The sequence below is a fragment of the Pseudorca crassidens genome, chromosome 7 (assembly GCF_039906515.1).
Source record: "Pseudorca crassidens isolate mPseCra1 chromosome 7, mPseCra1.hap1, whole genome shotgun sequence".
Taxonomy (NCBI): Eukaryota; Metazoa; Chordata; class Mammalia; order Artiodactyla; family Delphinidae; genus Pseudorca; species Pseudorca crassidens.
The window spans coordinates 100,148,451-100,211,656 of NC_090302.1; the positions used below are offsets into that span (position 1 = coordinate 100,148,451).

The 63,206-nt window shown below is 56.3% G+C and overlaps 3 protein-coding genes across 7 annotated transcripts in view; 2 read left to right on the plus strand and 1 right to left on the minus strand.

The window, feature by feature from the left end:
* The first annotated feature begins 3,365 nt into the window (after positions 1-3,365).
* SFTPC (surfactant protein C) lies at positions 3,366-6,011 on the plus strand. Its single transcript, XM_067742454.1, has 6 exons — positions 3,366-3,454; positions 4,177-4,329; positions 4,672-4,794; positions 5,023-5,133; positions 5,484-5,631; positions 5,819-6,011. Exons 1-5 carry the CDS (start codon positions 3,413-3,415, stop codon positions 5,619-5,621), a joined length of 567 nt encoding a protein of 188 aa, XP_067598555.1. The 5' UTR covers positions 3,366-3,412; the 3' UTR covers positions 5,622-5,631; positions 5,819-6,011.
* Positions 6,012-6,897: 886 nt separating this feature from the next.
* BMP1 (bone morphogenetic protein 1) lies at positions 6,898-47,045 on the plus strand. 4 transcript variants are annotated; one of them, XM_067745093.1, is made up of 21 exons: positions 6,898-7,071; positions 7,972-8,082; positions 14,155-14,268; positions 17,188-17,352; positions 17,542-17,659; positions 17,962-18,140; positions 18,886-18,991; positions 20,491-20,615; positions 21,123-21,238; positions 29,244-29,346; positions 30,815-30,931; positions 31,194-31,339; positions 31,441-31,636; positions 32,899-33,024; positions 33,828-33,988; positions 34,391-34,571; positions 38,375-38,500; positions 41,568-41,695; positions 42,081-42,294; positions 44,150-44,400; positions 46,315-47,045. In XM_067745093.1, exons 1-21 carry the CDS (start codon positions 6,918-6,920, stop codon positions 46,447-46,449), a joined length of 3,072 nt encoding a protein of 1,023 aa, XP_067601194.1. In that variant the 5' UTR covers positions 6,898-6,917; the 3' UTR covers positions 46,450-47,045. The 4 variants fall into 4 exon arrangements, with proteins under 4 accessions (XP_067601194.1, XP_067601195.1, XP_067601196.1 ...); XM_067745094.1 differs by lacking the exon at positions 7,972-8,082 and having other exon boundaries at positions 6,899-7,071; XM_067745095.1 differs by lacking the exons at positions 38,375-38,500; positions 41,568-41,695; positions 42,081-42,294; positions 44,150-44,400; positions 46,315-47,045 and adding an exon at positions 37,684-37,914 and having other exon boundaries at positions 6,899-7,071.
* Positions 47,046-52,293: 5,248 nt separating this feature from the next.
* PHYHIP (phytanoyl-CoA 2-hydroxylase interacting protein) overlaps positions 52,294-63,206 on the minus strand; it is a 10,960-nt gene continuing 47 nt past the window's right edge. Inside the window, exons 1-5 of one of the 2 annotated variants that reach the window (XM_067745097.1) lie at positions 62,677-63,206; positions 58,979-59,172; positions 57,614-57,788; positions 55,634-55,751; positions 52,294-54,473 (exon numbers count right to left, since the gene is read on the minus strand). The exon at positions 62,677-63,206 is cut by the window's right edge and continues 47 nt beyond it. In XM_067745097.1, the coding sequence (XP_067601198.1) occupies positions 53,939-54,473; positions 55,634-55,751; positions 57,614-57,788; positions 58,979-59,143 (993 nt within the window). In that variant the 5' untranslated portion in view covers positions 59,144-59,172; positions 62,677-63,206 and the 3' untranslated portion in view covers positions 52,294-53,938. Of the gene's footprint in view, positions 54,474-55,633; positions 55,752-57,613; positions 57,789-58,978; positions 59,173-61,599; positions 61,720-62,676 lie in introns of those variants that run through there. The other variant, XM_067745099.1, reaches the window with a different exon arrangement.

Consider the following 63,206-nt stretch of genomic DNA (forward strand, 5'->3'; position numbering starts at 1 on the left):
AAGTAGATGATGATAGTCATGAAGATTGGACTTTCACATCGTGATGTCATTGGATCCTCACAACAGCTTGGAGAGGGGGACAGGACAGGCTGTATTAGACCCATTTCGCAGATGAACACACTAAAGCCAAGAAAAGCAGAATGACTTATTCAAAGTCCCAGAGCTGAGCTGGCCAGTGAAGCACTGAGGACATACTGAAGGCATAAACTACTGACCCCTCACCAGGAGCCCCCCCCACGTTTGGTGACAGTCTTATTATCATTGAATAGAGTTACATGTTGGCTGCCTGCATGCTCCTTGACCTGAGGGAAGCCTCAGGAAAGCACGGTCTCAGGGCTGGTCCCAGGGCCGGCAGGCTTTCTGGGAAGAAAGACAACCAAAAAAAACCATGTAGCTGTTGGGGACAGCAGTGCCTGCTAAGTGGCAGATGAAAGTGCATCAGGAAGGCTGGGCGATCTTGGAGGAGGGAGGGGGCGCCATAGGCTGGGGTGGTGAGCACAGATGAGGCGTCATTGGTTCTTGCCTGGCCTTTTAGGGTCGGTGGTATTCAGAGAAGTAAAGAGGCGTTGAAGGTGCGTTTTCCAGGAAGGAGAAATGGCCTAAGTAAAGGCCAAAAATGTAAAAGCCTGCAGCAGAGGGCTGGTGTGGGGGACGAGGTGACAGCCATGCATGCCCAGCGGAAGGTCCTGCCCCCATTCCTGAGAAGGAAGACAGGAAACCTCTACCAGGTCAGTGCCAGCATCTGAACTTCCCTTATGAAACTTGAGATCACCCTTCCTTCCCCAACCTCCAAATAGGCAAAAACAAGTTAAAAAAGAAAGAAGAAAGAAAAAAACAAAGTTGTAAGAACTACAGTCTAAGGGCAGCCTGCAGGGGAGACTGAGGACCCAAGAGAGCAGAGGCTTCCTTCCAAGGAAGAGATCCCTTTCCCAGCAGCCAGGGATGATGGCAAGCCCTAAGCACAGCACCTGCTCAGAACAAGCCCCACAGCTGGACTATGCGCCCCCTGCCCCAGATGCCCACAGGGACCCCCGAGATGCTTGCCATTCTCCTTGGTTCTCCCACTGGCCCGCTGCCCACCTGGCTCAGGTCCAGTATTCGTGAGTCAGCCAATCAGTCCCAGTGTTGCCAGGACAACCAGGGGCGGGAGTGGGGGCCCTGGGGCGGGCAGGGGTGGGCCCTGCAGGCAGGCTGTCTCCTGCATCTGGCACCTGCACGCAGCTGAAGCTGCGCACAGTTGAGAGGAGGATGCTTCTTCCCCCTTTCTCCCCGGAGCCCCCTCCCCCTCTTTCACTCCTCCTAGGACACTTGCTGCTAGAGGCTTAGGCAAATATTTAAAGTGGCAGCTGGGGGGTGAGTAGGGTGGGGGAAACAAACACTTCTGTCCCTCTCTCCTTCTCTGAGCTTCTCGGGGCTCTCAGCTCAGATGCCATGCCATTGTGCAACCTGGCGGCTGAAGGCTCTCCAGCTGGAGAGGGGGTCCTTGTGGGGACACGGGATCCTGCAAGGGCTGGAGAGTTGGGGGCGAGCTCATGACTGAAGGGCAGGGCCAAGGTGCGAGGGGGCCCCAGCAAGGGACAGGAATTGGGGTGAAGTGTTGGAGTTCAAGTACAAGGAGGACAGGGGGTGAGGCCAAGAGAGGAGTGAGGTGTGGGGCTCTGACTTAACACTCGCGTGAAAGTTTAGAGGTGGAGGCGCTGTAGGGAACACCTGGCCCAGCAAGTGGAGGGAGCCCAAGAGAAAGGATGCAGCCATTAGTCGATGTGGTTTACTACAACAAAACAACAGAGATGGCTTTGGGCAAAGAGGCAGGAAAGAGGTAGAGAGGAGAAGAAGATCCAGAAAGTGGTTCATATCTGGGTGAGTAACATTCTCAGGGCAAATATAGGATCAGAGGATATAGAAGAAGAGTGTCGAGAGGGCAGGGTGCGAGGCAACACCAAGCAGGTGGGCTGATTCAGGAACGAGGAGATGGGGACCCCATCAGTCACCACCCTCAGCCCTGTGCAAGGCTGTCTGGGACTAAGTGTCAGGCATGGAACTGCTATCATAAGACTCCAGCTTGATCTCTGAAAATGGTTTGCTATTCACTTGATACAGAAAACCCCACGGAATCATGCAAATCCAGAAGTTCAAATCTTCGTGTTCATTTTAGGAACATCTGTGAAACTGCTCAGGCTATCGAGGGTATGCATATCCAAAAAGCCACCAAGTATTTGAATGATGTCACTTTGCAGAAGCAGTGTGCGGTGTTCCCTTGTTACAATTGTGGAGCTGGTAGGTGTGCTCAGGCCAAACACACCTTTTTACAATTTGGGGGCTGGACATAGGGTTGGCGGTTCAAAAAGAGTGCGGAATTTTGCTGCACGTGCTTAAAAATGCAGAGTGATGCTGAACTGAAGGGTTTAGATGTGGATTCTCTGGTCATCAAGCACATGCAGGTGAACAAGCCCCCACGATGTAGCACAGGACTTCACAGAGCTCACGGTCGGATTAACCCCTATAGGACACCCCCCGCCACATAGAGATGATCCTCCCTAAAAAAAAGAGCAGATTGTTCCTAAACCCGAAGAGGAGGTTGCACAGGAGAGAAAGCTGTCCCAGAAGAAACTGAAGAAACAAAAACATATGGTCTGGAAATAAATTCAGCATACAATAAATGCAAATAAAAGTAAAAGCAGGTTAGGAAAAAAAAAAAAAGCCTTCAGCTTACGAACAAGCCTATGCCAAAGAAAGAAAAACTGTGTGTTAGTAAGCATTTATAACCAGAGGGGACAGTGTTCAGAATCTGGGCAAGAATGACTGGGGGCATGTCTGAGGTTAGGTACGAAATGTGTGGGAGGAGGTGAGGCAGATACTTGAAGTGAAAATCTGATGCTCTCAGAGAACTTATGAACCATTTATGAACGCTCACACTGATGCCAAAGCACCCCGTGCCTTTAGTACTGTCCCTGCGGGTCCACAGGGGCTCCCCTTCCTGGAGCCCAGCCCTATGCTTAGGGGAAATTCTGTTGGGAAATGTGGTGGACCCATTGGGTCAGACCCTTGGTTGCCTAAGAGGTTCAGCCTGGCAGAAGATCAGGAAAAGCCAAAGGACTGCAGGGGCAGGCGCCAGCAAGACACCCACGCTGAGAGGTGTAGATCGCCCAAGGGCAGGTTGGCTCACCTTACCTAGCTTTGCTCTTGCTGGGGCCAAGAGGACTCATGCGCCAGCGCCAAGGGCCCTTAGGCACTCTTGCAGCTAGCTTATCGGGCCCTCAGCTCTGGAGGACCAGGAACAAACAGGCTTCAAACCTGAGGGCTTGGCTGGCAGACAGGGGCTGGGTCTTTCACCTCTGTCCCCTCTCTCTCCCGGCACATATAAGACCCTAGTCACACTTGGAGATGAGGAGGGGAAGGTGTCTACTGCGAGATGGATGTGGGCAGCAAAGAGGTCCTGATGGAGAGCCCGCCGGTGAGTTTGATCGTGTGTGTGCGCATGTATGTGGGAGTGTATCTGTGTGTAGTGGGCCCTACCTCCTCCAACCTCTGGGCCTGTTTCCTCATCCAGATTCATTCACTCAACTAACTTAGGACTGTGCTAAATCAAGGTAAGGACACCAAACACTAAGACAGAGACCCTTGGAGAGAGAGACTCGTCAGCCACTAATTCCCATATGAGGGGCCGTGAGTCACCACAGGGGTCAGTGAAAAGGGCTGTAGAAAGCACTGGGTAAGGAGCTACTACTCGGGAGATCACAGGAAGCTTCGCAGAGAAAATAACATTTGAGCTGGCTCCAGAGGAACTAGTTGGAGCTCACCAGCTTGAGAAGAAGGAAGGCATTGCAGAAAGAAGGGATAGTATGCATAAAGGCATGGATGGGGGGCGGGGGCAGGACAGAGAGGGACTGGGCATGGTTGGGATGCCAGAGGTCTGGAGGAAACAGCAGGAGATGAGACTGGTGAAACAGTCTCTCTTGGGTGTCTCCAAGCCAGACCTCACTTCTAAGCATCTATGGGAATCCAGGCCCCCTCCTCCAGGAAGCCTTCACCGATCTCCTCAGCCCTTCTCTGCATGTCCATAGCATTGGTTGTTCAGCCTCGGGAGAGTGTGGGAAGGTGTCCTAGCTGTGCAGGGAGAAGAAAGGGCATCCTCATGACCTCACACCTGTCTCCCTCCCTGCCCCACCACGACAGGACTACTCAGCAGTCCCTGGGGACCGGTTCCGAATCCCCTGCTGTCTTGGGAAGATCAAACGCCTTCTCATCGTGGTCGTGGTCCTTGTTGTCGTGGTGATTGTTGGGGCCCTGCTCATGGCTCTTTACATGAGCCAGAAACATACTGAGATGGTAAGCAGGCCTGGGATGGGGTGGGCAGTGGGTACAGGGCAGGCCAGACAAAGGCCCTAAGATGGGGTGGGCAGATAGCAAATTGCCCAAGGGGAAAGAGGGGAGGAGGCAAGTGGCACCTCAGAGAAGGACAGAGGTGGGAACAGGGTGGCAAACCTGGCCTGGGCTTTTTCACCAGGCCCCTGCCCCACGGTGGGATGACCTGTTCCCTCCAGCACCTGGTTCCACTTGGCCTCTCTGAGCTCCCAGGGAAGAAAAAATTGCATTTGAGTAAAGGGGACTGAGGGTGGGCATGATGAGTGGGGAAAGAGGAATGCCAGGCAGCACTATGCCCTCCCCTAGGTCCTAGAGATGAGCATCGCGGGGCCGGAAGCCCAGCAACGCCTGGCCCTGAGTGAGCGTGTGGGAACCACTGCCACCTTCTCCGTTGGCTCCACTGGCATCGCGGTGTATGACTACCAGAGGGTGGGTGTGCCTGGACCTCTTGACCCTAGGGCTACACTGTGCTAGACCTATGCAGCTGTGGACTCGTACATGTCCACCTCTCCCCACCCCCCCAGCACTTTTGCCTGAGCCCTAGATTCCAGTATGACTCCCTCCCGTCCCCAACCTAGAGGGAGATGGCCAAGGACCAGAGTTAGGAGTGAGCTAGGCAGTGCCTTCCCGAACCAACTCTGGGGTTCCTGTGCCCAGCTCCTGATTGCCTACAAGCCAGCCCCGGGAACCTGCTGCTACGTCATGAAGATGGCTCCGCAGAGCATCCCAAGTCTTGAGGCTCTCACTAGAAAATTCCAGAACTTCCAGGTGGGTGTGTGGGTAAGAAAGAGTGGGCTGTCTCCCTCCCAGAGCTGCTATGAGGAGCATTGAAGATGATGGTTCTTTGTCACCTGTAAAGCGCTGCTCATCGTGGACTGCCAGGTGAATGCCCTACTGGGATTCCCCTGCACCAAACCTTTCCTACCCACTTACCATCCCCACCCCACAGCCAAGCTGCTGGCCTCAGCTGAGCCCACACACCCCCTGGGGGCTTCTGACTCCAGCACAGCCCCTTCTTTACTCAGAGAGATTGCCTGACACACCTGAGGTCCCACAATAAGGGCCGCAGGTGAGACAGAAACTCAGTTCCCAGCCTCCAAATCAGGTGCTCTTTCCAGGCCGAGCCCTCAGTACCTACCTCTAAGCTGGGCCAGGAGGAGGGCCGTGACGCCAGCTTGGCATCCTCTGGGGACCTGGCCTTCCTGGGCAGCACCATGAACACCCTGTGTGGCGAGGTGCCCCTCTACTACATCTAGGACCCATCAGGTGAGCAGGTGTGACCTCCAGGGCACTGGAGCAACAGTGGCCCAGGATGGTCATGTCAGCTGACCAGGCACTGGGGGAACCACGGAGGCGGGGTCACCTACAGAGCTCAGGGGAGGGAAGGTTCACAGACACCACCACCCCACGTCCCTCTCCCTCACGTAATAAACAGTGTTCCTTTGCTTCGCAGGGCCTCAGCAAGGGACAGCAAAGCTCCAGGAGCAAAGGGTCTTGTGCAGACCGGCAGGAAGCCGCTCCTGCCAGTACCACTGGGACTGGTCCTGGAGAAATGGGAGCTGTGGGGAGAGGTGGGCAGAGAAGCAGCAGCTCCCAGGACCCAAGGGGGTTCCTACACCAAAGAATAAAGCAGCCTGATTGAAAAACGAAGGGTGTACCTCGTCTATCCTCTCACATGCCTCAGTCCCGCGCTTGGTGGGGGCCAGCCAGGGGAAGGCTAGGGCCTTGGGCACGCCAAGCGGGCTTTCCCATTCTCCCCCGGTCCCAGGGTGATGAGGCGAGGGGACTGGGGAGCAATCCGCGGGCTTCAGGCGCCCTCCAGTGGCGTCTCCCGAGGGAGGGAGCGAGACGGAGACGGCGAGAGACAGGACAGAACTAGAGGCACAGGGACCGAGATGGGAGAGCGCGAGGGTCCGAGAAAGGCAGAGTGCGAGAGCCGCAGGCGGGGAAACACGGCCCAAAATCGGGGGACGGAGCGAGGCGGAGGCGGCACGATTGACCCGACGGCGTGTTCCGCGGCCCGGGACGGGCGCCGGGCCGAACACCCCGGGGCCCGGCGCCCGGAGCCCCCTCCCCGGCCCCGCCGCCCCGCTCCCCGCGCCTCCCGAGCCCCCTCCCGGCCGGCCGGCTCTACACCCTCCCCGCCTCCGGCTGGCGCACGTCCCGGCCCGGCCGAGCACGGTCCCGGCCCCGAGGGGGGCCGAGCTCCAGGCGAAAACCCGCCCTCCAGCGAGCTCATTTCCCTAAAGAGGGGGAGAGGGAGGGAGGGAGAGAAGGAAAGAGACGGAAAGAAGGGAAGGGAGAGCGGAGAAGCCGGGCCGGAGAGGGGGCGGGAGACAGGAAGGAGGGAGGGCGAGGAGAGGGAAGGGGAAGAGGTAGGGAGAGCGCGGGGGGAGAGCGGGCGGCCGGGAGCGCCCTCCCCTCGCCGCCAGTCCTCCGCTTCCCCTCTCGTCCGCTCCCGCGTCCGGGCGCGACCCGCCGCCGCCGCCGCCGCCGCCGCCGCCGCCGCCGCCACCGCCGCCACCGCGTCCGCCGCCGCCGCGCCCGCCAGCATGCCCGGCGTGGCCCGCCCGCCGCTGCCGCTGCTGCTCTGGCTGCTCCTGCTCGCGCGCCCGGGCCGGCAGCTCGACTTGGCCGACTACACCTATGACCTGGGGGAGGAGGACGACGCGGAGCCCCTCAACTACAAAGACCCCTGCAAGGCGGGTAGGCGCCCCCCACCCCACCGGCCGATCCCGGGGCGCCCGGGTCGGGCGCGGGCGGGCCGGGGCTGGGAGGGAGGCGCGGGCTGCTGAGGGTTCGGGGTTGGGGGAGGACAGTCCAGTGTGGGAAGCCGGGAGCTGCCTGGTTGGCAATGCAGTAGGGAACAAAAGAAAGAGGGAGAGAGGGAGGGGGAAGTTTGGGGGACTTTTAGGGACTGAAGTTTTGCTGCTGTTGGTGGGAGCTGCCGTGGCTGTCTCTGGTCTCTCCCAGAGGATTCCTGCCTGGGTCCCAGGAGAAACCTGCTGCCAAGGAGGCTTTTCCTTCTACTGGAAACTTTTCCGGCCAAACTCCTCTGTGTGTGTGTGTGTGTGTGTGTGTGTGTGTGTGTGTGTGTGCACTTTTCCCTTCTCCCCCATCCCGGGCTCCAGCACACTGGTGTTTTCCAGCCTGTCTGTCTAGGCTGCCCGGGGGCTGCACGTCTGTCCCGCTGGGTTCAGGGAGGCCTGTATCTCCAAGGAGCAGGTCTCCTGAGGCCCCCACCCAGCAAGTGGAAGAAGAAAGTTTTTCAACGGATCCTCTGAGATCATGCCCACTGGGAATCCCATGTTCCCCACCAGCGGCAGCAGGTTTCTGACCTCGGAGACAGCTGTCAAAGTTAGAAAAGCCAGCCCAGGACAGGAAGTTAACTTCTGCCCGTGTGCCAGAGGACCTACTAAGGCCAAGTGGGGTGGAAAGGGGAAAAACAGAGAACTCAGATACTGTATATCAGTCCTCTGTGTCCCGCAGACACTGGAGGCTAATTAGTCCAGGTCAGGGCCCCGGAGTGTGTGTGTGTGTGTGTGTGTGTGTGTGTTCTTTGTCCATGAAGACCCCGTGTAACCCTTTCACTCCTGCTGGGCCCAGAGGGATTCCGCCTCCTCCCTGCCACACAGAGTGACCAGATGGTCATGCACTCCAGCCGTTTGCCTGATCGGATGACCCTGACAGGCTGCCTGGGACAAGAGAACACACAGGGTATAAGATATCAGAACCTTTCCTCGACTTCCTGCCTCTGACTTCAGACTGTCTCCACATAGCCAGAGCCAGGGCAGTGGCACAGTGCCTTGAGTTCTAGAAGTGCCTGTGTGGAGCATTAGGTGTTGGGGCGCAGGTTGCTCTGGTCGTGACCCGGGGGACCCTTCTTTGGGTGATGTATCAGAGCAAACTGCAGGAATAAGAGTCCTTCGAGTGCGAGGAGGAAAAGCCAGTCCCTCAGCCCTTCCTCCTCCACCCCTGCTGGGCTGTGAGCAAACCAGACATTAGCCTCCATCTTTCTCGCTGGGCTTGGGGTGGACATGAGGCTAAGTGGACAGAGCGTGGGCTTGGGAGGCAGGCAGACCTAGCTCTCAATCCTGGACACACAACTCATTAGCTGTAGTATCCTGGGAATGGTAATTATCATCTCTGAACTTTGCTTTCCTCACCTGTAAAATGGAACTGATAATACGATTCTCCGATTCCCCGTAGAGTTGGTGGTAAGGATTATATGTGAGAACATATATAAAATGCATATGAGAGCATAACACTCAGTAAGCACTAAATAAATGTTGGTGGCCTACCCCCTGTTTTCTGTGCCTCACGCTCTGACTTCATTTTTTTCTGAGGGAATAGGCTTGGTTTTCAGGAGAAGGGAGTGTCTCCCTAACCCCATCCTGGTGTCACTTATTCATTCAACTGGTCTACATTTACTAAATGCCTAAGAGGTGCCAGGCCCTGGCCTTGATGTTGTGGGAGATACAGAGAATTATAAGTCATGGCCCCTGCCCTCAAGGAGCTTACAGTCTAAAAGGAGCACAAGACACACGTGGACATAACCAACTGCGCAAACCAAGGAGGGAAAGCCCGAAAGGCTCAAGGAGCCTCTTTCCCCTCTGCAGCCCTGGTGGTGCCTCTTGCCCCTCTGCAGCCCTGGTGGTAGTGGTGGCAGAGAAACAGTGATCACAGCAAGCTGGGAAGTTTGGGGAGGTCTTTGTGGAGAAGGAGGGCTGGGCAAGGTCTTAAAGAATAGGTAGGAAGCCAATCTGATGTATTTCACTACCAGTTGGAAATTGGAGGGGTTTGAGCAGTGGGAGGCCGAGGGCTCTATCCCCAGTCTCAGATTTCATGGAAGGGTGGGGCTAGCTGAGCTGGAACTTCAAATGAGGACTCTGGAGAAAGTTCTCCAGCTCGTGGGGCTCGTGGGGAGCTGGGCCAGGCCTGGGGGTGGCCAGGAGGGCCTGACAAGGCCAAGATTCAGGGTCAGACCAGGCTTCCCTCCTGGGTGTGACTGGTGCAGCCCTGCCTCCCTCCGGCCTGACTCCTAAGACCCCACACCAACACCCTCAGGCCTCAGGTCCCCAGGCTCATTCCTCTGTTTGTGTTAACCTCTCCTGCCTGCCTTCACCTCTTGCCCCCTCTGAGCCCTGCCCTCCAGATGCGGGAGGTGGCAGCGGCAGGCGTGTCTGGCTTTACTTCCTTTGGACGCACCTGGCTCTCCCTGCTCCCTCTACCCACTTGATGCTCTCCAGCTCTCTCCTCTTCCTCTCCTCCTCCTTGCACGTGGAGGACCAAGAATGAAAGCCCCATTGACTCCCTGGCTCACCTGTGATGTCTCAGGAGAGCGGGGCCTCTTCATCTGAGGTCACCTCTTGTTATTATCATCAGAGTGATGGTTTACTGTTGCAGTAAGGACAAAGTTAAGACCCTTGATACCCTGAAGAGGTGCCTGGATCTTCTGAACAAGACCAGAACAACGGGCAGGAAGCCAAGCTGGCCTGTGTGTGCTCAGAGCTGGTTCCACCAAGCCCTCTCTCTCTCTCCCAGGGGGATTGCGAGTCAGCCCTGATTTCTTGTACGTTGGGATGCGGAACCATCAGGGGAATCCTTCCCTAAGATTCCCAGTTCCATTTGGCTGCCCCAGATGACTCAGGACTCTGGGAGGGACCCTAGAGGAAGGAGTTGGGACACAGCTGCTCCCATCAGCAGAGAAGCCCACAGGGATTCTCCTGGGCCAGCGAGGACCTTACTGCAGCCTCACCTGGCAGCTCAGAGGTCTGCTTTGGGGAGGTGAGTTGGGCCAGTAGCTCACCAGCCTTTGTCAGCATCCTCATCCCAGGGGCTTTGTAGCCCAGGTTTGGACTTCAGGGGGCCTCAGAGGAGTAGGTTATCAGCTCCAGAGGTTGAGAAACAATTCCTTCTCTTGCCAGACCACATTCCCCCTCCAGACATGCTGAATGAGTCACCCACCCACCTATACCCCTGCTCCATGAGTCACCTTCTCTTTTAGGTGCCCCAAGGGAGGAGGAAAAGTCTTACAATCTCCCTGGGCTCCAGATGGAGGGGGACCGATGGGACTCCCCCAGAAGAAGGAACTCTCAATAATTCTAGTTTCTCTGGGGATTTGGGGAGAAGATATTGGGGGAGGGAAGGGAGTAGAACGTGTCACTCCTCAGGCCACTAAAGCTTACCCCCTAAGGATAGCTAGGGGAATCAGCTAATCTCTCTTTCTCTCCTCTCCCCTCTCCATTTCTAAAGGTGCCCCTCTCCTTCTGGGGGTGTAGCCTGTGAAATGGGGTATGCACGTGCAGTTCTTTGTGTGTTTGAAAACACTAGGGCTTGCACAGGGAAGTAGTCAAGAGTGTGTTTTTTGTACGTTTGTGGGTGTGCCCCTGCTTTATGGGCAAGTCTGTTCAACTGTGCCTGTTGGTACCCCTGAGTACATGTAAGTGCATGTGCAAATGTGCACCTGTGTGTAAATGTACACCTGTGATTAAGTACACGCAAACACTTGCAGGAGCTTAAGCATGGCCTCCCCCAGCAAGAAGCTTGCATCTGTGTAATGGGACATGCGTAGTATGCCTGGTACACATGGCTTTGGGGCTCCGTCACACCAGCCAGGCTCCTCTCCCTCCCCCTAAAAGGGGAGGAGACTGCAGTGAGGAGGCTGACCTGAAGGATGCGCTGCTTACTCTCTTCTTTCCTCTCCTGCTGGGGGGCGGGTGTGTGTGTGGGGGTGGGGTGGGGGGGGGGTGGGGGGACTGGCTATGGAGCAGCCATAAGTGCTCCTGGCTGGTTTACAGCTGGAAAACAAAACAAAAACTTTTGATCCTGTGTTGAAAACAACTACTATCCTGACCTTGACCCTGACCCAGGGCTTCCTTCCTGGTAAGGAGGGGCATCCTGGACTCTCCAGGATCCAGATTCCCTAGCTTCCCCGGAGGGCATCCCAAATGAAGAGGGCTTTCAGGCCCAGCTCCTGGCCATCAGGCTCTCCTGCCTACCCCCATCTCTCCCCTCCCCCCTCAGTTCCCACGCATTCTTCAGTCATGACATTCCCACCACAGGGCACTGCTGACAGTGAGCTCCACGGCTAGGCTAGCCCAGAGCTTGGCCCACCTTCCGCTCACCCTATCCTCCACACCGCCTTGGTCCCGCAGGCCAACACAGTTCTGTGGCCTCTGTACTTGGAATTTAAGGTTCTGCTTCTGAGCACCTGGGGGCTTCACTCAGCCAGGAGGCCAGTGTGGGTGAAAACTCTATGCCCTTGAAAGTAGAGCGATGAACTTGAGATTATAGGGCTACTATTGGGGCGGTATTAACAGTGGCCATTCTGTGGCTTCTTACTGTGCTCCAGGCTTCGTGCTAGATGCTTCCTTTCCATGCCTTATTTCGTGCAGTAATCCTGGGAGACAGATTCTTTTATTTGTTCCTTTTTTATATAGGAGAAAATTGAGGTTTAGAAGAGTTCGTATGACCTGTCAGTGAGAAGTAGTCAAGCTGGGACTCAAAGACAGGTCTGTCTGACTCCAAAGACCTTGCTGTTTGCAGCTATGTCTGAAGATGAGTGTAAATGTCCAGCCACGTGTGTACCTGGTGACGTCTGCGGGTGTGGCTGTGTGAGCCTGGCAGTACAGCGTCTGTGCAAAGGTGCAAAGTGAGCAGAGGCGTGAGGGCATTCACGTGGGACATGAATGCCCGTAGGAACACTGGCACGCAGGACCCGCCAGCACCTCCGTGGGGTGTACCTACCCTCCCATATCCTTGCTAAGGCCACCCTTGCACGTCAGCTGAGAAGCACCTTGTATTGCTATCCCATCAGTTGCTGAGCCCAGGCCGCCAAGGGTGATGTTTTCAATAAGAGAATCTTTCCCGTGTGGAGGAAGAACTTCTGGGCCACCTACCAGCTGGTGACCTTGGCCAAGTCATTTCCCCACTCACATCCAAGTGTTTTGATCTCTCAAGTCAGGGAGGTGGGCTCAAATCTAGCCACTGTCTTATCTCTCCAAGAGTTTGTAATGGGACACTCCTAGGCAAGTGTGTGGGTGGAGCTTGGCTCAATGGGCATGTCCCTGGTGGGCCAGGATTAATGAATTCATTAATACGAAAGCACTTTGTCAACTGGAAAGCACCACGTAAATTGCAACAGACATTTACATAAGGTGTCACTCTTGCTACTATTACTGGCTTAATGGGCTTGGAACTTGCAGTTGGGTTTGTGTGTGTTGGAGCTTCTGCGTGTGTGTTTTAGGACTGTCTGTGATGTGTGTATTTTCTGGTGGATGTGTGTGTCTGAGTGAGTATTTAGAATATGAGTTCTGCAAGATGATGAACTTGAGTGCAGTGAGCACTGGACTGGGAATCAGGAGGCGTGAGTTATAAATCCAGCCTTTGTAGTGACTAGCAACGTGGTCTCAGTTAAATCATTGCCCTTCTGGGCTTCAGTTTCCACATCTGTAAAATGGAAAGTTGGCCTAGATAACTGCTAAAGTCACTCCCGCATTCTGCCCATCCAGCTCCAGGTCACATCTCTAGAAGAGTGTGTGTCTGGGGCACGTGTTTGCAAGCCCAAAGCATATCGCCGTGATCCTTCACTTGAACGAACGTTATTGAGTGCCTCCCACCAGAAGGGGTGGTACGGGTGCTGCTTGTGCGTGCAGGGTTGTCTCTGTGACTTTTATAGCATGGCTGTGGATGTCACCGTGTGTCTGGAGGAACACTGGCCCATGTGTCTGATTCTGTGTTGATGAGTAGGGGTGTGTGTGTGTGTGTGTGTGTGTGTGTGTGTCTGTCTGTCTGTCCACCCAATGGGACATCTGGGGAGGAGAAACCTGTGTGCAAGGCCTCAAGGTTAAAACAATTTGTGTAACGCTGCCCACCAGGCCTGTGTAGCTCTTGGGATGAGAAGCAGATGTCACTGTGGGTGGAGCTGGGGGGAGGCTGCTCTCTGCTCCACCTCCAGCCCAGCCTCTCACCTCCCCCACAGCAGCCCAGCATGAAGCTTGCATCTGAGCTCCTTCCAAAGCGCTCAGCTCCAGGGCCTCTGTTTCTCAAAACGCAGATAGACTGTTTAACCCATCCCTCTGGAAACCTCACCCCCCCCAGCTCCAGAAATCAAAATGTCCCGTTAGCGGAGTTCTTTTCCCCCAGGCCTTTCTTCCTCCAGAGAGGGGACTCTGAGACTCAGAATATGAATCACTTGAGAACTATTAAACCTTTTCCTCCAAGCCCATCGGGTGTCCTGGCTCCCCTCAGTATAAGCTCCCCTCAGTGTAATTGAAATGGCATTTGTTAAGTGAATTCCAAACGCTCAGCACAAAGCTAAGGTTATGGACCCCCGAAGTAGACACTCTGTCCTCTCATCCCCTTTTATTTTCTTGGTAGCACCCATCCCTTCCTGGAATTCTCGAGCTCCGTATTTGTTTACTTGTGTTTCTTTGAAGGTCAGTTTCCTGCGAGCAGGGACCTCTTCTGTCTTGCTAATCACTGGAGTAGCGCCGGCCCACAGTAGGTGCTTACTAAGCATTTGCTAAAGAATGATGGAATAAATGACACGACTGTGGCTTTCGGTAGCTAACAGTCTGGTGGGGGTGGGCATCCACTTTGCTGAGATTCCAACTGAAAAATGATCATGAGTCTCCCTAGAGATCCTCAAAGCCCCCATGTCCCTTCCCCTTCGTCAGAAGGCACTTGAGGATTACAGTTGCTGGGGCCAGGGGCTGTGCCCACAGGGCTGGGCTTTCAGTGCTGGGTAAGGGGGGACTGACTCGCCCCGGCCTCTTCTCTCTCCAGCTGCCTTCCTTGGGGACATCGCCCTTGATGAGGAGGACTTGAGGGCCTTCCAGGTGCAGCAGGCTGCGGATCTCAGACAGCGTGCCACCAGCAGGTCTTCCATCAAAGCTGCAGGTACACCCAGTACGGGCTGGCCCCTCTCTGTCCCAGAAATGGGTTCCAGAATTGGAAAAACAGGGAACCTCCTTGTTCCCAGCCAGGTCCTCCCAGGACAGAGGCCATGAGCTTCAACCTAGCATAAGGGCTTGTCTTCCCTTGGGATATCTTTATCCCTTCCCCAGAGCAGTGGCAAGTGTAGGCATACCCAGAAGCTAAGCACCCACATTGTTTTTATTTTTATTTAAGAATCTTTTTTTTTTTAATTAATTAATTTATTTATTTATTTTTGGCTGTGTTGGGTCTTCGTTTCTGTGCAAGGGCTTTCTCTAGTTGCGGCAAGCGGGGGCCACTCTTCATCGCAGTGCGCGGGCCTCTCACTGTTGCAGCCTCTCTTGTTGCGGAGCACAGGCTCCAGACACGCAGGCTCAGTAGTTGTGGCTCACGGACCTAGTTGCTCCGCGGCTTGTGGGATCTTCCCAGACCAGGACTCGAACCCGTGTCCCCTGCATTGGCAGGCAGATTCTCAACCACTGCGCCACCAGGGAAGCCCCCACCCACCTTGTTTTTTGCTTACAGTTTACGAAGTACTTTCAAAAGCATTGTCTAACTTGACTGTCCCCAGTCACCTTCACAGGTAGGTCAGGACAACTCCCACTTTACAGACACAGATCTTCCTCAACTTGTGATGGTGTCACATCCTGATAAAACCATCATAAGCTGAAAATATCTTAAGTCAAAAATACATTTAATACATCTAATCTACTGAACATCATAGCTCAGCCCAGGGTATCTTAAAGGTGCTCAGAACACTTAACACTAGCCTACTGTTGGGCAAAATCTTCTGACACAAAGCCCATTTTATAATAAAATGATGAATCCCTCACGTAATTATTGAATACTGTCCCGAAAGCGAAGAACGGAATGGTGGTCTGGGCACAGAATGGTTGTGAGCGTATGGGCTGTTTCCCGTCGTGATGGTGTGGCTGGCAGGGAGCTGCGGCTCACTGCCACTGCCCAGCATCTCAAGAGAGGATCACGCTGCCTATCACTAACCCAGGAAATTCAAAATTCGAAGTACGGTTTCTACTGAGTGTGTTATCACTTCCGTACTATCAAAACGTTGTAAGTAGAACCATCCGAAGTCAGAGACCATCTGTACGGAAACTAAGAGTCACAGAGGTAATGTGACATGCTTAAGGTCCCAAAGCTAGTCAGTGGCAAAACTGGGACAGGAGCCCAAGCCTTCTCACTCCAAATCCCAGGCTCTTCGCTGCACATCACAGTCCCTCCTGGCTTCCTCTCCTGCTCCCGCTTTGCAAAACTCTATGCATCCTTTAAAGCCCATCTCAAGAGCTTCTCTTGTGAAATCTTCCCTGATCTCATCCCCAAGTCCTGACCATGCCACCATTCGCTGTGCTCTTTCCTCTGGGCTTACACTGTTAGCATCTCACAAGTCGCACCACACTGCAATGATTTGTTTATATGTCTGTCTCCCCAGCTGGACTCAAAGCTCTTCAAGGTCAAGGGTGGGTCCAAGTACACCCCCCCCGCCCCCCCGCAGCGAGCCTGGCACTTGTGCATGTGTGAGGGAATGGGAGGGTTGAGGGCCTGGGCTGTCTTGGTTCTGTTCAGCCTTCTCACCGCTCTGGAATGTGGTCCTGCTCACAGGTAACCCTCCCATTGCCCAAGTGGGGGATTCTCACCTGGCCCCTGTTCTGGGCACACTCTGGTGGTGCCAGGCAGTTGTCCTGTCTGGCAGGAGGGAGGATCCTGGCATGGGCAGGCCATGGAGTAAAGGTCAAACTACCCCAGAGAGCAGCTGGCATTGGAGGGTAGCCTGGTAGCCTGGTAACTAGCAAGGCTTACTTGACCTTAGTGGGGACAAGTAGACATGGGACAAGAGGAAAGTAGAATGGAGATTTGGATAACGTGGACTTGCCACTAACCCACCATCTGACTTTGCGCAAATCTTGGACTTTAGTTTCCTCATCTGTCAAATGTAGATAGCGACACTTGCCCAGTCCATCCAGAGAGCAACTGTGTCAAATGAGGACGTGTACTTGGGAATACTTAAAGAGGACATCAAGTTCTGTATGCTCCATAAATATGAAGGTTTATTGGCTGAGACGGGACTGTTTCCTAGTCTCAGGTCCCCTGCAGGTCTGGGGAAACGAGTACACCGCTGTTCTCTTTTTCACTGACAGTCAGTTCTCTCTGTTCATGGTAGTTATGAATAGAGTTATAGAATAACCTTACAGTCATTCCATAAAGTCACTGCGAACACTGAACTAGCAAATTCTGAGCCGTTACTCCTAGGAGAAATACAGGGTTAGGTTCCTGCAAGCCTCTGGTCACATTTTCATCAACTCATTAATACGTAACCCAGTCTTATGTGTGTTTCTATTTAAAGACACCTTAATTAATATAGCATTGATTCACTAATGTTGAACTCATGGCCAACAGCACTGTAACTCATGCCTGAACAAAGCTTCTCTAACCCAGGTATTTTCTCCATAAGGTACATCCCAGCCCTCTTGCACTTGGGAACACTAGACAGCCCTTCAGCACTACAGGGGGGTAAGGGGAGGCTCATTTTAAACAGCAAACTCACCGAGAAAAAGCACAAAATGCAAAAAATGTTGCACTGAATAGATTGTGAGAAAGATATTTACAGTATAAGCTGCAACAAGAAGGCAGCCTGTCGCCTTGTTCAGGCTCAGCTGGGATCATGCCTGTGGGTGACTGAAATTCTTCACTGCTCTGTGCATGACAGCAAGTGACCGTGAAAGAGCTGAGGGTATTGCTTTGGGGGTTACAAAGAAATTTTACTGAGTGGGCAAATACGGAATCCCTAGATAATGAGGGTCGGTTGTAATTTGCTTTCTCTTGCTCTTCATTCCCTTGCTACCAAATGCCTTCTTCTTTCAATTTCAGGAAACTCTTCCACCCTCAACTGTCAGAGCACTAGTGGGCAGCCGCAGAGGAAAAGTCACGGGAGATGGAGAAGCAGGTCCCGGAGCCGGAGGGCAGCAACGTCTAGACCAGAGCGCGTGTGGCCCGATGGGGTCATCCCCTTTGTCATTGGAGGGAACTTCACTGGTGAGCATGATGTCGGGCGTGTGGGGAGCAGTCTGCGCCGTGGCCTGGCCTCAGGACAGCCCTGTCGTGCATGATGGTGTGAGTGGTACCTTCTGCCTGTCTGTCCAATGAATGGCTGACTCTTTAGCAATGGGTGGAAGTGGGCCCACCTGGACAACTGTGACAGCCTGGCCTCCCTTGTCCTGGCAGGCAGCCAGAGGGCAGTCTTCCGGCAGGCCATGAGGCACTGGGAGAAGCACACCTGTGTCACCTTCCTGGAGCGCACAGACGAGGACAGCTATATCGTGTTCACCTATCGACCCTGCGGGTGAGCAGGGGCCCCTGGGCACTGTACCCTCGGCCATCGCCCCAACCCATGTTCTGTCCTGAGCACTGCAGCTGTCCCATCTGGGCACGGCCCTGCGTCATCTGTCCCCTCCCGCCATGGGGCATCTCCCCAGGAGCTGCCCCGGATGTGGCTCAGACCCCAGCACACAGTCCGGGCATCCCGCACTCGGGTCCCTCCCCAACCCCTCCGCTCCCTGGCCCCCCTGGCAGCCACACCCGACCCCTGAGTGGATGCACTCCCCCAGCTCGGGACCGCCCCCCTGAGCTGGCCCCGCCCTCCAGGTGCTGCTCCTACGTGGGCCGCCGTGGTGGGGGCCCCCAGGCCATCTCCATCGGCAAGAACTGTGACAAGTTCGGCATCGTGGTCCATGAACTGGGTCATGTCATCGGCTTCTGGCACGAACACACGCGGCCTGACCGAGACCGCCACGTCTCCATCGTGCGCGAGAACATCCAGCCAGGTACGCTCCTCTACCTGCCCCTCCAGGGCTCCTGGTCAGGGTGGGAGCTGCTCCCTCAAGCCATCGCCTTTGGTCAACTCAGCATTGTAGTCCCAGCCAGCTGGGTAGTCACAGCCCTGCCTGGGGTCCAGACCCTTCCCCTGCAGCATCTCCTCCGGGTCAGTAGCAGCTCAGGGACTGCAAATCAGTTGTCAGATGGGGAGCCAGGAGAGGTCCAGGTCCTGCACAAAGGGGCTGTCTGGAGCAGCCAGAACCCCCCTGGCCTTTAGGGGTGCAGGTGGGAAGGGGTCGGCCCATCTCCCATGCTGCCTCAGCCTTTCTCTTCCCTTTTACCCAGTCTCCTGCTCTTGGCCTATGCTGTCCTCCAAGGGTTTTTTCCTCTCTCCTTTCTCCCCACCGTGCTCTCTCTTCCCTCCCTTCCTGCTTCCTCCCTTTCTCCCCAGGCCTCCTCCACTCTTCACTGCTCTCATCTCCCTGTGGTTCTAGAAATGGGCACCTCCTTCCCATCTTCCCTTGAGCCTTCCCTCCAGCAAGTCCTCAACGCCCCCCCACCCCCCTGCTGGACAGACTCTTCTAGAGACCCGCCCCTCCCCCAGGCTTCCCCTGGCAGCTGCCTAGACCCTCAGGTAGGGGGGCACCTCTCAAGTGCAGGGAGGACCCGGTTCCCCACCTGAAAAGGTAGCACTGCATCCCTCACAGACCCGCCCGCTCCCACCTCCCCACACCCTTTTCCTGGTCTTCGCAGGGCAGGAGTATAACTTCCTGAAGATGGAGGTCCAGGAGGTGGAATCCCTGGGGGAGACCTATGATTTTGACAGTATCATGCACTATGCCCGGAACACATTCTCCAGGTGAGAGATGGGGCCCAGCCTCTTCTGGGGCAGCCCAGCCCTGCCCTCCGTAGGCCTCCCGCTTTGCACTAGCCTGCCCTGCTGGGGTCGTTGGCGAGGACAAGGGTGGGCCTCTGGGTGGCTGCGGCCCCCGAGCAGAGGACCCGTGGGTGCTGCCTGCCCTGCTGTCCTCTTCCACGGTGGGTGCATGGCAGGGCCGGGACTCACAGAGCCTGGGTTCTTCACCTAGCACCGGGCACACCTGGCCCGGGAGGCTGAAACCCAGCTGCCGTGCAGCCGCGTGGTGTGCTGTGGCCCCGGAACCGTATCCGCCCGAAGGAGCTGAGCTTTTCCCTCAACCCTCAGCCAAAGGGGGCGTGTCTCTCTGATGGGTCTACCTTTGCGTAATTGGCTGACTGGCACAAAGTCTGGCTTCTGTCCTGGACCAGCCCCGCTCCCCAGCTCACCAGCACGTATACACCTACTCTTTATCCTGGGCCTAGGTTCCCGGAAATCACAGCCAGAGCCCCCAGAGGTAGTGGCCCAGCCTCCCCGTCCCAGCTTCTCCTTAGCAGAGTGTGGGAAACAGCCCCTCCTCCTCCTCTGCCTCCCCCCAGCACCCTAACTCGCACCCCCTCCTGGCCTTTCCCCTGCCTGGCTCTGTCCTCATCCTCTGTCTCTGCTCTCCCAGACCCTGGCCCTCCCCCTCTCCTCAGATGCTCCTTCTAGACCCACTCTTCCTGCCTCCAGACCTGAGGGAACAGAGACCAAGGAAGGGTGGTGAGGTCATCCCACCCACCACACCCACAGACCACCCCCTGTACATTTCCCACCACATCCCACCCCGCCTCCTGCTGAGTTCTACCCAGCTGGGTGTGAGTCAGGGGCCCTGGGGAGGTGGAGGGATGCCTGCTGCCCCTTCCTTCTGCTCCTCCCAGATGGAAACATCCAGGACCTAGCAGGCAGGAACTGAGGGGACAGGGGACACTGATGGATCAGGAGCTAGCGGGGCTGTCCCTGGGGTCTGGTCTGGCCACGGTGGAGCCTGCCCTTTGGCCTTGTCCCAGGTCCCATCAGGAGTAGCCCGTGCCAGCAGGACGAAGTGTTGGCCCTGGGTAGTCCTGGGAGAGGTGCAGTCAGGGCTGAATCAGCACAGGGGGCCTCAGAAGCAGGGCCGGGCAGGGCTGAGACATGACTGACGAGGGGTCTGGAGCTCTCCCGGGGCTGGGAGTTGGGCCAGACTGAGCCGGAGCACCGGTGTGTCCCCAGGGCCTCCTAGGTCCATGTCCCCGACCTCCCAAAGTGTTCCTGGGCTCCCCCAGGCCCTGTGGTATGGCCGCCACGGAGCAGGGTGGCTGGTGGTCAGAGGGCAGTGTAATGACAGGGTGAGATGTCTCCACCAATCCCTGACCCTGCTGAGGAATGTCTGGGCTCTTGCGGGGTCGTGACCTTCGGTGCGCGCATGCCAGCCACCCTCCTTCCCGTCAGACTCTCACCCAGGCTGGTCTTCTCCTCCTCAGGGGCATCTTCCTGGACACCATCGTTCCCAAGTACGAGGTGAATGGGGTGAAGCCTCCCATCGGCCAGAGGACCCGGCTCAGCAAGGGGGACATTGCCCAGGCCCGCAAGCTCTACAAGTGCCCAGGTCGGGGCAGGGGTGGGGACAGGCCAGGGTGGGGTGGAGGGCAGGCCCTGGGGCCAAGAAGGTTGAGGCTGTGAGACTTAGAAAAGGCTGAGGCTGTCTGGCGTCGGGGGAGGGGGCACCCAGGGAGGGGGAGTGTTCAAGTTACAGACCCAAACTGGGGCTTGGATCAGGTGGGGAGATGCTGAGCCACCCATCTTCTGAGGGTGAGAGTGAGGGACAGTGGGAGCAGAAAATGGGGGGCGCAGAGCGATTCTCAGTGAGTGAGAGGGAGTGAGGCCCTCCGAAGGAGCTTGACCTTAACTCTGGAACCCATGTTGCCTTGACAGCAGGGCATCCTGCAGCACTAGGTAGAACGGAAAGGAGAAGGGATGGATCTTAAGGGGACGGGGCCATCCCAGACTCTCTCCTCTCCCCCAAAGGATGCCAGGGCTCAGGGCAGGGAAGCCAGAAAGTTGGGGGGATTGGGCACCTGCAGCCAGCAACCCAATCATTTCCTTTCCTCGACAGCTTGCGGAGAGACCCTACAAGATAGCACGGGCAACTTCTCCTCCCCCGAGTACCCCAACGGCTACTCCGCCCACATGCACTGCGTATGGCGCATCTCAGTCACACCTGGGGAGAAGGTAACTGAGCATCCTCTCCTCTGCCAGGACCCCTGAGTAGGAGAGCTTAGTCCATGTGGCTGTGAGTGACCTACCTGGGGAAGGTAAACTCATTCACCCTGCAGGATGAGGAGAGGCTTCTAGTAGTTGTATATAAATGCTAACTTGTGAATAGCATTTACTACGCGCCAGACATTTTTCTAAGTGCTTCTCAGATCCATTCGCAGGCTTTTCATGTGGAGTCTGGACCTCTCACCCACCCCTGGACCTTCCATGTCCTTCATATTTTTATTGCTCCCAAGAGTCAGCTTTAAGGCTTTATTTCCCTTGATTGGAACTGTGTTCTTAATGTCCTAGTGCAACCTTGAGCTGGGTTAGATTTTATTACCGGTTGCATTGCTCATTCCAACAGCTCTCAAGATCATTTTGAATCAGAATTCCACCATCCGGCAGGTAGCCGTCCTCACTCTGCCATGAGCTCATTTGATAAGCATGTCTTCTGGGTGTTCCGAACCTGGCCTTCGATCAAAATCTTGAACAGGACATGAATTAAAGCAGATCTAAGATCTCCCTCTGAATTGACATCGACCCAGTAATCTGCAGGCTTTGGGCAAAGCTATTCCACTGGCTATGACTATGCTAAATGTCATTACCAGCCAGCCACCGGTCACCACCTTATTGACCAACCACCATATGAGCTGCTTCTGAGACCAGACCTTTGTCGTCTTTATGTCTCTGGCACAGGAAGTGATTAATAAATGCCGAATACATGGATGAATTGCCTTACCAAAACAAATCCACTGTTTCACCAGTTGGTAAATCCCCTTTTAAAAAAGAAGTGAGATTTGTCTGATGTACCTTGTTTCAAGTGAACCCAAAAGTAGTCAAGTGTTTCTTTTCTAAATGGTCATAGACCATCTGTTTAGTTGGGGATCACCACTGAACTCAGTGGTTTGCAATTCCCAGAATTCACTCTACACCCCCTTCCCAACACACGCATGTGCATGCACACATGCATACAAACCCCTTTTGAAAACTGGGAAAGATTTTGTTCTGAGTTCTCAAGATTACAGACACTGCTCACATCTGCAAGTTATTTGAATGTCCTCTGATGTCATTTTTGAGTCTAGAGGCAAAAGCCAATTTAAAGAGGCGCTCGCTGACTCTCCTTCTGTATTATTGAGCTTCTGTTTCCTTTCCAAACGATGCTGCTTTTATTTTTTATAATTTGAAGATCATCCTCCCTTACGACAGACTTTTATTGAGAGCTGAGTAATTCCCTATCTCCCTTGGTTAACTTTCTAGCAGCTTCCCTCAAAAGTGAACCCACCCCTTCCTTGTTCTTGTTCTGAATCTAAAAGTTGCATCCTTTTCACTGTCTTGTAGTGACCTTGCCCTGGTTTCCTCCATTCCTCTGCTGAGGGTTTCCAGCCTTTGGAAATCTCACCGCAGATAACAATAATAATAATAACAACTAATGATCATTGAGCATATGATTGGCCAGGCATGTGTTAAATCTCTGTGTCGTGTCTTTTAGCACAACGTTATAGGCTGGGTGCTAATGTTAGCCTCATTTTGTATATGAGAAAACAAACTTGGAAAAAGTAACTTGCCCAAGATCTCATAGATCCTGGATTATGGCATAAAAGTCTGTGATTGAAATACCGTGTGAATTCCAAAGCCTGTCCCATTCCAACAACTAAGTGCCCTTTGGCAACTTGTGTGGCCACTAGGTGCCCAGTGCTGGGCCCAGCCCTGGGGATGGACAGGTGCACGAGACAGTTCGCGGCCCCACGGAGCACAGAGGAGGGTAGAGCATCACTCTCTTTCCCGTTCAGGAGGTTTGCTCAGTTGGCAGGCATATGGCAACTTGGTCAGGACCCTCTTCTTTCCTTGCTTTGCGGGCTGGCATGGGCTGGCCCTAGTCTCTAGAGAGCACACGGCCTTGCCTTAGGAGCCTCTCTGTGCCTGGGACCTGCTCCCTTCATAGCTCCCACAAGACTCCCCATCCTTTTTCAGAGACCTGCCCGGAGCTCCAGGGAGAGAAGTGGGCTACGGATAAAAATTCCAGATTAACCAATGCATGATTGTAGAAATGCAAAAAGTAAAACCCACCCATGGTCCTGGTTGAAATTGTAGAGTTGTAACTGAACCAAAGATGGAACCCTGGGGGACAGAAACATTTAAAGGCTGGGGAGGCAGAAGAGGATGGTACCATCAAGTTGGCATGGCCACTTTTTGTCACTTACCAATTATGTGCCAAGTATTGGCATCTGACGTGCATGATCTCATTATTCCTCACAACCGTTTCATGATGTAGGTACTGTCATCCCTACTGGAGAGTGGAGGGAATTGAGGCTTAAAGTGCAGGAGTAGGTCTGGCCAGGTTTGCTCAGGTAACGATGGTGGAACCAGCATTCAGTTCTAGGACTATCTGACTCCAAAGTCTACTCTTTCAACAGTAAACCTTAAATAAATCCACGTGTGTTAGCGGATGGACTTTGACATCTGTTTGGCTCCTGAGAGGTTGTTTTTCACTTGCCTCCCAGTTCTCAGCTTATTGCCAGACATGCAAGTGATATGTAAAACTTATCTCGTACAATGTGCGAGTCGTAGGGATGTCAAACGAGAAAGAGCCACTTTGGAGGACTTCTTGGAGGATCCTCAAGTCTTTACACTGCACGTAATTAGCAACTGCCCTGAAGGGGATTTACAGTGTTTCCCAAGCAACGAAGGGAACTCCTTTATGAGCAGGAAAGCGGTTTCAGGAGGAGACCATAGTCAAATGTTGCAGAGGAGCCAGGAAGATAAGAACTTAAAATGCTTTTGGATTTGGCCGTATCCACCCTCATTCCCATCAAGGTCCAACCCAAATTCTGCCTCCTCCCATCCCCCAGCTGGGCAGAGACGACCCCTCCCACCCCTCCTCTGCAAGGCCTGGGCTGGGTCCTCCCTTAAGTCCCTCTTCTCAGGCACCAAAGGGCGTAGAGCTCTGAGCATGGAGGGAAAGTTGATGCTCATTCTTTGCACAGCCGTTGGGCAAAATTGATCGGTAGGCCTGGGGAGGCCACACGGAATGGAGGTTAAGGGTATAAGTTTAAGATCCAGAGTGCCTGGGTTTGACTCCCAGCTGTGCTCTTTACTGGATGTATGATCTTGGGGAAGTTGCTTACCCTCTCTGTGCCTTTGTTTCCCCATTTGTAAAATGAGCCTGGTGATAGTACCTCCCTCATGGGGTTGATACGAGGATTAAGCAAGTTCATGTACATTAAGTGCTTAGGGCACTGCCTGGAACATAGCGGGAATTCAATCAATGTTAGCTGCTAGTATCATTCTCCGGTCCTGATCTGTGAAATGAGTGAGCCCTGGTCAACTTCCCCGGGTACCTCATTTGCCTCCCTCTATTTCCTGCATTCTGATCCGGACCGTCCTGTGAACCCAATATCAAACTATCTAAGCAAATTCAACTCCAGGAGTGAAATTAGTGTTTATCAAGTGGCATACACTGTCGTATGGATGTGTGACACGTATGTATTGGTACCCGTGTCAGACAAGGTCGTAAATTTTACATGTATTAATTTAATTCCCCTAAGTCCTATGAGGCTGGTACTATTACCGTTACCATCTTACAGATAAGGAAACAGAGGCCCAGAGGAGTTAAATGAGGCCTGAGATGTGACTGTAAGCCAGACAACAGGTCCCCCAGGGTTGGCGTGTTCTCCCAACTCCTCCCTGAGAGCACCCAAGAAGCATGAGGAATACTTCCCACACGCAGGGTGCACCTGGGGACTCTGTACCTGTATCTCATTTACCCCCGACTCCCCAGCGGAGTCGTTATGGTCACCTCCGTTTTTCGGACAGAGACAGCGAGGCACAAAGTCACCAGCCAGGAAGTGGCAGAGCTGGCCCAGTTTTTCTTGGCAAAGGGCAGTGCCCCTGCCACCAGCGCACAGCTGTTTCCACACGACAGAAGTTGTTACAACTCTTAATTAGACACCTCCGGTCTCAGTATAGCCGTGGCTGCGCCTCCCTGTAGGATGCCCCTGACTGCTCGCCCAGGTCTGTTCCTTCCACGTGAGGTGGCCTCTGCTTCCTCCTGCCTGTGGCAGGTCTTGGGTGAGCCCCGTGGGGCTCTGCCGGCTGGGCACGGTTTCTTCTTCAGAGGCCTGAATCCATCCCCCCTGGACAGAGTCACAGTTGTTTCCGGGGAGGGAGGGAAAGTGGCTGCCGTTCTCAGGGCTGCTTGCTGAGTGAAATGGATTGGCAGGCCCAAGGAGGCCACGTGGAGTAGGGGTTAAGGGTGTAAGTTTAGGAGTCAGGGAGCCCTCACTCGGCCCTCTGCATTCCTTCTTCCGCCCAGCAGCTCTTCGAAAGATATTTTTGTTGTTTGCTAGATATAAAGATAACAGATGCATGTTGTAAACATTTTGAGCAATATAGGAATGCGTACGGTAAAAAGTGAATTTTCTCCCCTTGATCGTCCTCCAGATCCCACTCCACAGAGACAACTAAGCATTGCTAACACTTGGGATGTCCTTCCAGACCCTTCTAGTGTGGGGGTGTGGGGGTGGGGTGGCCTTCTGTAACTTGCCTTTCACTCAACAATAAATCACAGTCATCGTTCCACGTCAGCACATACAGATCTACCTCAGTCACTTTCGTGGTTGCTTGGCATCCCGTCATCTTGACTGCCCTTAATTTAATTATTCAATCATCCCCTCAGGTCTCCTGATGGATGCCGATTTAAGTTTTGCCAAGCTTTCATTACTACCAAAATAAATACCTTGAAACTTAAATCTTTATACACTTGGGCAAGTATATTAGAATAGATTCCAAAAAGCAAAATTCTATTCAAGAAATATTTATTAAACAACTATTATGTGCCATGCACCGAGGATTCCATAGTGAATTAAACTTCCTCTGTGGTCATATGTGGTCTTTTCTAAAAAGGTAAAATATTGGGTCATAAGACACTGGCTCTATAGCAAGAGTTAGAACAGATTTTCAACTTCAGTTTTTCAAAATGCCAGGACTTGTATTTTTATAATAATCATAATAATACTCCCAATGATGATTAATCATCGAGAGTAATATAGTGCAGTTTTCGGGGGCTCCCTGGCAGCCTAGTGGTTAGGATTCCGGGCTTTCAGTGCCGAGGCCCAGGTTCAGTCCCTGGTTGGGGAACTGAGATCCTGTAAGCCATGCGGCGTGGCCAAAAAACAAAAAAGAAGTAATATAGTGTACTTTTCGTGTTTCTTTAATTTTTATTTATTTTTTGGCTGTGTTGTGTCTCTGGTGCTGCACGTGGGCTTTTGCTAGTTGCGACGAGCGGGGGCTACTCTTCCTTGCGGTGTGCGGGTTTCTCATTACGGTGGCTTCCCTTGTTGCAGAGCATAGGTTCTAGGCGCACAGGCTTCAGTAGTTGCAGCACTCAGGCTCAGTAGTTGTGGTACGCGGGCTTAGTTGCTCCACAGCATGTGGGATCTTCCCAGACCAGGGATCGAACCTGTGTCCCCTGCATTGGCAGGCGGATTCTTAACCACTGCGCCACCAGGGAAGTCCCCTGTAGTGCACTTTTCAAAACGTGATCTCACTCGATTACATCTCAGAGTAACAAAATTAATGAAAGCTCCCCCAAACACAAACATATTTAAACTCATGTGTGAATCAAAAAAAAATATGAAAGATTGGACCATGGGTTCCAAGCTAGGTCAGAAGAAATGTAAGTACACGGGGGTGAAAGGCAGTGAAAGTACAACAGGCTCAGTAGATTGAAGGTTGCAGTGAACTGGAAGGATCGTTGAGCTCTGTGTACAGAGGGAGTGAGCAAGGAAAGATTGGGGCACATGGATGTAGAGTGGGGTCCTTGGATTTGACATTATGGATGATAACAAGGTCCAGGGCATGATGTTCTGGCTGAGAAGGGGCAGAGAGGGTGAGAGAGGAGGTTAGGGAATGCGAAGGTCAGGAAATGGCAAGGATAGTGCAGGTGGATATTGAAAACACCAAGAAGGAACTTCCCTGGTGGCGCAGTGGTTAAGAATCCACCTGCCAATGCAGGGGACATGGGTTTGAGCCCTGCTCCAGGAAGATCCCACATGCCGCAGAGCAACTAAGCCCGTGTGCCACAACTACTGAGCTGTGCTCTAGAGCCCACGAGCCACAACTACTGAGCCCATGTGCCACAGCTACTGAAGCCTGCACGCCTAGAGCCCGTGCTCCGCAACAAGAGAAGCCACCGCAACGAGAAGCCCAAGCACCACAAAAAAGAGTAGGCCCCGCTCGCCGCAACTAGAGAAAGCCCGCGCGCAGCAACAAAGACCCAATGCAACCAAAAATAAATAAATAAAATAAAATTAAAAAGTAAAATTAAAAAAAAAAGAAAACACCAAGAATTCTGACGGGGTCGGTGCTAAAGTGACCATGAGCCGGGAGCTCTTCCTTGACCAGTGGTTTTCATTCTGGCCTCTACTCTGTCTGCCTCTAACACTGCAGTGAGCCACAGGGGAGATGGACACCCTTGTCCCCTTCTCCAGCGGGGAACCCAGCTAGCACCTAACAGGTGGGCCCCTTGGGCCTTCTCATGCCCACTGCACACTCCTCGCAGATGGGGGTGCCATTCTCTGGAGTCCCTGCTTGTTGGACTCTGAACATACAGCAGGCTTCAGGGCTCACTCCGGAAACTACTAAGGAAGCAGTTTCCCTCCTAGTAAGGGTGCTTCTCTACCTGTTCATATGCCCCCCTGCTGGGGAGACTTGGTACTTACCGAGGTATCAAACGTTCCTCCAGTATTAGGTGAACGTTTGACGAGTTCAAGGGCTGAAATAAGTTTATGTGAAGGAGGTCCTTAGGGCAGTATCTGTACCTATGTATTGCTGTGTTAGGGTGAGATGCTCTTTCCTCATTTTATGCACCATTTTATGCAGAGGCAAGATTCAAACCCAGGCTCGTATGACTGGAATCTGAGTTTTTCACTAGGTGGTCTTTTCATGCATATGTCTTATTCTTCTAAGTCCTAAGCTCCTTGACAGGGACGTATCTTTTTTTCTTTTTCTTTTATTATTTATTTATTTTTGGCTGCGTCAGGTCTTTGTTGCTGCGTGCAGGCTTTCTCTAGTTGCGGCGAGCGGGGGCGCCTCTTTGTTGAGGTGTGCAGGCTTCTTGTTGCGGTGGCTTCTCTTGTTGTGGAACACGGGCTCTAGGCGCGTGGGTTTCAGTAGTTGCGGCACACAGGTTCAGTAGTTGTGGCTCGTGGGCTGTAGAGCTCAGGCTGAGTAGTTGTGGCGCACGGGCTTAGTTGCTCTGCGGCATGTGGGATCTTCCCGGATGAGGGCTCGAACCCGTGTCCCCTGCATTGGCAGGCAGATTCTTAACCACTGCGCCACCAGGGAAGCCCTTTGTTTTTTTTTAACTGAAGTATAGTTGAGTGTCTTAAACCCATTCTTGGGAGGCATGCAGACCTGATACTCCCTTCAGCGGTTAGCACGAGCCCTGCCTAGAACCAGCACTCAGTAAATGCGCGATGATGGGTAACTCAGGCCTTCTTCCCTCTGCTCGTCCTCTCTGGACCCTTCATTCCCGTTCAGACCGCCCCCTGCCCCCAGTCCCACATGCCTCCCTGGGCCCTTCCTCTCACCAAGGAGACCTCTTCCCTCTAAAGATGCTGTAATTTATATCATTTAAGTTGACCATGAAGAGAGCTGGGTTTGTTTAACCCTAAGCAACGGCTCCTTGCTAAGGAGATCAGTAACATGAGACCCCAGGTCTCAGACATACTTGCAACGAGGCTGTGCATTTTCAGTGAGGCCTGGCTTGGGGTATCTGGGAAGAATGCTGACTAGAACTGGCAGATGGCTGTGGACGAGGGACACTTCTGTGCCAGGAGCTCCTTTCTGGAACACTTAACTATTTATAACCCATGGCAAACAGCCTCACGAGGCAGGCAGCGGTCATGGGGCTGGTGGGCGAGACCGGCGGGCGATGTGTGGGCAGCGGTGTCACCTTCTTCCTCCCCCATTTCCCCAGATCATCCTGAACTTCACGTCCATGGACCTGTACCGCAGCCGCCTGTGCTGGTACGACTACGTGGAGGTCCGAGACGGCTTCTGGAGGAAGGCGCCCCTCCGAGGTACCGGCACAGCCCCGCCTTACCTCCTCCACAGCTGCGTCCTTCTTAGAACTACTCACATGACACACTGTGCATCCTCCCCCCAACACTAGCACTTGGCTACGGGCAGCACCCTAGCATGGGAACCAGGGGTCCTGGTATAGTCAGTGCTGCAGCTTCATCACTAAATGTGTGACTTTGGGCAAGTCTCTTCCCCAGTCTGGACCTCAAGGTCCTCAGTATGGGCTTCCAGGCCTCCCTCAGAGGGTGGCTGTCGGTGTATAGGTGTGGGCAATCACACAGGGTGACAGAGGGAGATGGACAGGCCTGTCCTCTCAGCTCCAGGCTCTCTTCCTCATCTGGGCAATTTCAGAGGCTCTGTTTTCTGTCTGCGAGATGTGGCCTGAGGGTGCCCACAGTGCAGCCTGGTGCACCACAGAGACCTACATTCCTGGCACGGTCGCCCAAACCTGTTTGCACAGGGTGCCTTGTCTCAGGGGTAGGGGAGTGGGTAAGTGGGGGATGGATGGGTCAGAACCACAGGACAGAAGATGCTGTAATGGACACAGAGTTAGAGCCTGAGGAGCTACATGAATTCTTCTTCGATCTGGATGTGAGCCTAAGTAGCTCAGGACCGCTCATTGGCGTTAGAACTTTGTCTCACAGCCCAGCCTCTGCCTGAAGCAGGCTGACGAATCCTCGCTCACCATCTCTTTTTTCCCCCAGTTTCTGATGTTCGAATATTTCTTATTAGTCACCCAAAGCAGCTGTCATTACGACACTTCTTGCTACAGAAGAGTTAGCATTTCCAAGATTGCTGTTTCTTTCTTTTTTTTTTTGCAGTTTCTTTTTCATAACTTACATTCCTAGGCCAGCAGCCTCTGTCCATTGCTGTAAGTTGGGAAACACCCATATTATTACGAACACACACATCAGCCCTAGTCAATTCTTGACTACAAAGAATTCCACAGATGGCCAGCCTCGTCCACTTATGTGGACTCTTGTCAGGTTTTATTTCAAAGAGGACATTTTCTCACCCAGTCCCTGGATTCTGGGATTTATTTGGGGTCCCATGGCATCCCCTGCATTTGAGCAAAAGAAAACTGTTGCTTGTTTTTGGTTATTACTTGTTTGCATGGAGAGCAAATAAGAAAGGATAAGTAGTGATGATAATGCTCTTTTTAAAAAGTAAATAAAACACAGATACTGTTGGCTAAGGTGAGGAGTCACCGTTCCTCCCAGAAACAGACTCCTATCCTTTCCCTCAAGGGCAGGAAATCTTCTAGAGTGAACTCTGGCCCTTCAAGGCCAAACTGGACCTTGGACCAGATGCAGGCCAACTTGAATGTGTGTTAAGTGCAGACCAGGGCCAGAGCCCCTGAGCCCCTCAGAGAGGTGGGGAGGGCTTCCTGGAGGTGCAGCCCTGGTGCGGGAAGGGAGAGGGCCTTGCTTTGGGCCTCACTGCCCCCTGTCCACGCCGTCTGTCCAGGCCGCTTCTGCGGGGGCAAACTCCCGGAGCCCATTGTCTCCACCGACAGCCGCCTCTGGGTTGAATTCCGCAGCAGCAGCAACTGGGTCGGGAAAGGCTTCTTTGCGGTCTATGAAGGTACCGAGGCAGGGGGACGAGGGAGTCAGAGGTGGGGTCCCTGGGCACCCTAGAACCACTCCCTCCTGGCACCCCAGAGGCAAGGCCGAGGGCCCGTGAAGGAGGAAGTAGAGATCCCACTGGGACTGGCCAGGGCTAGGGGCACTGGGAAGCTGGGAATTTGGGTGGGCAGGGCTAGAAGAGGGGGTAGAGGGGCTCTCGAACATTGCAGAGCATTCTGACCGACATCCTCTTTTTCCCAACTCGTCCCCTGTCCCCAAAGCCATCTGTGGGGGAGATGTGAAAAAGGACAACGGCCACATCCAGTCGCCCAATTACCCAGACGACTACCGGCCCAGCAAAGTCTGCATCTGGAGGATCCAGGTGTCCGAGGGCTTCCATGTGGGCCTCACCTTCCAGTCCTTTGAGGTGGGTCAGAGACCCCCAGGACGGCCCACCTCCTGCGGGCTTCCGGGGCTTGGGTCTGGGCCGCCAGGCCTCCTCCTGCTGACGGAGCCCCCGACCCCCAGATTGAGCGCCATGACAGCTGCGCCTATGACTATCTGGAAGTGCGCGACGGACACAGCGAGAGCAGCACCCTCATCGGGCGCTACTGCGGCTATGAGAAGCCGGACGACATCAAGAGCACGTCCAGCCGCCTCTGGCTCAAGTTCGTCTCTGATGGGTCCATTAACAAAGCTGGCTTCGCCGTCAACTTTTTCAAAGGTGCCTCCTTCCCCGCACCCCTACCCCGGCCCACTCCTGTGGCCAACCCACCTCCTTTGTTCCTTCTTTTTATTTTTTAAATTTTATTTGATTGAAGTAAGAACACTTAGCGTGAGGTCTACACTCGGAGCACATCTAAGTGTACAAACCAGTATTGCCGACAAAGGCACAGTGCTGTGCAGATCTCCTTGCTTGACGGAAACTTTATGCCCGCTGATTCATAACTCCCCCCCCCTCCCCCAGCCCTGGGCACCCATCATTCCACTCTTCAGTTTTATGAATTGGGCTATTTTAGATACCTCATGTGAGTGGAATCATGCAGAATTTGACTTTTGGGGACTGGCTTATTTTACTTAAAATAATGTCCTGAAGGTTCATCTGTGTTATCGCATATGGCAGAGTTTCCTTCTTTTTTAGGGCTGAATAGTATTCCACTGTGTGTCTGAACCACATTTCCTTTAGTCTCATCCGTGGATGGACACCTTGGCTATTGTGAATGGTGCTGCCATGGCTTCATTCGTTCCTCATTCACTCACTCAACACACTGTGAGGGATTCGTAGACCCTGGCGCCCTGCCCTTGAATTTATGGCCTAACTGGGCAGAAAAGGTCCCACTGAAAAACTACATACCTCACTGAGTAAATGACAAACGTAGGTAAAAGTAGCTGACACACGGTAGGTGGTCGACAGAGAATCGACATAACAATTCAGGAGTTGCCAAAAGTTTGTACTGAAGGAATGTTGGTGAGATGTGCAGGCAGAAAGTACCGTAGGAGCTCAGGGAGGAGACAAGGCAGCGTGGACGTTTTATCGGCGTGACCCTGGGCATTGAGGGTGTTCTGCCCAAGCCTCATTTCCTCGTCTGTAATCTGGGCACAGTTACAGCCCCTCCATCACAGGCTTCATGTAGGGATTGAAGCAGAGGTGAAAGAATGGTACTCAGCCGGGGATGGCGCATGAGAGGCCCCAGTGAATGGTGGTGGCCACCAGCCCAGCCAGTGTGGTCAGAAGGAAGGCTCCATGGGTCCACCTGTCCCCTCCTTCAGGGAACTGCCTGTCCCTTTGGGGTTGTCACAGACAGGATCCCCTGGGGACCGGGTGGGGTTCTGAGCAGGTCACAGCTGACTTCCTCCCCCTGGAATGGGACTGGGGGTGGTCCTAGCAGCCTGAGGGATCCTGGACTTGACTCCCAAGCAGAGGGCAGGAGGAGGGACCCAGGCCCCGGACTGGGAGTCACTGACACCCTTTCCTTACGACCGCAGAGGTGGACGAGTGCTCTCGGCCCAACCGCGGGGGCTGTGAGCAGCGGTGTCTCAACACCCTGGGCAGTTACAAGTGCAGCTGCGACCCTGGGTATGAGCTGGCCCCTGACAAGCGCCGCTGCGAGGGTAAGTGCCCCCGGGCTGCCCAGGACCCTGTTCCCTCTCCCACCCCAAACCCTCCAGCCCGGGTCTCTTCTGCCCTTGCACAGACCCCTTTCCAGAAAAACGAGGATTCCCTGGCACTTTGGTCACTACTCATGGGTAAGGAATACATTGTCTCTTTCAATCCCCCGGAACACACTGTGACCAGGTGTGATGTACTCTGGTTTGGTTTTCATTCTTGTTCTTCTTTTTAAATGCTGATCTTGATTGATTTCATCACCCAGCAGAAGGTCACGATCCACAGTTTGGAAACCACTGTTCTTAGACAGGCACTGAGTTCCAGCCTCTCATTATAAATGTTCCCAGGAGGTAGTGAAACGCTCTCTGGCTAACTGTCTCCATCTCAGCCTGATCTTGCTGCCGGGCTTCTCTCCACTCACCTCTGAGCAGCTCCCTCTCCCTCCGTGCCTCCCAGTCCCCGCCCCCTGGTCCTCCCTGCCTCCCTCCCAGCACCCCCTGCCCACTGGTACTGCCTTTCTGGAGCCCCTCACCCCACCCCCCACCTCTAAGCAGACGCCTGGCCTGTTCTCTCGCAGAGAAAATTGAAGTGACCACACAACTCCTCCTACTCTGAAGACACCCCCCCTCCCACTCTGAAGACACCCCCCCTCCCCTGCCTCCTTCCCCATAGAGACCACACACCAGCCCCCCAGGCTGGGGGAACCCACAAACCCACTCCTCCTCCTTCATGCACCCCAGCCAGTGTCCATGCCCTTCTCTAGAGCCGGGACTCCTGGTGGGTGACGCCACCTCCCTTGTCCCCCCAGCTGCCTGTGGTGGATTCCTCACCAAGCTCAATGGCTCCATCACTAGCCCGGGCTGGCCCAAGGAGTACCCCCCTAACAAAAACTGCATCTGGCAGCTGGTGGCGCCCACCCAGTACCGCATCTCCCTGCAGTTTGACTTCTTCGAGACCGAGGGCAATGATGTAAGTGCCCGCCTGGGGCTGAGGAGACGCAGGGAGGTCTGAGGCGTGCGAGCTCAGCCTGGTGCCTGCTTCCTACCCTCCGAAAGAAATACTCCAGGAATGTAGAGGCAGTGTGTGTGTGTGTGGGGGGGGTTCAGAGGAAGCAGGGGAGGCTCAGGGAGGAGGGCCTTGAAGGCCAGGGAGCACGTGGCACATGGGAATGAAGGACGTGGAGTCCAGAAGCCTGTGGGGAGAGGCAAGGCTGGGGGCTTGTGTGGGGAGCACAAGAGGAACTGATGGGGTGGGGTGGCAAAGCAGGTAACTAAAGGCGAAAGGACCCACGGAACAGGGAGCCTCCTCAGGCGCAGGTGGTCAGGAGAGGCTTCCTGGAGGAGGTGGGCCTGGAGCTGCGCTGCCCCACAGGTGTGCAAGTACGACTTCGTGGAGGTGCGCAGCGGACTCACGGCCGACTCCAAGCTGCACGGCAAGTTCTGTGGCTCCGAGAAGCCCGAGGTCATCACCTCCCAGTACAACAACATGCGTGTGGAGTTCAAGTCCGACAACACAGTCTCCAAAAAGGGCTTCAAGGCCCACTTCTTCTCAGGTAACCCCGGACTCCCCAGCTCCGAGCCCCGCATCCCTTTCTTCCTGCCGCTGCGCCCCTGTACTCTGCAGCCCCTCTGGTGCCGGGCAGCAGGGTCTGTCCCCTGCTCCCCCCACTGGCCCTCCACCACCAGGACAGCCCTCCCTGCCTGAACCCCGCTATTCCTGAGCCCTCAAGGCTGTATGGGAGCCGACCTGAGGCCGGGCAGGACATAGGCCTGCAGAAAGGAAGGGAGAGGGCGCTCCAGGCCTCAGGGGCCGCAAGCCAAGACCCGAGGGAGGTCAGGCCCTGGGAGCAGGGAGTGCAGTGAGGCCGGAGGCTGCCGCATGCAGAAGAGGAGGGTGTTTGCATTGGACTGTGGGGCAGGTTATCCGGCAGCGGTTGACTCTTTAATCAGAACCAGCACACACCAAATGGGGTCATGCCGGGGCCTTCAGAAGTGATAAGGAGCCTCCCTTCCCTCAACCCCAAAGCCTTCCCACTCCCCCGAGGCCCACGGTGGGGGACTCAGATCCAACCAGCACATGTCTGTTGACAGCTGCCCCATGTAAGGCTAGGGGTCAAGTCCCTTTAAGGGCCCCATCTCCGGGCAGACAGGAGGCCATGGGCTGGCTGGAGCAGACAGTTTGTCGGGGAGCAACCCAGGGGTCCTCATCCCCAGCACGCCTGGTGGACCAGGCATGGGCGGCGGGAAGCCCAGAAACCTCCGAGCGGGTCCACGCTGCCTTCCTTCTCCCCTCCTTTGCCCAGGGTCCTGCATCCTCAAGCCCCCTATGTGGCCGCCCTGCACCCTCACCTGCCCCGCTGGATGCCATGCACTGCCCCTGTGCACTGGTTCCCTGCTTGGTACTGCCAGCCACCCCGCTCTGCTTACAGTGCCTCACAGCCCCTGCCCCACTGCTGGCTGAGACCCTTGCAATGCGACTCCCTCTCTTCCCTGGGCCCACCTGGAACCCGCGTGAGGTGCTCACCAGAGGGCTGAGGGGACGTAACATCCACTCAGGGATGGGCTCGGCCCTGGGGAAACCATTACCTGCTTACTCTTGTCTCTTCCTGCCCTTCTGTTGCTCCAGTCTTGGTAGGGGGGCGGGGCGGAGGGAGACCAGCACCGCATCTGTCAGACCTAGAGCCCAGGGCTCTCCACCCACGGTTACTGCCCTGCCCTGGCCCGACACTGCTACCCTCAGCCCACCCTCAGCTCTGCACAGACGCGCGCGCACACACATGCACACACACACCTGCACACGCACACTTGCACTGCCCCTTCTCACAAGAAACCTGCAGAGGACCCTCACCGCTGGGCATCAAGGTTCAGCCCTCAGGGTCCAGGGCATCTGCCTCTGACCCCCCAGGAGGGGGGCTATTTGGACTTTTGGGACACCCAGCGAGGAGACCATAAGGCAAGAAGAAGAGAGAGCCTGAAGACCTTCAGTGTGACCCCAGCCACCTTCCGGGGCATTGGGCACTGGAGGGTGAGTGCCATCTCCTTGTCCCAGCCCGTGTCCACTCCCTGCTCCTGCCCCTTCTGCAACCTGCATCCCTGGCTCCCAGGAGAGGCTGCCCCCGACCATGGCAGAGCCCCTCCCCGGGCACTAAAGCAGCCCTTTCTCAGGGCTCGCAGCGCTCAATACCGCACTCAGCACTCACTCACCCACTCACTCGCTCATTGGGCAAGTACTCCTTTTACCCCTACAGTATGCCAGGCACTGTACTCGGTTTTTGGGGTGCAAATACGAGGAAGGCATGGGGGTCAATTTCAGGACGATCTTTGCTCATTCCGTGAGCTGGAACTCCTGAAGCTCCCAGCATAGTCATCAGTGAGTTACTCGGTGAAACCCCAGGATGGGTTGTAGGGTGCCCATCACCCCACATTCTCACAGGGCTTGTGCAAAGGCAGCTTCCACAGGGCCCTCTGTCAGGGTCCCTCACGATGCTCTAACTGAGGAGACCTGGGGAAGGACTTGGGGACTCCACCTCTTGACCTTGGGTTGTTTGGGTCCCACGGGGTCTGGCTCACGTGAGAGTGAATTGGAGAAGCAGGGCCATCTGGGAGCCAGTGCTCCAGCCCTTGGGCCCCTCTCCCAAGGGAGACCCGGAACAGGGCCGCCGTTGTCACAGACTCCGCCTGGCCATGTGAATGTCAGCAGGCATCTTTCTACCTCGGGGCTCATCTCTGGAACTCTGTGTGTCCACTCCCCTTCCCTGAATGCCTGCCTCCGTTCCAGGCACACAGTACCCAAAATGACCATGGAGAGACTGGAGAATATGTGTGTGTGATGTACCCGTGCCTGTGACCACGTGTCCCTCTGTGTGTCAGTTTCTGTGTTCACGGGAGAGCGCATGTGCAGATCCGCCCAAATGGGAGCAGCTGCGCCTGTGAGCCCTCCTGAGTCCGCAGTGGCCTGTTGATGAGTCCGTGGTCTCTGCATCCACGTGTGTCTCTGTTTGTACCTGTGCTTGTGTGTGCCTGTGCATGCTTCCTCACGCACAGGGAGTGAGCCAGCAGCGTCTATCCCTGGTACGTGTACGCAGGTGGCCGATGGCTGACGTGTGTGAGTGTGGTGTCTGTGTGTGAGGGGCTGACGTGTATCCTGTCCGTGTGTGTGTGTGTGTGTGTGTGTGTGTGTGTGTCAACCTGTGGGTCAGTGTCTGTGCTGCCGTGTCGGGACGACGGTACAGGGTGAGGGATAATATGTCTGTGGGTGTGTTGGCGTGAGTGTGTGTCTGTGTCTGTAACACACTGTAGTTGCAGCACCAGGAGAGAGCCGAGCTCTGGATGAGGCCCCCTTCCCATGGACTGCTCCCCTCTGCTAGAGACTCTGCGTCTCCTTCCCCAGCGTGCGGGCCTCATTCCCACCCCCAAGGCCTTCTCCCTGCCGCAGGCTTCCTCCCGTCTGTCCCCTGTCGCTGTGCCTCCTCCCACCCGCTGCCCCTCCGTGGCCTGGCTGCTCCGGACATGGCCGTCCTGCATGTGTGTCCCGCTGCCCCCCAACCCCGTGCTGCCCGTGGACCCCCCTCGGAGCCGGGCCTGGTTTTCACTGCTCTCCCTCCCTGGCCCCCGCCCTCCACCCGCACCCCTTGGTCCCTTTTCTCCTTCTCTCTCTCGTTTCAGAAAAGAGGCCAGCTCTGCAGCCCCCCCGGGGACGGCCCCACCAGCTCAAATTCCGAGTGCAGAAAAGAAACCGGACCCCCCAGTGAGGCCCGCCTGGCCTCCCGGACCCTTTGTTACTCAGGAACCTCACCTTGGACGGAATGGGCTGGGGGCTCTGCTGCCGCCCACCCCAACCTCCGCTCTGCCATGCCGGCCCGGCTCCCTCCGGCCGGACAGAACTGGTGCTCTCCTCGCCCCTGCCCCCGCTCACGTGGACAGGGGACTCTCCCTGCCTCCCGCCCCTCCCATTTTGATGGTGTCTGTGACATTTCCTGTTGTGAAGTAAAAGAGGGACCCCTGCGTCCTGCTCCTTTCTCTTGCAGTCTGCTTGTCCGTGTGTCTATTTTTCCACTTGTCCGTCTGTCCAGTAAGCAGGTAATGGTAGAGGGTTCCCATGCTGGTCAGCTCCAGACCCCAGCCTCCCTCCGTCCACTTCTCCTTTCTCTCCGCACAGCTGGGCCCCCCTCAGCCACCTCCGCTTGATGCAGTGCCCTGGACCCCCACCATCGCCTTGACCTCCGCTCCCCACCCTGCCTGTGGGGGGGCGGGGGGAGGGTGAGGTGGACGCCCAGCCGGTCCTCCCACTTCCCCTGGGGTGATGCAGCCCTCATCCCTGCACAGACCGGTCTGCCCTTGCTTGTTCCCCCTGCAGACAAGGACGAGTGCTCCAAGGATAACGGCGGCTGCCAGCAAGACTGCGTCAACACCTTCGGCAGCTACGAGTGTCAGTGTCGCAGCGGCTTTGTCCTCCACGACAACAAGCACGACTGCAAGGAAGGTAAGCGCTGCCAGAGCCCCCGGGCACCTTCCCCTGCCCACGGCTGGGCCTGAAGGGCTCAGCGCTGCCATCTCCTCCGGCCTCTCTTTGGACTCAAGAAGCTGAGTGACCTCTGAGGTCACCTCGTTTTGCCTCCCGCCTAGTGCACGGACCCTCCCCGTCCCTCCCGCGCCCCCCCCCCCCAGCAATATCCAAGCCACACACACTTCTGGAGAGGAGGGGCTGCCCCCAGGCCCCATTGTTAGGCTGTTCTGGTAATTAGTGCTCCTTAAAATCCATGTCCAAGTCTTTCTCTTTGTCCGACCTCCCGCTGTCAGGGACGCAAGCTGGGACAGTGGTGAAGAGCACAGACTCTGGTGCCAGGCTCCCAGCCCTACCACTTAGCCAGCCACGTGCCCTTGGGCAGCTGACTTCCTTTCTCCGCACCCGGGTTTGCTCACGAGTGACTCCTGGATGGTACCAGCACCCTCCTCCTAGGGGCGGGGCGCTGTGATGTGCTCCGAGCAGCGCCTGCCTCATAGCAAGCAGTCACGTATGTCACTGTTATCGGTCACATCTCTGACCCCTGGGGACACCCAGAACAGGGCTGCTGCCTCCCTGACATTGAAGCCCTGCAGATCCTTGGAAACAGCTCTCAGGTCATTGCCCAAATCACGTGATACCTCTCTGGATGCAATACAACCCTGGCCTGCTCCCAGTTGCTGATTCCACTGTGGCCCGTGCCTGCTGGGGATGTACTATCCCAGCAGCACAATGTAGACTCGCCTCTGACACTGAGAGTCTGTGTGCCGTTGGGTGAGTCATTTCGGCCCTCTGAGCTTCAATTGCCTCACCCATGAGATGGTCCTACGCTTTAGAGCCCTTGCTTTGAGCACTTAGCACAGTGCCCGGCAAATGCCTCTTCTCACCATTACTAGGTGGACAACCAAAGTACCAGCAAATAAACTGCCGACTAGGATAAACAGAGGTGAAGCACCCAACGGACGTCCCAGGGCTTCCATCCCCATCGCTTCAGGCTCTCCAAATATAGAGTACCTGACTCACGGAGCCCCCATATCTTTTAACTAGGGGAGACCACCTTCTGATGTTGTCTAAACTGTATGCCATCTCTGTACTCTCTATGAAAAACAGGGTTTTGCTAAAGAACCCTCAGCATTGACATCAACAAGATAGCAGGAGCAGGTGTAAACCTGCTGGGAAGATGATCTGTGTGTAGCTCCGATTCACTTTAGAAGAACTCATCGTTTCTTACTCAAGTGCTAGGCTAGTAACAAATCAGTATTTCCTGACCCTCTGTGGGGGGTGTAGCTCTGTGCAAAGTTCTGTAGGGGGTTCAAGAGGGGATCCCTCTGCTCCCGAGGAGACTGCAGTGTAGCTGGGGAGAGAAGTGGGCATGGAAGGAGAAATCAGGGGGTGGGGACAACTGGTGTAAAAATGGGGTGGGGGGCAGTGAGTGTGGACATGGGAAGCTGAAGATGGGTAATGGAAGCAGCTCATAGCTCAAATGTGGAGGCCAGGAGCTCCACCTGCCTCCACCCGGACCGCTGGTGGCCTGCAAGGGCACTGCCCCTCTGGACCCTGGCGGCTGTGCATTCATCCTGTGAGCCTCTGACTATAGGCACAGCTGTTCAGCCTGCACCCCACCCACCCCTCTCTCCTCCCCAGTCCAGCGGTGCACTGGCTTTTCCTCAGAGGGACCTGTCAGATTGGATGATAACGCTTAAGGAGCATCAGCCTTGGAGTTTGTGAGGCCATGCTGTTCCGAGGCAGAAGGCAGATTGCAGTGGATCAAGGAGCCATGAGTAGTGAGAACATGGTGTAGCAAGTTTTCTTGAAGACAAGGAGACAGGATGGGTGGTAGCAGGAGGAGAGCGTTGTTTCAGGATGGGCAAAGCGTAGGAAGGGTTCGTGGCCTGGCCGAGCTGGCAGAGGGAGTGAGCGCGGGTAATGTGTGACATGAGGGTCCCCAGATGGTGGGCAGCAATGAGCTCCAGCTCAAGGAAGGAAAATCCATTCCTGCCCGGGAGGAGTGGCACCTTCTCTAAGACAAGGCAGGAGGGAAGGTGAGCGGGAAAGGTGAGTTTGCCGGTAGGGGTTGGGAAATTGAAGTTGTTCATATCTGAGGGCCCTGCTTTTCTCCAGGAGGCAGGAGGTGAGGTGGTCTGCTGGGAGCGGGGCTTGGAGTTGAGGAGAGGGCCGAAGGTTCGGAGCCGTAGCTGAGGAGGTGAGAGATGGAGCTGGTGAAGGACGAATCCAAAGAATATCAAGGGGTGGGGGCCCAGCCACTCTTGGAGACCACGAATGGGGTTTTCCAGGATGGTGCCGCTCAAGCACAGCCCTTGATGAGCAGTTGGGGTGATGGCCCACATGGTGCAGCTGATAGAGAAGCAAGTCAACCCAGGAGGAAGTGTTGGGAGGAAGTGGAAGGGTCAAGGCCATGGAGGCCTCTCTAAAGCTGGAGAGCTGTTAGGGAAAGGGAGGGCCTGAGCGCCCTGGAAGAACAGGAGGTGGCCACTGCGAGGGTGATGTGTTTGTAGCATCGAGAATTGGAGGGTGATGGCGAAGCCTTGGTGGTGAGAGGTGAGAACCCATAGAGCTGAGAAGGTCAGGGGCGCGAGGCATGTGGGTGGACCATCCACGTGTGTGTTGACATCACCTAGGATGGTGGCAGGAGTGGGGTGGAGAGAACTGAGTCAGATGCCAAAGTCTTCTGTGGATATGGAAGTGTGGCAGGAGGTCAGAGGATGCCGGCTTCGTGGAGAGCAGAGGTGGTATGGCCAAATGGCCTCAAAGGTCCAGGAGTGTACACAGGGTGCCTGGGAGGGCTGCTTCCATGGCTGGTGCCAGGTGAGGTCCAGCTTGGAACCGAGCAGCTAGATTTCCCCGGGCTGGGTGACTGAATGGAAAAGAAGTGACGTGAGCTTTCATTCCATTTCTAAGTGGGGGACAAGAGAAGCAAGAAAGGGGGAGGAGGGGAGGGAGGGGCTTCTTCCTTCCTTTCTTCATAGGGGCCATTGGAGCACTGGGGTCCCTGCTGATCCCCTTCCCCTCACTCACCTCTCCACAGCCGGCTGTGACCACAAGGTGACATCCACCAGCGGCACCATCACCAGCCCCAACTGGCCTGACAAATACCCCAGCAAGAAGGAGTGTACCTGGGCCATCTCTAGCACCCCTGGGCACCGGGTCAAGCTGGTAAGGTGCCCGCTCCCCACCCCGCTCCTCCGTGCCATCTGCGCATCACCTATTTCCTGTCAGCTCCAAAGCCCCATGTCACTCAGAGCACTGCTCAGGGCCATGCAGGCTGCAGGCTGGTGGCCTGGCTGAGCCCACAGGGCTGCCATCCCTGTGAGAAGCCCAAGTCTGGCGTGGACAGAGGCCCTTTCCCAGCATACAGTGGGTTTGTACCTGCCATCGCCTCATTCCTAGGTCCTCCCCGTCTCCCATCCACCAACAGTGGCCACTGCCCCGGTGTCCATGAACTGGGGTCCGGGGGCCTTGGTTTGGTGCCACCTGTTGCCCACGCCTCCTGCCCCGGCCACATAATTCCTAATTCGCTGTCCTCCCTCATGCCCTCCAGACCTTCATGGAGATGGACATCGAGTCCCAGCCTGAGTGTGCCTACGACCACCTGGAGGTGTACGACGGGCGTGACGCCAAGGCCCCCGTCCTGGGCCGCTTCTGCGGGAGCAAGAAGCCTGAGCCCGTCCTGGCCACGGGCAGCCGCATGTTCCTGCGCTTCTACTCTGACAACTCCGTGCAGAGGAAGGGCTTCCAGGCGTCCCACTCCACAGGTGAGCCCACCGCAGGCCAGGGTGGGGGCAGCCGGTGCTCTGTGTGGTCATTTGTCCTGGAGGCATCTGCTGATCCTGGTCTCAAAGGCAGGCCCTGGGCTCCAGTCGGAGGTTTACAAAGAGCTCCTGAAGACACAGACAGGCCCAGCCCCTGGCCGGGTGGACAGACAGCATGTCCTGAAGGCCAGACCAGAGGGGCAGAGAGTCAGCCTCCTGGGCCAGGGAGAGGAGGTCCTGATTAGGGGTGCGAAGGTCAGAAAGAAAACAGGGCAGTGACAACAGTGGGTAGAGAACCAGAGGTGGGGAGGGAAACCCCTGGGGTCCCCAGAGGTAGGACACTTGTCTGTGTGGTAGGCCACCCACATTCCACCCCCCAGATTCACGCGTTCATTCATTCCGCAGACATTTGTTAACACGTGGCAGGTACGCGGCAGCAACCTAAGTGCGGGTCACAAAATGAATGAAGCAGGGCTTCCCTGGTGGCGCAGTGGTTGGGAGTCCGCCTGCCGAGGCAGGGGACGCGGGTTCGTGCCCAGGTCCGGGAAGGTCCCACGTGCCGCGGAGCGGCTGGGCCCGTGAGCCATGGCCGCCGAGCCTGCGCGTCCGGAGCCTGTGCTGCGCAACGGGAGAGGCCACAACAGTGAGAGGCCCGCGTACCGCAAAAAAAAAAAAAAAATGAACGAAGCAGACAAACCTCTCAGTCCTTGAGGGGTTTACTCTGCATTTACTTGTTCGTTTATTCAACAACCTTCTACTGAGCCCTGGACCCTGCAGGAGACTCAGAGGGGCACGGAGAGGTGAATCAGGCATAAGCCCTTCACCCTGCCCACACGGGAACCCACAGCCTAGGGGAGAGACAGGACACGGACAGATAATTACAGCAGGAGACAAAACACGCTAAGGGCCTCGCTCTGGGTGTGAGGTGATGGGTCGTTGCAGGCAGGGGAGGAGCCCAAGCACAGCCACAACCCCAGACAGCTCTGGGTGTACACAGGTGACTGCAGGTCATTTAGTTTGGCTGGAGCAATGGGCGTGTGAGGACAGCAGTGAACTGGGAATGGTGTGGCTACAAAGAAAGGCTGGAGCCCAGTCCTGTGAGGCCTGGGACATCAGGCCAACGGTGACCGCTGGGGGCTTGGCAGGCTTCTTGTGGGTCTTAAGCTACCTGTTGGGGAGGCCCCAGAGCTGATGGGTCCACAGTCCCGCTCCTCCCTTTTAACTCAGCCCCTGACCCAGGCCTCGCCCATCCACGCCCCACCCGTGAGCCCAGGTGTCCTGAAGGCCAGAGGGCGTAGGAAGGGGTGGACGGGATGACCCTGCCCTGCCTGCTCTCGTTTGCCCTTCCCAGCACAGGGTCACACACTGGAGGCCCGGAACTCCATCTGGCCCTCAGACCTGCTCTGTTTGGCCCACACTGTGTTTTTTAAAAACATAAGCCAACGTTTAAAAATTAGGAGTTTTCGCATAAAATCCACGAGTACGTCTTCTCGCTTAAGAAAGGGAGCTCAGGCGACACAGGGCCCACATTCTTCCGTGATAGCCATCAGCTGGAGCAAATTAGCAGCAACCTCTTTCAACAAGCGTGCTCTCCCTGGGGCCTCTGCTCAGAGCGGCCTTCCACCCACCACGTCCCCGGGCCTCCGCGGGCATCTCTCCAGAGGGAAAGCCGCAGAGCACTTGTTCCAGGCCAAGGCCTGGGCCGGGTCCAAACCCACCTATCACTAGCCATGTGGCCTCGTCCCAGGGCCTCCATCCGGCCAGGAGGCCTGAATATGGGGAGGGACAGTGCCTGGGCCACAGCCGTGCTCGGGGTGGGGGGGGTGTGGCTGATCTTGTGTCCCCCTCCCCCCCTCAGAGTGTGGAGGCCAGGTGCAGGCAGAGGTGAAGACCAAGGACCTTTACTCCCACGCCCAGTTTGGCGATAACAACTACCCCGGGGGCGTGGACTGCGAGTGGGTCATCGTGGCCGAGGAAGGCTATGGCGTGGAGCTGGTGTTCCAGACCTTTGAGGTGGAGGAGGAGGCCGACTGCGGCTACGATTACATGGAGCTCTTCGACGGCTACGACAGCACGGCCCCCAGACTGGGGCGCTACTGTGGCTCCGGGGTGAGACCCGCCACCCCTCACCCCAGCGCAGGGACCCAGCACCTCTGCAGGCCTGGGGTCCCGGCGCAGGGGACAGCCCCTGCCTGGCACGTTGTAGGAGCCAGAGACCTACAAAGTGGGTGGTCGCTCACAGAGGCCCGCCCCGCCCTGGGCCATCCCCACCCAGGAAACCAGGTCCTTTCTGGTCAACACAGAGGTTCCTGCAGCCTCTGGGATAGGCCCTGCCCTGACCCAAGCCTGCTCAGCACGTTTGGTTGGGTCTCCAAGGTAGTTTGCATCTGGAGAGGAGGATGGAGTTCCCTCTGCCCTCTGATTCCCTCGTCCCAGTCCAAAGGCAGCTGACCAGGGCCCGGAATGAGGGCAGAGGTTGGGGCAGGAGCCAGAGACCAGGACTGAGCTGAGTCGTGCTAGGCAGTCGTTCTGGCGGAGCCATGACAATACCCTCATCTCTTCCACTGCCTGTTTCTCTTCTTGGTGAAAGGCCAGCTGGCCCCAAAGCAGATACTGATGCCGCTGTCCAAGCAGATACTGAATATTACCTCTTGGTCCATAAAATGGCACTTTCAGAGGCAGTGGGCAAAAGTTTGCTCGATGCGGTTTTAACTAAGGCCACAGGAAAACCACAGAGGTGGGTTTATTTTCCTCCAGGCAGAGCTTGTGAGTTCTTCTGTTTTTTTCTTTTTCTTTTCTTTTTAATCCTCTCCTCCTTCAGTGAATGTCATCTTCCCCTCACCATTCCACACACATACACACACACACACACTTTTGCACATGTACTCACACTCATATGCACACTCAGACACGCCCTCCTTCCCATCACTTCCCTAGTCCCCTGCCTCTCACGGCCGTGCTCCAGGGCTGCCTGGGTGCCCCAGGAAGGGTTAAACTTCCCAGGAGCAGCAGTAGCTGCTGAACCCAGCATTGGCTGGTGGAATATCCCCTTAGGAGCAGAGCTTCAGCCTTTGTCAACTGGCAAGGGCCGGGCAGGGCTGGGACAGGGTGGAGAGCTGGGGAAGCGGAGCACACAGCCCCCCTGCCTGCCTGGCTCAGCCGCTCCAGGATCCCCAGGCAACCAAGCTAGTGCCCCCTCCCCACTTGACTCTTTGTGACTCCCTTAATCTGACATCTTTGGGTGAGTCACACACCAAATTGGGTGTCCCCGGGTGGCGTCTTGCAAAGACTTCCATCAGGCTGGAGCAAACGGGAGGGGACCTGGGGAAGGAACCCAGTTCCGTCAGGGCTTCCTGGCATGGTTGCTGGAAATGTCCCCAAGGTTTTTGGAGGGCTTTGAGGGCCAGGGCCTCTTCGTGCTTATGCTCTGTAGGCGGCTGTCATGCTGAGGGCCTGCACACAGAGGTGAGGAGGGGCTTGCAGGCGCCTAGGAAGGGGCATCACCCGGAGCTGACCATGGCCAGCATCGGGGGAGGGCAGGAGCGTGGTGGCCGAGTCCGGGTCTGGGGGACCCAGCTGTCCTGTCTTCTCCAAGAGACAGCCGGGACAGCAACAAGGCGGCCACTCAGACAAGCGTCTCCCTTTCCCAGCTATCCTCTTTCTGTTCCTGCCACCAGCCCTTCTAGGCTTGGAGAGCAGACAGCTTCTGAGGGAAGCCAGGCCCAGCGGGGGGCAGTGCCTTGCCTAAGACTTCACAGCTAACTAGTTAGTAGCAGCGCTGGGTGTGGAATGAAAGTGTAACTCTGCACTTAAGACAAGCTCCTCTACCCCCTGCTACCTCCCCTCCTCCAGGCACCCCATTAAACCCCTGCTCCCAAGAACCCTCCTCCTGCTTCCAGGCGCTGGGGGAATCTGGCGGAAGTCGGGAGCTGCCCGCCTTCCTCATAGCTGGGGAACTCGGGGAGGGAAACAGCAGCCCTGCCCCTGGTCCTCAGTCTCATGCCCACCCCTTTCCTCTGTCAGCCTCCCGAGGAGGTGTACTCGGCGGGAGATTCTGTCCTGGTGAAATTCCACTCGGATGACACCATTACCAAAAAAGGCTTCCACCTGCGATACACCAGCACGAAGTTCCAGGACACGCTGCACAGCAGGAAGTGACCACTGCCCTCACACGGCGGGGACGGGAGGCCCGCTGCCCTCAGTCAACTGAGCCGGACAGCGGGGGCTGGGCAGAAGGCGGGACCCCGTCCCCGTCCCCCAGGTGCCAGGACCTGCGGGCCAACGGTCCAGGTGAGGCAGGGCGCTGGACTCCTACATGAGCCACTGCCCCACGATCCCTTCCTCCCTTGCCCCCGCCAGGAGTGAAGGGCCAGGGCCAGGGAGCCAGAGCTTTCCCTGAGACACTTGAAGTGGCCATTCCTCTCTGGGGGCCCAGCCCGGTGGGAGAGGGTCTGTCACCGGGACCCGCCCACCTTCCCTGCCCGTCTCTACACGCTGTATTGTGTATGGCCGGTGGCATATCTTCATTGTAATGTACATTTCCCACCCCTTCTCCAACCCCGATTTGGTTTTATTTTAAGCCTCCACTTCCCCCTGTTTCCTGGGGCGTGAGTTTCCGTACATGTCCCACAGGAGCCAGGGTGGGAGGATGAAGGGGAGGGAGTGGGGCAGCAAGACAGGGCTTCTCTCAGGCCCAGTGGCTAGTCGGCCACACCAGGGCACCCCAGCCAATAAACCGAAAGTGTTACAGCCAGTATCCTGTGCCAGGTGCTGTCTGGGGTATGGGGCCGGCGGGCGTGGGGTGGCTCGTCTCGCTCCAGATGTGCAGGCTGGCTGTGTCTGGGGCCGGCCCCCAGCCAGGACACCTGGCCTCACTGGCTGCCCTTCCTTCCGTCAATTCCAGGGCCCCAGAGGGTGGGATTTCACGGTCAGGCACACACAGATACGCCTCGCACACGTCAGCCTGCAGGCGCCCCATGTACACACACTGCTCGAAGCTCTCTCACACAGCTGAAGGGGAGGGACATTCTGCAAACAGGCTGTTCGGTGAGGAGGGAGGAGATACGTAAAAGGGGATGGCGTATGTCTGTCCATCCAGTGTCCAGCCGGGTCTTCTGTCTCTGGGTCTGGGTGTCGGGCTAGGGGAGCCCACCAGGACCCAGAACACCAGCACCAGCCAGAACAGATCCACCAGCTGGCCCCCAGCGCCTGCCCTCCTGAAGGTCGGACCCCACGTGCTGGCCCCTCGGATCCTTCTCTCCTCAGTGAGACAAGAGCCAGATGCTCGGCAGCCCCTGAGCAAACGCTGCAGCTCTGGCCTCCTCTCCCAAGGGGACCCATGGCTGTGTCTTGTCCGGCTTCGTCCTTCCTGCCATTGCCTTCTCCCTGTCCAGGCAATAGTGAGGCACAGACCTGTCTCCCCCAGGCCAGGTGGAGAGAAACTACATCCCCACTCCTTCCCTTCAAAGGAGCCTCTCTCTACCCTTTCTCTCCGTGGATCTCACAGGGAAAGAAAGCCCAGAGAGGACCCAGGTTCTCTGCCTGGACTGGCCACTCCCAGGTTCCAGTGCGAGCAGGCAGCCTGTTTCAAGCCCTGGGGCTCCCCGAGAGCCTTCGGGGGACCGTACGTCTTTTACTGGCCCCAAACTCCTTCCCGTTGCAGAGGCAGATGTTGTGCCAGCTGCTGTCTGGACTATGTGGGGGGACCGACCCCCAGGGAGCAGTGCGGCACGGTGCATCTCATATTGGTCCTTTAGGCAGAAGGCAGCAGTGGAAACCAGACACACGGCTAGTATCTGATGTGCACGGAGGACCAGCTCCCATGGTCAGGCTGCAGCCTTCTCTTCTAGTCCTGAGCGCAGGTGAGGGAGTGGGTGCTGGCCGGAGGGCCAGCGAGGTCACAGGCTGTGATGCACGGCCACCCCTCCACCTCCTCTGACCAAACTGCTCAGGACAGCTCAGAGGGCCGTGAACAGAATAGAAAAACCCCCAAACCGTTGGAGCGGCCCAGGCATCTCATCTGGACACTTTGCCAACACACTTGGCCTCGGCTCCATGGCAGAGTTCGTAGTCAGTGGTCACAGCTCTCCTCACCAGCCCTGCAGGTTCCTCCGAAGCTCAGAGCCAGTTTACAAGCCACGTGTGCCAAGAGAGTCAGGATCACAGCCCCGTCCAGACTGCGGGACTGCGGCCCAAGAGAGTACCCAGTCCTCCCCGACCCAGGTCAGGGCCCCTGTGAACAGCAACAGCACAGCCGGAGGCAGCTCAGGACTGACCCATGCAGCCACCCTGGGCACCCGTCCCAAGACTCCATCACCACCGTAGACTCGGGCCCCTCTAACGACTCAGGGGCCCGTGCTGGTGGGCCCTGCCAGTCTTCCCTGGGCCCATCGTCCCAGAGGCTGCCTCTGGGCGCTGCAGGCTGATCAGGAGCTGGCTGCAGGCCATTGATACACATCCCAGAAGTTAATGAATGTGTTCTCCAGACCCAGCCTACCCTCACCTTCTGCCTACTTCAGGCTTCTAGACTAGATGACCTCCAGTGCAGCTGCCCAGCCGCTCAGGTGATTCCACGTCAGAGGACGGAACCCTTCCTCGTCCAACTGTCTCCAAGTCCCTGAGGTTTCCTGGGTCCTGAGTGTGTGGCCAGCAGCAGAAAAGCTAGGATGGACCTGCCCCAGACTGCGCTCCCAACCTGGTAACCAGGTTAAGATAACCACGTATCCTGGAGCTCCGGCCTCCTCCCTCCGGGCGCACCTCTCTAGCCCTCGGAGGACAGGACACCAGCCCTGGCCTGGCGGTCAGGAGATCTGGCTCTGCCTTGCTTCGCCCTATGACATTGACCAACTGTCCCCTCCCTGGGCCTCTGCTCCCCAGCCTATCACCTTTCCCCAGCAACCCTTCCTGTCGGGGTCTAGTCTCCAAGAGCCAGAGGGCAGGGCCACGCTTCTGAGGCAGCTGGGGGCTTCCAGGGCCAACTGTTGGCTCAACTGTAAAAGAAAGAAGGTTGGATGCCCTGCACTGCCCCCTCACTCCTTTTTATCCCTCCCCCTCTCCCTTACCCCACATTCTTCTCAGTAGGTCGTGAGAAGGTTATAAGCTTGAATGCAACACAGCCAGTTTGGGGCTTCCCTGGCGGTCCGGTGGTTAAGACTCCAGGCTTCCACTGCAGGGGGCACGGGTTCAATCCCTGGTGGGGGAACTAAGATCCCACATGCTGTGCGGCACAGCCAAAAAAGTTTTAAATAAATAAAAACATAGCCGGTTTTGAATACAAGCTTTCCCATTTGGTGGCTCCATGCCCCTTGGTGAGTCAATTAACTGCTCTGAACCTTGGTTTCTTCATCTAGATACAGAGGATGATAGCACAGTGTTTCAAGAAAGGAAGAGATAGACTTTGGAGGGAGCCTGTCACAGCGCCTGGATAATAAGCTCTCTGTAAATGGGCCTTCTTTTCCTGTCATCTGCCAAACAATTCTCCAGTTCCTGGATGAAGCTCTTCCTATGCTAAAAGGAAACTTCTGGGTTCACCAGTTTCCAGTCGTGCGTTAGGAGTTTAGCGCAGAACTACATGTGCCAGAGAGGGCAATGCTTAACCCACAGCAAGGCGGGGCTTGCGGGGCAGCGGGGGACATATTTCTGGCTAGCTGGTAGCCTTTCTGGGCACCTCCCAAGTCACACCCTGTGCTTGACTGTCCCTACACACAAAGCTGATTCTAGAATATGTGAAAAGATTTGCTGCCCCAGTTTGCAAAAATAGTAGTGCCTGACTTGGGGAGAGGAGTAAGGAGGGGAGAAGGAGGCCAGATGTTTTCCCCCGAGAGTCAGAAGGCCCACCCCCTCACTGACCAGCCTGCTTCTCCTGCTGCAGCCCCCTCCCAGCCTCCCAGCCCTCCCCTCCCCCATCCCAGGAACATCTGGTTCCAATCTCTTCCAGATGCTGTGGCCAAGCTGTTTTATGGCCAATCACCTCAGCTCAGCTTCCTGAAGGCCTCCCTCCATTTCGGGGAATGGTCCCTCCTCGTCCCTTTCCTTGGGACCTTGGCCACCTCTTTTCCTAACATGGAGAAGAGACACATATTGAAGCCAAATGAAACTGTGAGGGTCCTCAGAACTGGCACCTTCCTTCCCACTTCCTTGCGGGGGGTGGGGGGCTGTCATCCAGCCAGGATTAAAAGAAAGATGCTGTCCCAGAAGGAAAGGAATGGATAGGGAGGTATGGGTGTGTGTGTGTGTGTGTATGTGTGTGTGTGTGTGTGTGAGTGAGGTATGAGGCTGTGCCTATATATTGGGTGTGTCTGTGTTTGTGTCTGCACAGCAAAATATCCCACTGTAACCTGGAAGTGCCCCTTGGTGGCCACCACCTCATTTTCCCTCCCTGTCTGCACTAGCTAACTCGGGGCCCCTCTGCTGGACTGGCAGCTGCAGCCCAAGGTTGTCCCTTACCTTGCAGCTCTCTGTGGCCGCCAAAGCCGTCTTCCATATCCAGCCCAGGGAGGCGGGTGTGTGTGTGTGTGTGTGTGTGTGTGTGTGTGTGTGTGTGTGTGTGTGTGTGTGTGTGTGTGTTTATGCACACATAGACCTCTCTCCCTCCGCCAGGTCAGATTAGAGGGACACAGGCCAGAAAGGACCCTGGGGCAGACTCTGGCAGATGCCCTGACCCAGCTCTATCTGACAGGTGCCTGGAGCTGCCCAGGGCTGGCCGAGTGCCGGAGAGCGGCCATCTGGAGAGAGGAAGGAGGGGCAGGCTCTCTGGAGGAAACCTGTATGCAGCGCCCCCCCACCTCAACTGGCTCCTTTGTCCCCCACTAAGAGGACCCTGGGAGCCAATCTCTCCTCCTAAGAAACCCAGAAGGTTTTGCAAAAGGAAGATTGAAGCCTGTGCCTCTGGGGGACTCTGAAAACCCCTCAGCTGGTGCTGGGGGGTGGTCCTGCCCAGAGGCGGAAGGATGGACCCTGGAGGTCACCCCCCATCCTTAGAGTCCTGGACTCCAAATATTCCCCACTACTCCTTCAAAATAAGCTTCCTTGGCATTTTTGGCTCCACAGCCCCCCCTGGTGTTATTCGGGAACTAGGCCTGGCCATGGTCCCCCAGAAGCTCTGAGGAGACCCTGGGGTGGGCCACTGTGTCTGAGACCTGACCCGCCCCTGTCTTACTGTCCCAGGTGGTCCCTGGCATACACTGGGGAGACAGAGCAGTGAACTGGAAGGATTCTAGCTTCTGAATCAAATCCTGGATATTGTTGCCTACTGGCTGTAAGACACGGGCAAGCCTTTTAACCTCTTTGTGCCTCAGTTTCTTCATCTGTTAAATGGGAATCATACGGTGCAGGGACATTGCGAAGACTAAAGGAGCTGATGTGCGTGAAGGCACCTGGCTGGATGCCTGGCACGTAGTAGGCCCTCAGGAAGTGGCATTTGACCTTCAGCTTTCCTTCCTAGTGCAAGGAGGCTGTGCCCCAAGCTTTGGATGACACATGTTCATTTGGCCCTGAGCCAGGCAGTGTCAGGGAGGTGACTCTGTTTTTTCCGGAGCTTTTCCACTCCAGCAGAGGATCATTTTAATAAGTCCATAATAATAGACGCAGAGGTGACTCAGATCTGCAAACGAGGAGCCATGCTGGGGAGCGGACACTCGGGCTCTGGGGGAGGGAAATTCAGTGACATCTGAGTCTGATGCAGTGGTAGGCTGCTGCAGTGGGAAGGGCTCCAAACAGGGGGCCTGTGGACCTCGGCTAGGCCTCCAGATTGCTACAGGTTGTCCCCTAGGAGGCCTCAGTTTCCCCATCTGCAGAGTGCATGGTAGTGCCAAATTGACCTCCAAAGTCCTTTCCAAGCTGGAGATGTGGCTCTGCTTTCGGAGCCCTGCCTCTCACAGTGAGATGTGGAACAACCTTGATGGTTCCAGGTGGCCTGTCCTGGGGGGCATCCTCATTGGAGCTCTTCTGTGACTATACAGCTTGCCCACCCCACCCCTCCCAGAGCCCAAGGAGAGGCGGGGCTCTCAGGCCATGGTGGTTTATTGATGCACGTCGCAAGCACAGCACACAGGCGGGTGTGCCCCCAGCCCAGGGCAAACACGAGGCCAGGGGAGGGCAGCGGGCCTTTTCCGCTGCCCTCAGCAGAGGGGAAAGGGCCTGGGGCCCACGTCCTCTCCTCCATGCATCTCCCACGGCCCCCAGCCCTGATCCATGCCACGGAGACAGCTGACCACACCACTCCCTGCGGCTACAGAAGAGGCAACCAGCTGTCCTATCTGCCCACTCACTGAGATATGGCCTTGTTGGCCTGCTGCCCACTTCTGTCCTTCATCGCAGAAATCCGGCTGTCACCTTGGGGGCTGCTTCCCACCACCTGACATCACCTCTGGCATCCCCCAAACAGCTGCCTGCCTTAATTGACACCTCTCCCCGTCACCCCACGCAGTCTGCTCGTCCCCAGGGTCCACTCTCACCACTCCCATGACCCGTACAAAAGTAGGAAAGAGGTGAAAACGTTGAGTGGCCCAAGAAAGACCTCACCAAGAACTCCCCAGGGAAGGGCCTCTCCGCCAATAGGCTAGCTTCTCGGTGGGTACCCGACAGGGCCAGTGGGCGGGGGCGCGAGGGGGCGCGGGGCAGGGTAGCCACAGTCCAGATGACACACAGGCACAGGGCAGTGGCGGCGCCGCGGCAGAGCGAGCGAGCAAGCGCGCAGCCAGGCGGGGTGCCAGGGCTCTGGGGGAACGCCCTCACTTCCAGTTCCACGCCGGGTCCCCCCGGCGTGAGGCCGCCCACTCCCGGCTGAGGAAGGGGTCCCTCCGGGTCTCAGGGGTCTCTTGCCCCCTCCTCGACCCCAGCGGCTGCCCTTGCAGACCCAGCACTCTGAGCAAGGGAGAAAGTACGCCGGGATTTACACCATCTCCAGACGGAAGAGGGGAAACACCAGCAGCCAGGTGCCCCCGAAGCTAAGAGAAAAAGAGGGCCCTTTTCTAGAGGGCAGGTGGAGAAGGGGAGGCACAGCCCTCCCCGTGCAGGAAGAGGGTGCCTCGGGGTAAGAAGCAGGGGGGTGGGGTGGGGGCGGGATGGGGGCGGGGGGGGGGTCATAGCGGTGCAGGAGACTATTTATAGAGGGAGAGGGTCGGGCCTGCGGTGGGAAGCCCCCAGGCCAGACTCACGGGGAGGGGCATTCTGTGATTGGCCCTGAGCGGGAGGGGGTGGGGCTGAGGAAGAGCACGCCCACAGCTCTCGGCTCACCTCCGGAGGCAGGCAAGCTACAGGTGGGCCTTGGAAGGGAAGGCTTCCCCGGGAGAGCCCTAGGAGGCAGGTCTCCTGAGATGGAGGCCTGGGATGAGGCAAGAAACAGCAGGGCAGGGAAACCAGAGGAAAAGGGAAGTCTCTAGAAATCCACCCGCCCCCCCACTCCCCACCAACCTGCTGAGGCTAAGAAGCCTTCCCAGCCCCACCAGGCATGGGTGGGCCATGCCTACCAAGGGACCACCCTCCGTTGCCTCCAATGCCCTGGGGAAGGGAAGGGAAGGGAAGAGGGAGATGGATGGCATGGAGGGAGCAGGGCGGCAGGGGAGAGAAAGCCAGCTCCCTGCACCTATGCCACCCATCACCACCCTGCCTGCCATCTCTCCCTAGCCCCCCAGCTCCCCAGAAGTCCCTAGCGGCCCACGCTGATGTTGCAGGTCTTGCAGCTGGGGTCTTTCTTGGCGTCAGCAGTGGACAGGCTCATGAGCTGGTGCCCGCTGATCTCCCCCAGGGTGCCCAGGGACAGGTCGACAGGCTCGGTGTAGATGATCTCCAGGATGAGGTCCTGGGCGTGGCGGAAGACCAGCTCCCCATCCTCCACGCTGCAGGTCAGGAACTTGTTGCAGGCAATGTCCAGGAGGGGCAGGCGGTCACGGCAGAAGCGATCCCCCAGGGAACCCTTGGGGGCCAGCACCAGGATGGCATAGTGGTAGGCCGTGTACATACAGTAGAAGTCCGCAAAGTAGAGGTTGGTGCTAGGATTGAAAAGGCGCTGGGCAGGGATCTGGAAGCGCCAGCGGCCGTAGGGGGAGTCCTGCGGGGGCTGGCCTGTGTTGAACTCCGTGTTGCAACTGAAGAAGACCCCGTGGAGCATGCCGCTGGTCGGGGAGCCGTGGCTGCCACTGTTATCCTTCAGGTAGGGCTGCAGCATGTTCCCGCAGTGGGTCCTGCCCACCCCAGGCGGGGGGGAAAGGCCCAGGGGAAGAGAAAATGCCGTTGGTTAGCTGGACTGAGGCTTGGCTGCTATATGCGACCTTGAAGGGTGTCAGCCCAGCTCCCAGCTCTCCCACCAGCTACCGCCTCCACCAGTCACAAATAGAACATTCCAGAATGCAAGAGAAGGGAGGGCCCCAGAGACGGGCTGATCCAGCCCACCTCTTCTCGGAGGAGAGATCTGAACGCGCCACACCCCAGCTTACAACCCTTTGATGGGACTTGCACAAAAAGCAACGCCATAAAGATCTGTTCTTTCGGGCCCCACCTCCCAACACCCCCAAACGCACAGGTAACCGGTAACATCCTCCAGCGGGAACCCCACCCCAGGTCTTTCCTGCCTCTGTGCCTTTGCAGTGCTCTCCCCTCTGCCTGGGCTGCCCCTCCCACATTTTCCCACCTGGCCTGGCAAACTTCTGATCATCCCTCAGGTGTCCCCTCCTCTCCAAAACCTTCCAGGAACAGCAAGCGCTTACATTCAACAAAATTTTGACTGCCTACTATGTGCAGGACACTGAACTTTACTCAGCAATCACACATACTTATTATATTCCGTCTGTCTGTACTTCCCCTGATAGACTCTGAGGTTTGCCAGAGGCAATTAAATTGAAGCGTGTCTGGTTGGGTGACAGGTGCGGGGCTCAGCAAGCCTCATCCTCTGATTTCCTCTCCAGTCCCTCGGCACCACCTTAAAGGGCGCCCTGAGACCCTTCCCCGGAGCCTCCAGGTTTCCCAGTGCGCAGTAGGAAGACCACAGCCCTTCGTATTGAGAATCCTCTCACTCTGTATTCCCCTCACCACCTCCCTTGGGACCCAGGGCCTGAATTGGAGGGACAGCTGACCTGCAGCCCTAGAACCCAATGAAAGGAACTCTCCAAAAGGAGGATCAAAGCCAGGGCCTCGTCCACTCATGACTGTTAGCGTGGTGCCCCAGGCAGCCCCATCCTGAGAGCCCTCTCCTTCCCTGGAGCCTAACATCCCCCCCAGATCCAGCCTGGGTTATGAGGGTGGTGAGGACTCCAGAGGAGGATCTGGCAACTAACAGGGTGGGGGTGACGTCAGACGGCTGGGGCGGCGGGCAGATCCAGGGCAGGAAGGAGAGACCCAGGCGTACCTGGCGTGCTGGAAGTACTCCTTGTGATGGTTGCGGTAGAAGACAGAGAAGCGGAGCATGCGGCCTGCGATCTGCTCGGCCTTCTCCTGCAACTGGGCCAGGTGCTCCTTGGCGTAATCTGCAAGAGTCCAGGTGGGTCAGTCGAGGGCCAAGCGGGGGATCGCAGCCTGCCCCACAGATCACCCACTGCATACCGTGAACGCCGGCCCACCTCTGTCGTCAGGGCGCAGGGGAGACCAGACAGTCACAGCACCTTGGACCAGTTAGGAACAGACCACTTGGCCTGGCTGGGAACATGAGCAGCTGGATGCTGTCTCTCCTTGTCACCTCTGGGCCCTGTTGCCAGAGGCTCAGGGCTCTGCGTCAGAAAAGGGCAGAGGGCTGCCCAGTTTATACAGTCATGTACAGCGAGGGCCCCAGAGGCTATGATCCCAGACCATCCTCGTGTGAAAAGAGGACCAAGAGGCAAAAGACTGAGAGGAGACAATCTGAGGTCCTTTGGGGAGAGCCCCTCAAATCCACCAGCTAGGAGGCTGCCCACACCACCGCATGGAAGCCAGTTGTAATTTCAGGTGGAGAGTCAGGAGGAAACTGCAGAGAACCAAGGTGAATATTTAGGCAGACCAGGGTCTGGGGCATCCCATGAGAAAGGGGGAAGGTTGGAAACAGCATAGTCAAATTGGACTCCCTGGGCCAGGGCCAGAGGCTGGGGCCGTGGAGCCCAGGCAGGGCTGCTGCTAGCCTAGACAGTGCCTTTGCACAAAGTAGGAAGAGGTGCCCTTTCCTCCTTGCTGATGCAGCCCTGGCCAGGGTGCTGGGTTTGACCAAAGGAGGAGGAACTGAATTGCAGCCATCCCCAGCTCCCCAGTTTGCATGACCTCCCACTACATGTAGAGTTCTGGGGTAAACCAAGAGGCTTTCCCTGCAAGGTGTAGGAGCACCTCCAGAGAGTGGCGTTTTGCAGCTGAGCTAAGAAAAAAACACCAGTCAAAAGAGAAAGGCAGGTCAAGGAGACTTGGGGCACAGACTTTGGCAGAGGATGGAGTCAGCAGCCTCTGAGGCCTGGGGCTAAGGATGTCCATGCCCCTTCCTTGTGACAGAGGGAGATCTGGGGCAGTTCTCACCGTGGGCACCAAAAGAATGGAATATCATGGGGCCGATCCTGGGTCATCAGTGAGCAAGTACGCAGAAGCCCAGTATTTGTTCATGTTGGAATTTGCAAGGTAATAGGTGAGTTTGTGGGATGGTTTTCCCAGCCTACGTGGAGGCTCAAGACAAACAAAATGTGATTGTCCTACAAAGTGTCCAGCGACCAATGATCAATAAACAAAACATGGTCCATCCACACAATGGGGTGTTATTCAGCCTTAAAAAGGAAAGAAATGCTGACACATGCTGTAACATGGATGAACCTTGAGGACATGATGCTAAATGAATAAGCCAATCACAGAAGGGCGAATACTGTGTGATTCTCCTCACACGCGGTACCGAGAGTGGTCAAATTTACAGAGACAGAAAGTGGAAGGGTGGTTGCCAGGGCGTGGAATGAGAGGGGAACGGGAAGTTGTTGTTTAAGGGGCATAGAGTTGCAGTTTGGGAAGATGAAAAAGTTCTGGAGATGGATTGCACACCAATGTGAATGTACTTAACGCTACTGGACTGAAAAATGGTTAAGGTGGTAAATTTACGTTATGTGTATTTTCCCCCACTTATGCTTGCCCCAAGCCAGAAAAGTAACTCCATCCCTTTCTGGAAGAGGTATTGTCAATGTAATTAGCAGTGCTCGCATCTGCCTCCTGCATCAGACTGCAGGCTTTGCGGGGGCACGGGTGGGTCTCATCCATGGGTGTCTCCCCGTTGACCGAAGCATGGTGCCTGCGTACAGCAGGTGTTCCTAAGTGCATGCCGGGTTAAGAGGAAGTCCCCTCCTGACCATTACTAAACCAGATGTGCCAAAGCAGCCGGACAGCAGGGCCTCACCCCCAGTGCAGAACTCGACCGTCTCACTCCAGCCAGACACGAGGTACTCCCCGTCGCTCTGCTTCACGGCGGTCTGCACTGCCACACTGTACTCCGTGCGGGGGCTCAGGAACCAGTGGCCTCTCACCGTCATGGGCAGCGGCACAGCCTTGGCCACGAGCTTGGTGGGGACATCCTGAGAAATGGGGCGCGGACAGAGAGCCTAGAGTCAGATTGGGGGTCACGTCCACTCTTGGCATTCCCCCAGACCTCCCACTCCCCCAGATGGCCGCCTTCCTGCTGAGGAGAGCCAGAGCCTCGGGGATTCAATGGCTCGGTGCCCTGGCCACCATTTTCCCGCAGAAGCAAGCAGTGGCCATTGGGAAGGCCATACAGACACTCCCTGGCCTCCACCCCCTTAACCCCCGATGCCCGTTCTCTTGGGAACTGAGGAGAAAGACCACTGGGGTGGAGGCCTGCAAAGTTGAGGGCGGCGAGACCTTCTTTTCCGAGGGAGACTTCGAGAGCTCTGCACACTGCAGTGCTGTCTCCACGGCAACGGCAAATGCTGAGAAGCCAGGGAGGAAGGGAAAATATGCCTTCTTCTTTGGGGGGGAGGGTTAAGGGGGTGGTGTTGAACAGTCACGTCACCGTGGCAACTGGCCTGCCAAAAGACACCCAGATTGGAAAGCCAGTTCCAAAGAGAGAGAAGGCGAGTAACCCACACGATGCGGTCGTCGTGGGAACCAGCTCTTCCCACCTCACTCTTCCCCCCTGCCTCTCTGCCAGCTTGAGAAGATGGGAGCCTTCCTCCCACCCGCCCCCACACTGGCTCTAACCCAGGGGAAGGACATCCCAGCCAGTGCAGGACTCGCCATCCCTCTTCTAAACCCAGCAAAGAATAGGCCAGAGGGTCGGGGACACAGAGGATCACAGGGGCCTGAGGACCAAGCAAACGGGCACAACCCTGTTCGTGGCCCACGTTGCCCACCCGGTCAACAATAAGGCTGCTTTCTCAGTCGGGGGCTTTGTCGGACCCCTGAGACGCCATCCCCAGGTGTGGCGTCTGTGGCCGCACCCTGGGTTTTCCCATCCCATGTGAAGGTCCAGTCGTGATGCCGATGATGGTGTTTGCCGTGTGCTGGGCCGAAGCCAAATACCACGCAGACAATTACCTCAATGAAGCCTCTCCCAAGCTGGCATTATTATTATTCCCTTTTTACCAGTGGAGGAGAGAGGTTAAACAACTTTCCCAAGATTACACAGTAAGAGCTGGACTGGAGTCGGGCCTCTCTGACTCCCAACTGTCCCCTCTAGGCGTTCTGTTATCCTGCCCCCTTCAAGAGCAGGGGCTCGGAGGAGGCGCTCTGGGCACCCTGCACTCACCCGGTGCTTGAACTTGTTGGAGTTCTTATTCTCTTTCTTGTTCAGGTCAATGAAGTAGTGGGTGACCCTCTCCAGGTCACTGTTCTCCATGGTCCAGGAGATGCGAAAGGAGTCACAGGTGATGTTGCTGACCTCAATGCTGTGGGGCGTGGACAGCAGCTCCATGCTCCCCACTGGTTTGGCTTCTGTGTGGACTGAGGAGAGAGGAAGACTCAGCACCTCCCTCCCTGCCACGGAATCTTCTAGAACGTCTTGCTCCCAACATCACTTGCAAGGTGGAACCTTGAGGAGCCATCGATTGCACCTGCCTCATCAGATCTGATGGGAAGATAGCACGAGGAGGACTGGAGGGGTGGGGCCGAAGGTGGGCTGGGGTGGCCCCCTCAGGGGCTCTTGGCTCTCCTGGGAGGTGTCTGCAGAGCAGATGGCACCTGACAGGTGGCGGAGGCAGTGGGAATGCTTCAAACGTGGGTCAGGACAGATTTGCAGCAGATGGAGCCAAGGAGGGGGGCCCTCAGCCAGCAGGCGTGAAAAGAGAAAGGGGTGGGGTGGAGAGAGCAGTGCCAAGCGGTGGAGGAGTGGCAGGAAGCCCCCACCGGGAGCAGGGTGTGAGGGTGAGGCAGGCAGGGGGCTCTGGCAGCCAAGAGGCCCAGGATGCCAGGGCTCTTGGGTTCAGGCCCCTCCTCCCTGGGGGTGACTCAGCAAGGGCCACCACAACTCGGGGCTGGGAGTACGAGTGCCACCGAGATGGCGTGAATCCACTGGTGGTGGGAGGGGACAGTGGGGCCACGGTTCTCTTCCACCTGTAACATTTCAACTCTCGTTCTTTTTCTTTCAGCAGATCCTCTGTCGCTTGACTCTTAAATTACTAGTTTTTACCTTTACATCTCTTGCAGGCCAGCTACGTGCTAATAATTTCACAAACGTCATCTCATGCAAGCCTCACAATAAGTAGGTACTATGATTATCCCCATTTTACAGATGAAGTAGCTGAGGTTGGTGGGGTGGGGGGTGGTACTAAGATGTCGAAGGTCACACAGCTGCAAAATGATTTGAACTCAGGTATGTCTGATTCCAGGGCCCAAGCTCTTTATCACGAAGCTAAGGTTGTGTCCCCTTGTGTGTGTGTGTGTGTGTGTGTGACACATGTGGTGTGTGTGTGCACAGGTGCACGTGGTTTTACCGCTATTTATTTTTCCTCCTTCCATCCTTCCCTTTCAAGGAATTGCTTTTTCTCTCACCTCCCTCTCTCACTCCTTTGCTTCTACCCCTGGCTGCTGTTCCAGGTGGGAAAGGACCACACCACCATTACTCTCAACTGTGCTTTAGCTATAGGACGAGCTGACTCTGGCCTTGACTTTGGCCTGGCTCACGGGAGCTCCGGGGAACAGGGTGGGGAGTGAGAGGAAGGGGAAGTGACTGTCTCTGGGACAAGAAGGTGAATGTGGTTGGACTCTGTCCTGGGGCGTGTGCTCATTACCGCATAGAGCTCATGCCTGCCTCAAGCTCAGCCCAGCACACCTCAGATTTCTGGAGTGTCATCTCCTTTTCTCCCCCTGCCCTCTTCCTCACCCAGGCGCTAAGGGTGAGAGCACCTTGTGCCTTCGAAAGCAGGTACTTCTATTTATAGCTCCCAGAAGGTCCAACCCACACTTTCCTGTCAGTTAAGCCTGCTCCGGAGACTGGCATCTCTGGGCTGCCTGGGCGGCAGGCACAGGGAGAAGGATATGGGTGATGGCCCTCACCTGTCCCAGGATGTCACCTGAATCCTTGTTTCATCTTAGCTTCCCACCCTAAAGTGTGTGCCTGCCTGTTGTGAAATTCAGCCAAATGCCAGTGACTTCGCGTATGGGGAATCCTATGGTGAATAAGCACAGGAGTGCTACCAGGTCCACCCCGAAATCAAACAGAATGGAATCAGTGTCTAGAAACAACTGTATGATAATAAACCAGCTGGCAATTCCCGGGGACAGGTGTGGAGCAGGGGGGGAGTTGCCATCCTTCGGGCTCCCAGTGAGGAGCTCCCCCCGGGAGACACATGTGTGCCCCCCACATGCACACACACATACACACACATGCACCCACGCACACCAACACAGACACACAGCCACCCCAGAGGGCCTGAGTGGCCACCTCCCACCCTCATGGGACACAGTCTACGCCTAGCCTGTGGGTGGACACCTATTCCTGTCCCCGTACTCCTCAGTCTTCTTAGAGGCAGGGGCAGCAGGGGCAGCCATGTTTGGTGGCAGGGGTCTCCAGGACCTGGCTCCTCCTTTCCTCTCTCCAGTTCTAGGAGAGCTCAGATCACTTCCCCATGCTAGCTTGGGGGGAGGCAGTGAGTGACACTGGGAGAACAATGAAGCCGAGTGGACCAAGGATGGGCGTGCACCCGGGTCTCCAAGCCCTGATGATGGAGAAGGGCAGGGTTTGAGGGACAGGCTGAGACAGCACCTGAGAAACACCCACGGTCCCGTGTAATCCACCCCAAGACAAGCATTTACACACCCACACACAGGCAGGCACACACGCACGCACACAGATGCACTGGGTATGCCCACCCACACCTGCCACACACGGCTGCACACGCCTCCTCAGACATCCTCGTCCCACACACTCACCTACGCACTCAGGTACCCTCCGCCACCTTCCACGTTCTAAGAATGTCCCACAGTTGTCCCTCCACAAGCTGTCACCTCCACACAGACCCACGCATGTTCATGTCCGCAGGCTCTCACACACACACGTAGGCACACACGCCTTCCCACAAGCCATATTTGGGGAAGAAAGGAGGCCACAGGCACCAACATGCATGAGTGCCGCCTCCACAGAGGCACACTATCCCTCCGCCTGCCTGCACACATGTGTGCGTTCGCATCCACGTCAACCTCTGCCCATATGCTGGCGTTCTCTCTCACGGCTTCTCCAGGCTCAAAGCCACAGACTTTGAAAACACGTTTGTCTCCACCAGGCTCCGCCAGCCCTGATCCTTCACATGCCAACAGGTTTGCGCACCTACGCACGCGGGCCTGCCCACGGACAGAGGCTTCTGCCTGCTCTCCCCACCTCCATCCCCCTTCTGCTCTGGAGTTGTGCCTCCCCACGTAGAAACCCTCTGGTCGCATGCAGTCAGCCCCCCAACAAAATGAACTCCCACACGCGTGACAAGTGAGATGTCCACACCATAAATATACTGCCTCACACCAACCCCCGCCCACACAGCCCCCAGGCTGCTCAGATAACTGATCCCCCCCCACGGACCTCACATGTACATGTATGTTCCCAGACCCACCACGCGTGAGCATAAGTGCAGGCAGACAGAACTATGTACGCAAGCAAGCCTCCACTTCCCCGGCAAGCAGGTACTCTTGCTGAACACGCCGATACCCCCGGCCCATGCCCACTCAGAACAGCCGCCACACGCCAGAGGGGACGCATCCCCCCACCCCGCTGTCCCTGTTGGCATCTCTGACTGCAGCAGAATGGTCACGGGCTGACTGTGGTGCCCCAGGGACTGGATCCAGCTGTGAACCCCTTTGCCAAGGGCCTGGGGGAAAGGGGACAAGGTCGTCAGCCCCGGCTATCCAGGTGGGCACCTCGGGCAGTGGCAGGACCCTGGCGCCCCCTAGTCCCTGGCCACCCAAGTCCCTCTCGGGATTGACAGCTGGATCAATGCTCTGGGGAGGAAGGACACTCACCTGGCTCCACCGGGCTCTGCAGAGGAAGATCTGGAAGGGAGGGAGGGGAGAGACCTCTGCGTGGACAGTCTCCCCAGGCTGAGGGGCAGCAGCTGGATGCCTGGGTCAAAGGCGGCAGCGCTCTCTCGCTCCCCTGGCTCCTCTCTCAGCTGCCAAGGAGGCTTCTTCCATGCCCCGCAGGCAGCTCCTCCCTGGCTCTGCAGCACAACGCTGCTGCCCCCCGAGAGGCGATGTTCCCAGCCGAGCGCCAGGAGAGAAACGAGCGAAATCAAAGCGGCGGCGTGGAGGAGAGAGAGGCAGAGAAGGCGAGAAAGAACGAGAGAGCCAGACCGAATCTGGCTCCACCAATGGGATCAGTGGCTGCCCAGCGTCAGGTGACAATAAGCAAGCTTGGTCCCTGCTCGCCTGGGCTGGTGGGAGGGGGAAAGGGCAGAGGGTCTCCCAGGGAGCTACACCGATGTCCTTGGAGACAGTGGCAGTGAGCACCTTTCCCCCATTCTTCCAGGACAAGCTGCCCTCAGAAGAAGTCC

What these genes read in the sequence shown, in the direction of transcription:
- SFTPC (XM_067742454.1), top strand. Translation starts at nt 3,413, where the DNA reads ATGGATGTGGGCAGCAAAGAGGTCCTGATGGAGAGCCCGCCG. An exon ending in GCCAGAAACATACTGAGATG is followed by an intron (nt 4,330 to 4,671) that starts GTAAGCAGGCCT and finishes GCCCTCCCCTAG; the next exon opens with GTCCTAGAGATGAGCATCGC. An exon ending in CGGTGTATGACTACCAGAGG is followed by an intron (nt 4,795 to 5,022) that starts GTGGGTGTGCCT and finishes TCCTGTGCCCAG; the next exon opens with CTCCTGATTGCCTACAAGCC.
- BMP1 (XM_067745093.1), top strand. Translation starts at nt 6,918, where the DNA reads ATGCCCGGCGTGGCCCGCCCGCCGCTGCCGCTGCTGCTCTGGCTGCTC. An exon ending in TTCACCTATCGACCCTGCGG is followed by an intron (nt 17,660 to 17,961) that starts GTGAGCAGGGGC and finishes CCCGCCCTCCAG; the next exon opens with GTGCTGCTCCTACGTGGGCC. An exon ending in CTTCTTTGCGGTCTATGAAG is followed by an intron (nt 30,932 to 31,193) that starts GTACCGAGGCAG and finishes CTGTCCCCAAAG; the next exon opens with CCATCTGTGGGGGAGATGTG.